The sequence below is a fragment of the Eschscholzia californica genome, unplaced genomic scaffold (genome assembly GCF_041429995.1).
Source record: "Eschscholzia californica isolate CP2 unplaced genomic scaffold, dmEscCali1.0.p SCAF_6, whole genome shotgun sequence".
Classification (NCBI taxonomy): domain Eukaryota; kingdom Viridiplantae; phylum Streptophyta; class Magnoliopsida; order Ranunculales; family Papaveraceae; genus Eschscholzia; species Eschscholzia californica.
Window position 1 is genome coordinate 17,632,012 of NW_028238483.1, and position 71,199 is coordinate 17,703,210.

General features: G+C 38.4%; 4 protein-coding genes, 2 long non-coding RNA genes and 1 pseudogene across 9 annotated transcripts; 4 read left to right on the forward strand and 3 right to left on the reverse strand.

Annotated features, from left to right (window-relative positions):
* The first annotated feature begins 6,048 nt into the window (after nucleotides 1–6,048).
* LOC147532098 (subtilisin-like protease SBT6.1) lies at nucleotides 6,049–15,086 on the forward strand (annotated as a pseudogene). Its single transcript, XR_015228271.1, has 9 exons — nucleotides 6,049–6,207; nucleotides 8,169–8,237; nucleotides 8,324–8,620; nucleotides 8,719–8,831; nucleotides 9,614–9,881; nucleotides 9,970–11,013; nucleotides 11,308–11,836; nucleotides 11,938–11,998; nucleotides 14,927–15,086. The product of XR_015228271.1 is annotated as a subtilisin-like protease SBT6.1 (transcript).
* Nucleotides 15,087–15,898: 812 nt separating this feature from the next.
* LOC147532099 (uncharacterized) lies at nucleotides 15,899–17,007 on the forward strand. Its single transcript, XR_015228298.1, has 2 exons — nucleotides 15,899–16,026; nucleotides 16,369–17,007. It is a non-coding gene; the product is annotated as an uncharacterized LOC147532099 (long non-coding RNA).
* Nucleotides 17,008–17,206: 199 nt separating this feature from the next.
* On the reverse strand, nucleotides 17,207–19,157 carry LOC147532100 (uncharacterized). Of its 3 annotated transcripts, none has more exons than XR_015228296.1 (3): nucleotides 18,851–19,157; nucleotides 18,556–18,639; nucleotides 17,207–17,800 (listed from the first exon to the last, which is right to left on the reverse strand). It is a non-coding gene; the product is annotated as an uncharacterized LOC147532100 (long non-coding RNA). The 3 variants fall into 3 exon arrangements; XR_015228295.1 differs by having other exon boundaries at nucleotides 18,556–18,691; XR_015228297.1 differs by having other exon boundaries at nucleotides 18,556–18,714; nucleotides 18,851–19,104.
* A 1,669-nt stretch (nucleotides 19,158–20,826) lies between these two features.
* On the reverse strand, nucleotides 20,827–21,168 carry LOC147532101 (uncharacterized). Its single transcript, XM_086649898.1, has one exon. It carries the CDS (start codon nucleotides 21,166–21,168, stop codon nucleotides 20,827–20,829), a length of 342 nt encoding a protein of 113 aa, XP_086506024.1.
* A 2,752-nt stretch (nucleotides 21,169–23,920) lies between these two features.
* Nucleotides 23,921–31,322, forward strand: LOC147532102 (serine/threonine-protein kinase VPS15-like). Its single transcript, XM_086645220.1, has 11 exons — nucleotides 23,921–24,375; nucleotides 24,488–24,610; nucleotides 24,736–24,781; nucleotides 24,872–25,032; nucleotides 25,734–25,813; nucleotides 25,949–26,054; nucleotides 26,169–26,345; nucleotides 26,446–29,595; nucleotides 30,017–30,264; nucleotides 30,433–30,532; nucleotides 30,940–31,322. The coding sequence occupies exons 1-11, from the start codon at nucleotides 24,103–24,105 to the stop codon at nucleotides 31,114–31,116; spliced, it is 4,641 nt and encodes a 1,546-aa protein (XP_086501346.1). The 5' UTR covers nucleotides 23,921–24,102; the 3' UTR covers nucleotides 31,117–31,322.
* Nucleotides 31,323–49,580: 18,258 nt separating this feature from the next.
* LOC147532103 (zinc finger BED domain-containing protein RICESLEEPER 2-like) lies at nucleotides 49,581–51,347 on the forward strand. Its single transcript, XM_086649899.1, has 2 exons — nucleotides 49,581–51,203; nucleotides 51,294–51,347. Exons 1-2 carry the CDS (start codon nucleotides 49,581–49,583, stop codon nucleotides 51,345–51,347), a joined length of 1,677 nt encoding a protein of 558 aa, XP_086506025.1.
* Nucleotides 51,348–65,355: 14,008 nt separating this feature from the next.
* LOC147532104 (uncharacterized) lies at nucleotides 65,356–66,429 on the reverse strand. Its single transcript, XM_086649900.1, has 3 exons — nucleotides 66,321–66,429; nucleotides 65,931–66,038; nucleotides 65,356–65,759 (listed from the first exon to the last, which is right to left on the reverse strand). Exons 1-3 carry the CDS (start codon nucleotides 66,427–66,429, stop codon nucleotides 65,356–65,358), a joined length of 621 nt encoding a protein of 206 aa, XP_086506026.1.
* Between the last annotated feature and the right edge of the window lie 4,770 nt (nucleotides 66,430–71,199).

The window sequence follows — 71,199 nt, forward strand, 5'->3', positions numbered from 1 at the left end:
TGAATTTCTTGGGTAGGAATATTTGACTTGAACACCTCTTTTACCCTTATTATTATCGTTGTAATGTTTGGATATACGTACAAAATTGCTTGTATTACCTTATTGCGAACCTTTGCTTCGATTTCACTGATTCATGGCTTTTACATCAAATCTGTGTTTGGATTTTTTATTCTAGGTTTTCAAGTATAAAATACCTTGTTTAACAACAAAAGAAAAAAAAATAAGTATAGGATACCTCATTGAAGTTATTTTGTTTGGGCTTCCATTGATATTGTCTCTTTTTTAAGTCATATTGTTTGGTATTGATAATGTTCAGTTGTAGTTCATTTGTTCATGGAGAGGAGATTCTCAGAGGTACCCTGTTTATGGGTTTTGGCAACATGGAACTTCGAGTATCCAAATCAATGCGAATCCAACTTGAAGGTATTACAAATGCCCTTTGAAGTATAACACCTAGGGGCTAGGAGGAGCAAAGCACGAAAACGGAGTCAACAACCCTTGCTTGGAGTGGTAAGAGGTTTAATCTTCCACTTTTTATGTCAAAGATTGAAGCACACCGACAATACAAAAAAAAGACATGAAAACTGATTAACAGCATGGTATCAACATCGATGAAAAACGAGGTATCGTCACCGACAAATGGCAAGGTATTCAACAAAAACGAAATATTAGCACCAAATTAACTACGAGTAAAATGAAACTGTAATACAATTATTACATTTGTTTAGGGAGAATGTATTTTAGTAATGTAAGTTTGTAGTATTAGAACTTATAATTCAAGACTGAATGCTACTTTGTAATTTCTTAATATTGTAATGCAACATTAATAATGTGAAAAGTTTCTTGTTTGAATTTATTTAACTTGTTATAGTTGGAATTTAATCAACTGTTGAAGAGCTTAAAGACAAAGTGCTAGTTTACAAGAATTCGAAAAATAGAAACTAATTCAAAGAAATGTGAAATTAATGTCTCAAAATAGGTTTTATACCTTACAAACATATAGTTTAGTTTTAAATGTTAACATTTAATTTCACCATCTATATAGCGGGTAAGAGGAACTTGTTTTGTTGGAGAAAGGAAGTGTTATGCCAAAATAGTAAAGAACAGGAAGGAGCTTTGACGAGTTTTTAGGGTTTTAAATGTTACTAATATTTCTATTTCAAAAAGAAAATTGTTATTAATATTTAATCTCACCCGTGCATTCAATCGACGGGTAAGATTAAAAGTTCTGTTTGGAACCAAATATCAAAACTGGAACCTTTTAAACCCAACTGTCAAAAAGACAGAAACAACCTTACCCTTCTCTCCGTTAACAGCGTTAACAACTAAGACCACGCCCTCACTTTTCAAAACCACTCATTCAATTTGTCAGACAAAAATATTTTGTCTTCTTTTACAAGTTACACCGTACGGTATGGTAGGGGGTGTGCTTGACGGGTAACCTATCAGGGTTGTTTTTTTTTTGTGGGTGCAAATTTGTGAAAAAGTTCAACTGCCAAGATCAAATCAAATTGAGGAGAGAGATTGTCTCGGCTATCTTACAAGAGATTAGTATTAACTTACATTTCGACCCAAGAAGACACTACGATTCGCAGTTATGTCCATCTTTGCAGTACACCTTTTGTTTCTCACTCATCCGCTCAATCTCTGTCGAGTACTTTCGTGTTTGATTTTCAAACAGATTTAACTACTTATCACAACTCCTTAACATGCTCACTTTCACCCCTTTTCGCAATTCATTTGCGATCCTTTGTCGGATTAGCTGAGTATTTATACTCGGGCTATGACGGAGATCCCACTTACTAGATGTCTGATCAGATTCTACTTTGTGGAACTCGAGCGGATATGGTCTCTGCATATGGAGAATACTGGCGGGATAACTCGAAATCAACATTTGGTTCCATCTTACAAACACCCTCGTTTCGTTCTGGAACTTCGGGTGTCTGTTTAATCCATCTACCATGTTACAGGACGACAAGTACTAGTTCATTCTTTCAATCAATCGGAAGGACTCTCAAGACCAATTTTCAGATCATCCTCTTGAAGACCTGTCAGGCTTATAAGCTACGTAATGAAGGAAGCTCCACTAGTCGAAGCTATAATGCGCAATTCCTCAATTCTGGCATTTTGTCGTTTTACTTTGTTTACTGTTATGTTTGTATTTTAATTTGGATATTGTAATAGACTGTTAAATTAATGTATTTGCTTTCAACAAAAAAAAAGATCAAATCAAATTTTTCAGTGTCCCCTACCCTAGATCTAACGGATGAACGATATCTTAGAGATCCCTCATCTCACGTCATACAATCTCTCCGCCTTATTGAAGATTTGAAGTGGATTTCTTCTTTTAGCTTCCTAATGGACCACAAATGGGCGGATATATATAGGCACCAATCGGGCTTGCCCTATCGGACTCGGGTGTGGGCGGGAGGTTGGGCAAGGGGTTTTACCCGCGCCCGTCCACCAAATTTCATCGGGCCGGGCGGGATCTACCCGCAACGGGTAGCGGGTGCCCGTGGTCAGTCATGAGCTCGGGTACCCATGGGCGGTTTCAGGCTCGCGGGCAACATTCCCACCCCTATTGTTCACACACTTACTCTTCCGTGTCTAAAGCTGAGGAGAGATATCTAAAGCTGAGGAGAGAGGTCTTCTACAAAAATGAAAAGCTGAGGAGAAGAGGAAGACAACCGCATCCCACAGGTGGATCATTAAATTCTTTCGCCTATTTGTTCTGTGGGACCTACAAAAGTCTTTTCTTCTTTGGTGAAAAGTTTCCACTAGGCACCTCACTTTTATTTTTTTTTACAAAATCCAATGTTTTCCTCCTTTTTTTTTCATTAACAAACTAGTAGAATCAATGTATGTTTGGTATATAGGAATATAAATTTTAAATTGAACAATATAAGAACAAAATAGATTTTTACCCATCACATTTTTGACTAAACTAATACCAAAGTAATGTATTATAATTACCAAAATCACGTTATCCGATCATTATTCTCGGTGGTCATATTCTTTTTTTGTTATACGAATCACATCTTTTTTTTATGCGCCATACATTACTTTGGTATTAGTTTTAGTTTTTGTTTTTGTCTTTCTTTTTCTTTTTTTGTTTTTTGTTGAGGTACTTTGGTATTAGTTTAGTCAATATATGTCATAAATCTGTTTACAATATGAAGGTTTTTTTTAGTTTACCCCCTTTTTAAAGCGTCTAGAAGATCATTCGCATAAGTCCAAGAGCTCATAATACTTACGAAGGTTCGTCCGCTTTCAGAGTATAGAAGTACCATCTTAAAATTCTGAAAGGAAAGTCGTTGTATCCCGAAGGCATACACCCTAACGTTTGGTACTGTTACGGGAGTGTAAAATGTTTTATGGAAAGAGAATTTATTCTCGCCTCGACTACATTAACGTTTGTCTAACTCGGTTAATCCGAAAGAAGGAATAACCCTTATTCAAGTAGTATCCCTCATTTACAGTCGTATTCCCTCGCTTGGCAGCCTTACTACTAGCATGACAGTGATAAATCATTATTCTCTTACAGTCTATCTCTCTACAGACTCTGGCTTTATTAAGTCCAGACAAAGTTAGAAGTGTACTCAAACCATAACCAGAGGAACAACAAGGTATTCGGTGAGATATCTAATATCTTTTCTCACTCAAAAAAGAGATAGAAGTGGGTGGGATAATTATATGGCTCCCCTCGGAAGGGCTTGCGCATCTAGTTCCGGACAAGTTTTTGGCTTGATAGCAAGGCCCTTCTTCAGTTATTGGACAAATCATGGAGAATCTGTCAGGTCCGTCACTTCGTCGACTGTCACCAGCTCTTCCACCCCAACACATGGAATACATGTCTTTCACTGCCCTGTACAGACTCTCACTCTCTATCTCAGTGTCCTGATTCAATATTGCCCTTATTAGACATTGGGGATTAATTTGGAGATGGAGTTTGGGTGTTTGTGTAGGATGCAGTTGGGATTGTTGCAAAGCTCTCTGAATGCATCGCGTCTAGAGGAGGAAACATACATAGGATGCAGTTGGGATTGTTGCGAAGCTCTCTCTATATATTTGACCTCCTATTTCATTATTTTATCCTGTGGATCAAAAACTTCGCTTAAGTCCTGCCAATAGGGTTCCTTTACCGGACCCGTCCGACTATCGCCGACTCATTGGTGGACTTTTTTTTTTATCTAATTGTCACCTGTCCTAGCATCAGTAATGCGGTAAATAATTTAAGTCAGTTTATGCAAAATCCTAGTCAGACTCACTTAGATGCCACTCATCGAGTTCTTCGCTACTTGAAGGGTTTTCTTGACAAAGGTATTTTTCTCTCCGCTGACAGCTCTCTTCATATCACGGGTTTCCGTGATTCTGATTAGGCTGGTTATCCATCCACCTATCGCTCTACCACCGAATACTTTACGATGCTCGGTTCTAGTCCTTTATCCTAGAAATTTAAAAAGCAACACACAGTTGCCAAATCATTTGCTGAGGCAGAATATCGTGCCCTTGCGGTGCTCACATGTGAGCTCCAATTCCTAAAATATCTTTTACTCGATTTTGGAATCGACCATTCTAGTCCGATGACAGTTTACTATGACAATTAGGTTGCTTTTCGTATAGCCGACAACCCCGTCCTTCGTTGACGTACCAAACACATTGAGATCGACTGCCACATCGTTTGTGAGAAGATCAAAGACAACGTCATTCCCACACGCTTCACTTCTTCAGAAAATCAGTTAGCAGATATATTCACCAAGCCTCTAGGGGGGGGGGGGCTCCTTTCAAGAACATTATTGGCCAGTTGGGCGTTAGTTCCATATTTGCTCCAACTTGAGGGACAGTATTAGGATCCACCGATCTGCTTCCACTCGGCCAACAAAGTGGACCCGCTCCATTAAGATCTTTAATGTCTATTTTAGTTTAGCAACTGTATATCTAAATTTAAGAAACCCTAATTCACCTTGTATCCTATAAATAGACATATATGTAACTTACAAGTATGTAACAGAGAGAATTAATCTAATATCAATTTTTTTTTCTCTCTCTCTCTCTCTCTCTCTCTTTATATATATATATATATATATATATATATATATATTTTTGTGAAGAGGTTCGCCCCTCTTCACAAAACTCAATATTAAACAAAATTACCATCTAGGAAATGACACTAAGTAACTTTTAAGTTTTTAGAGTGTTGGCATTGGAAATATTTTTTGAATTGAAGATCTCAATAGTGATATGTTGGAAAGAAATTGAGATTTGACAAATAAATTTTTTCTTTTAAAGTACCATGCTCTTGGTCTATAATCATAGAAAGTGACATTATTAACATCATCAAGCATATTCAAAACAAAAGACATCCAGTTCGATAGCAATCCTTGATACGTATCCGAAGCATTCGAGAAATCACAAGCAGACTTGATAGCATCCAATTCAAGCATACAAAAAGAGAGCTAAATCCACCGGCGGACAAGTTAGCGAAATGGACTCGAAAGAAAAACAGATCCAAGACATGGAAAAATGTACCTTATGTTTTAATAGACTTGTATTGTAATAACATTTTTAAGTCTTAATGTTATGTATTTCATCAAAAAAAAAAAAAAGTCTTAATGTTATGTAATGTTTCAACAAAAAAAAAGTACAATGCTCTTAGGAAATTAGAATCCTTGTTATACAAGAAAATAAAAATATAAAACTATTAAAATTAACCGAAAGCAAACTCAATAAATTTATCTAATAGGAGATTGCCTTGATTGTGTAAAATTGACAAGGTTCTAGGGCTTGATGGAGTAGGCCTGATAGAAAGAAGAACTGTTTGCATGTATCATATGATTTCTGTAAAAAAAACATCTTTTTTGTCTACATATTTGAATTGGGGATTATTTATTTTTTTTTTGTTTCTGCTTAGGGTTTCCGGAAAAAGAAAAATAAGACAACTACTTGAAAGTCAAAATTCCCTCTATCCCTATTTTGAGGTGGGTAGCAAACCAACTTGATCCAACTCCCCCTAATATTTGACCTCCTATTTCATTATTTTATCCTTCCATTTCCATAATTACACACAAATTCTCATTAAACCAACTAAAACAGAAAGAAAATTTTCCCACCATTTTCCTCATAAATCTCTTCTCTCATTCTCTCTCTCTCTTTCCATTTCAGTCTCTCTCTCTCCCCTTCCTTGATCAGCCTCCTCTCCAGACAAGGGTAAGATTAATGCTTTCTGTTTAATTGTTATCCATTTATGTTATTAGGCATGGAATAAGTATAATTATTTTTTGACTTAAATCTTTTTCTTTTTTGGAATTTTTTGCTCATTTAACTATATAGTAGTTGTTTATTATTCATGTCAATTGATTAATACTTGAACTGGGTTATGGGTATTTCCTTGGTTTATTTATTGGTATTCTCTGTTTGGGGTTTTTCTTGTTCTTGTACTTTTTATTATGTGATAATCGGACAGATGAACTGAAATAGTCTGACATAATAATTTGACTTGTTTCAGTCGAAAATCTTCCACCATAATAATCTCTGACCTACATCCACAAAGAAACCAAATAATGGATTTATTAATAGTCGCCACAAGTGTGGGTTTGATTCGTTACATTGGTCTAATGGATTTATTAATAGTCGCCACAAGTGTGGGTTTGATTCGTTACATTGGTCTAATGGATTTATTAATAGTCGCCACAAGTGTGGGTTTGATTCGTTACATTGGTCAGCATAACTGGATGAATAAAACCCAATCTTCTAAATTTTCAAATATCTTAATATCTCCAACTTTTGTTGATCGTCATATCTTCTTCGCCTTCTCGATCTGACATGTTATTCACGTATCTCTTTACTAAGCCATTATCGTGGATTCCTATAGATTTTAACAAATTTGTCTACATAACTATTTGCCTCTTCATTCACATATATAAAAAACCAAAAGAAGCTCTAAAGCTTTGAGCTTGCTGTATGACTCTACGATTGGTCCAATGAGCATTTAGTGTCCTCCTTACAGCCTATCTACAATTTTTTCGAATCTCTCTCCAAAACCCTTCAAATAGTTCAAAGAATTGGCATAAAGAAGTGCATGATGCGTGGCTCGCCTTCGTCTACTGTCGTGCACCTGAGAAAGACGGATGGAGTTCCCCGCAACACAATGCCCTGTTTCATCATGAATTCGTGTTCTCGCCGTCTTAGTAATTGAATTAAATGATATATCAAAGTTGCATTTAGTTCAGGATCCAAGCTGTGTTTCTTGATCTATAAACTCTAACAGTTGTACTGTCTTTATAATTGAAAGAAGTTAGGCAATCAGTTCTAGCTATTGTTGCATCCATTTGTGGTGTTTTGATACTCCACGGGGAGGGCTGGGAGTCGAGACGTGATTCGTACTCCCCCCAGTTCAGTATATGCCCACTATTGTGTATGCATATATAAGTTATTTGTATGATTATAGAAATGTGTGTGTGTATGTGTGTGTGTTGATTCAAAATGTAGGTAATGGATGGGGTTAGGGAACTCAGTTATGCATTGGATGATGGGACTTGGATGGGCAGGTAACCTGGCTCGGCCCTGTCCCTTTTACATCCCTACTAGTCAGTTACCTGGTCTTTAAATCCTTATATTTTTGGATTAAGTTTGTGCATGCATTATTCATATAGTAGCTTTTGGTGCTCTTTGTGAAAAATTAGTAGTAACTCTATTGCATGTAGAATTGCGTAGAACTCTTTTCGCAAAGCAAAAAAAAAAAAAGATTATGATGATCAGATGATGCCTTTTGTAAGCAGTAGTTGAGATTCAAATAGTATTCTGTAATTTTAAATGATCCAGTTGAAATAAACGGAGGACTTAAATACTACTTCCGTAATTGATGGTGACGGATGTTAACAAGTTCTTTTCCTTCCAATTAGTGTTATTCCCCAGTGTGTCCGGACTTGAGTACATGGAATAGATCATTCTTCCTTGAAATCGAGACTTTTACCATTTCCCCATTTTTCATGTCCGTTGTTAACATCTCTTGTTTTTGTGTTGGCTTTTGGATCCAAAGTATAGGTTCTAAAACTTAATGTTCCTTTTATCTTTCTCCTCATTCCCATATATCATGGTGTTAATCTTCGTTTTGGCATTTTTTGTTGATAGATTTTCTCCTAACACAAATTGTCTAGTTATTTTTCTAGTGATTCCTCGGAAATATTAGAACAATAACTTAATGCAGAAGGTGCTACTTTAGAAGGACCTGATGCATGGTTAGTGACTAAGTTTATATTACAATCTTTCTAGACGAATATAACCTCATAAGTTTTTGCTCATTCTCTATTTTCTCTTTTGTCAGTGACTTGATATATTGCTTGACCGAGTAAGGTGGGAGAAAGTGTGGTACTTGGTGAGATATCTAATATCTTTTCTCACTCAAAAAAGAGAGAGAAGGGGTTAGAGAAGTGGGTGGGATAATTATATGGCTCCCCTCAGAAGGGCTTGCACATCTAGTTCCGGACAAGTTTTTGGCTTGATAGCGAGGCCCTTCTTCAGTTATTGGACAAATCATGGAGAATCTGTCAGGTCCGTCACTTCATCAACTACCACCAGCTCTTCCTCCCTAACACATGGAATACATGTCTTTCACTGCCCTGTACAGACTCTCACTCTCTATCTCAGTGTCCTGATTCAAGATTGTCCTTATTAGACATTGGGGATTAATTTGGAGGTGGAGTTTGGGTGTTTGTGTAGGATGCAGTTGGGATTGTTGCAAAGCTCTCTGAATGCATCGCGTCTAGAGGAGGAAACATACATAGTGTAGACGTCTTTGTGCCCGAGAAGAAGAATTTCTTTTATGCTAGAAGGTCAGGTTCCCAAATTTTAATAATTTCTTTTTCTGTCATTCTATTGCTAGTTTGTAATCCCTCCAACTGCATAACACATAATCTATTTGACATGAACATCAGTATGTGTGTTAGTTACCGGTATGAGGTGTTTGATACGGCAAGTGGAAAAGGCTAATACTGGTTTACTAAGTTTTTCTTGTTTACTTTCAATGTTTGCTTTCAAGCCATCTATTGTTACATCTATTGTGTCTTTGTACGTGTTTTTGCATTAGTCTACAACTTATACCAAAATCAGAGTTAAGTATCATGCTTGAGGTGTGTCTCGATATCATAGACCGGCCAATTGGAATTTGAATTGAATTAGAAAACTTGACTCACTTGACCTGACCATATAGCTTCCTTTTCCTCTCGGGGAATGAGTACATGGGAGCTTCCTCATGGGTATAGTATCTGCACGTCTCTTTATCCGGTTAACCTATCTTTTCTTAATTCTTGGTTTTGCTTGTTCGTGTTTCAACAGCAAAACTGAGGAACTCCGGTTGACGGATATAACTTTATCCAGGGGAGGTTATTTTGCTCCTAGTCTTTGTTTTTATGGAGTCAATGTTATTTTCCAAAAAAATGGAACTGAGTGAGGAGCTAATGAAAAGTTCAACAAATGTGTCTTGGTACCATTTTTGGCAACAAATGTGGTGTCCTGATATCTCATCTCAGTCTTGTTATTTAGTCTGATGCTCATTTTGGTCTAATTCAAGCATGTTGAGCTAATCTCTGATTACACTTAACTTTTACTGATGCAGCTATGGTCGTGTGAAACCAGAAGTTGTTGCATATGGACGAGAAATCATGGGATCCAAGATCAGCACAGGTTGCAAAAGTCTCTCAGGTACCAGTGTGGCTAGTCCAGTGGTTGCAGGTGTGGTCTGTTTGCTTGTCAGTGTCATGCCCGAAGGAAATCGAAAAGATATTTTAAATCCGGCTAGTATGAAACAGGCACTGGTTGAAGGGGCCGCTAAGCTGTCTGGTCCCAACATGTACGAGCAGGGTGCAGGAAGACTCGATCTGTAAGTTTTCCAAATTAATTGTGTTAATTTCTTGATTTTCTATAATTCTCTGCTAACAAGCTTGTTAACTCTCCCCTTTTATGTTAACTTAGAGTCATGAGATTCTAAAAAGCTACAAACCTCGGGCAAGCGTTTATCCCAGTGTTCTCGACTACACAGATTGCCCAAACTCCTGGCCCTTTTGCCGTCAGCCACTCTATGCAGGTGCAATGCCAGTCATCTTCAATGTCACAATTCTAAATGGGATGGGTGTCGTTGGCTATGTTGCATTCCCACCTACATGGCAACCTTCAACAGATGTGGGCCATCTGGTCAGCATTCACTTTACATACTCAGAAGTCATCTGGCCTTGGACCGGATATCTAGCTATCTATATGCAAATAAAAGAAGGTGCCCAGTTTTCAGGTGTGATTGAAGGTAATGTGACAGTTACAGTAACTAGTCCTGCAGCCAGAGGAGATAAAAGCCCAAGGACTAGCACATGTAATCTTCAGTTGAAGCTAAAAGTTATCTCAACTCCTCCAAGAGCAAAACGGGTCCTTTGGGATCAATTTCACAATATTAAATATCCACCTGGTTATATCCCGAGAGACTCGTTGGATGTTCGTAATGATATACTAGATTGGCACGGGGATCACCTACATACTAACTTCCACATTATGTTCAACATGCTGAGAGACGTGGGATACTATGTTGAAACTCTTGGTTCACCATTCACATGTTTTGATGCTCGTCAGTATGGAACACTTCTCTTGGCGGATCTTGAGGATGAGTCTTTCGAAGAAGAGATTGAGAAACTAAGGGACGACATTGTTAATACTGGACTAGGGTTGGTTGTGTTTGCTGAGTGGTATAATGTGGACACAGTGGTGAAAATGAGATTTTTTTATGACAACACTCGAAGCTGGTAGACACCGATTACTGGAGGTTCAAATGTTCCTGCACTAAATGATCTTCTGGCTCCATATGGAATTGCGTTTGGGGACAAAATTCTAAATGGTGGTTATTCTATAAATGGGGAGCAAAGTCGTTATGCATCTGGAACAGACATAGTGAGGTTTCCAGGTGGTGGGTATTTGCATAGGTTTCCATTCCTTGATAGCTCAGAGAGTGGTGCTTCTTCTGGTTTGATGAAGGTGAGTATAAAACTTTCTCCAGTTAATCTGTTGGGGTATCGCATGGTAGATGTGGAATGTGAACCAGTCAACGTGCATTAGTTCCATACAGTGAGGCTGCCAATCCAATGAAATATGATTTTGGATGTATCAAGTTTATATATAAGCTCGTCGTCACAACAATAAGAAATAATTTTTTTCATGGTGTTCATAATTGTAGTTGTTTTTCCAACATATTTCTGGAATAGTAGAAGTAGTTCTATAAGAAAGAAAGCTGCTGACCTTTTGCGTGGTGTTGCCTGTCAAACAATGTAGGAGGACTCTTCTATTTTAGGACTTGTTGAAGTGGGTACTGGACGTATTTCTGTGTATGGCGACTCCAATTGCCTTGACAGCAGCCACATGGTGACAAATTGCTATTGGCTTCTGAAGAAAATCTTGGATTTCACTAGTGCGGATATCAAAGATCCAGTGCTCTTCTCTGATTTGGTTAAGAAAAGTGTACCCCTCCACAAGGAAGAGGGCCAGTTACCAACTCGCAGAACTGATGTGAACTTCTCTACTTACTCTGCAGTTCTTGAAAAGGATTATGATCTGCCAGAAAGATTCCAGATTTGAGATATGGAAAACGAAGGGATTTAGTTTGCAAATGATGGGTAAGAATAGAAGATTACCAGGATTTCCTAATTCGGATGTCGTTAGAGATTCAAATATGACCATGGAAAACTCAAATCTGGGGAAGATCGAGGGGTTCAATGCAAATAAAGGAAGCTCCTCTTCTTCCATAGTCGGAAACAAATATAGCAAAACCATGGACTTCTTGGGACTGCTTCGTAGAGATGAGGTAAGTAGGTTATATTTATGTTCCGTTGGTAAATGCATATACACCTAGGTTTATTCGCCCCTTGCTCCATCTTGGTACTGGTTAATTCTGTTTTTTTGTAGCTTGACACACCTGGAGTTGTTGCAGCTCAGTGGCTAATACCTATTCTTATTGCTTGTACTGGTAAGTGAAAGCATTCTAAAAATTGAATCTTCCGTTCAATTTAAAACAACAAAGAATGATTAGTTCCATATTTTCATGGTGTTGCTTTTTGTGATGAAAACATGATCACTATTAACACTCCGCCAGATTTGGTGAAAGTAGTGGGCTTTATGCTGTCAGGTTGTGGTTTAGCTTAGATGGATGAAAAAGCTGAGCTTCCATATTCCACTCCCATAGCAATGCAAGCAATTCTACATAAATGGTTCTTTTTGTCCGTTTGTTTTTTGTGTTAATTAACAAATTTAGGACAAAGTTTACTTATCAATCACTTAATCTAACATTAAAGTAAGATATTACAATTACTAAAATCACATTAGGCGATCATTATTCTTGTAGTCCTATTCTTTTTCCACACGTCAAAATTGTCCGGGTAAACTGCTGTGTGCAGGATTGTTGAAGATCTAACTCGAATTTATCATACCATTTTCCATGTTATTCCTTCTCACTAACAAAGTTAGTATCAAATTTGCGCAGCAAAATTCAAAATGTTGTCTTTTATGCATCTAGGCGTTAGTATGACGTAAAAACTGAAATAAACGTAATTAGTTTCTTATACTAATTGTAATCACATTCAATAGTAATAAAAATTGACCATGACATAAAAGAACATATGGGTCCGTTTGTGAAAACCATTTTTTTTCTGATGGGAAAGAAAATCACTTTTTTCTGATGGGAAAGAAAACCATATTTTCATATGAATTGAGTTTTTTAAGCGTTTGATTGGGTCGTGAGAAAATAGTGTGTCCCTTTAAAAAAATCATGTTCTCTTCATTTACCCACCAATTTTCGTACACTATAAAAATACATGAGATTTCTCTTTTGACTACTATAGCTAACACTAATGAAAAACCAATCTACTATAGCTAACACTATAAAAATGGAACAAGATTTCTTTTTTTTTTTGTTGAAAAATAAATAAATGAAACAAGATGGTGTTAGTATGTTATATTAAAGCAAACTACATAAATAGACATCTTCATATAATTTACTCAAAACCCACCCACCACCTCGACTACCAAAAACACCTCTTGAGATTTATATGGTGACGCCAAATTAGCTCTTCATCTGTGTTGGGTGACCAGTTAGGTTCAATCCAACCACAATTTAGCAGCTCCTTTGTGCCGTAAAAATTTTCAAGTGAATAGTCGCTTCCGACAACATGATATCTATTTGTATCAAGAGAATAATATAAAATACTTTCCTCGTGGAGTCTAGAGAAGTAGACTTTGTTCTCCATGCCACTACTAACCGGTGCAACTGCAGATAGACAACTGGTATTGCTGATGAACAACATATAACCTCCCAAACTTTCAACTTTAACCCAATTGTTATTGTGATCTAGTCTAAATATCTGAACCCATTGCCCGACTTTCCCTATAAATATTGATAGAAGCTCTTCGTCACATTCTGCCAAGAAACACTGACTGAATGAAGAACATGGAGCGCTAGGTGTTGCAAGAACATTCCAGTTGAATACGTGTTTGAAATCAAAAACTCCTAAAGTTCCACTTCGATCCAAACAATAGACGGCTTCACGGAAGAAAATTGAATTGCTCCGGCAAGGCTTAAATTCCTTATACTCTCCGTTTGGGGAGTTGGCCCTACTGAAATAATTACAAAAAATAAGTTCTCCATTTCTCACAAGTGAAATTGTAGTACTGCTCCAATTATCATTGATGCCAAAAAGTAGACAATCTGGAGTAGTTGGTGTACATGAGAAAGAATAATACTTAAATTGGTCGAATGGTGTGGTCTTATAATGAATTATCTTTTTCGTGAAGGGATTGAAGAAGAATGTGGATTTCCAGCCTTGAGACATAAATAACCATCCGCCTTTTGAAAATCGAACTTTAGCACCCAAAAGCAATTCAGAATGGTTAACAGCTAATAGCGATTCAGAAAGGTTGATAATATAGTTCTCGTTATTATGCATCGGGTTTATGAAATTGTAGACAGCCTTGTCTTCTTTACAAAAAACTAGCCATGGGGGTAAATAACTGGTTGCCTTGGAAGATATCCTCCAGTTACGTGCAGGTATTGCAGATCGATTTGCTTTACAAATTGCACGAAAATGTATATAGTCCAATGGATGAAGAAAACTAGCTAACGACATCAACAAGTCCTCAGAAAGAAATTCTAAAGTCATTAATCCTTCTAATCCACTTTCATTTTTCTCTAGAAGTTGGATCTCATTTCCGTTGCATTTCCCGTTCATCTCATTCTCTCCTCTTCTTGTTGTAACAACGATATTCTTAGTATTTCTGTCTCTGTTGTTTCCTCGTCCATTTGTTGTTATTCTTCTTCTTATTTTCCCAATATTTGTGAGTGTACTAGTAGTTACCACCCAATCTGGGGATAAACACGGCCTTGGTGGTAGATCCAAACGATGCGAAGCCACCATAATACTATTATCTTCTGGGTCAAATTTGAACAAAGTCTCATTACTATTATATGGAGGCATTGTGTAAAAGACGCAACCCTTTGTAAGACCTAATTCGACGGCTGAGTAGGACATTGTGATGTTGTTTCCACTAATAAAGAGAACATGATCACCCAAACTCTTAACTTCCTCCCAAGTCATTGTAGAGAAATCCATCTTAAAGACAAGCACTTGGAGTATTTCATTGTAAAAGGATCCAGGATAATAACGTCTTGTAACCCTAAACAACTGATCATTAGATTTTACAAACTCTGACTGACTCCTAGTTCCAATTTCATAAGGGATTTTGCAACAACCATACAAATCAAATTTTCTTATAGCTAGTAGGGTTCCACTTTCACTATCATCATTGAAATTTCCAACCTCCACAATAAGATCATCATAACAAACTACATATAACTTGTTATTATTAAAACAAATTAGGGTTCTAATAGTACCTTTTTTTGCAGGAAAATCCTCATGTGTTCTCCAATGTTTGTCTCCAGGTCGACAAAATAGAAGTAAGTAATAAGAATTGAAACTATTACCACTAGTTTCTTCATCATTATAATCATCATCAATATCAGCATCACAAAGGAATAAAAAAACCATGGAACCTGAAGCAGCAGAAGGAGGAGGGGAAGTCAAAATACAACGATGGAGATGGATACCATGTCGTCGATTGGGTTGGAATTTTTGAATCCAAGGTAAAAGGGTAGGTAATTGAATTGTCTCATTAGAAATTGAATTCAACAACAAACAATCCCCAAATTTCAAATCTAATGATGAGTAAGCATAATGATGATTTTTACTCAGCTTTATTTTCTCATCATCACAGACTATAACTGACCATTCTGCACGTGCAGAATCAACAAAAGGAGACTTCCAAAAGGATTTGCGACGACTAGTTTCATTCTCTATGCTCCACTTTGTAACCAGAGACTTCCCATAGCGATAGTAACAGATTGGTCCATAATTACTGTTCCTATTGTAGTAATATAATTGTTCATTCATCCTTTGTTCATTCAAAACCTTCCTCGTGTCACCAGAAACCGGCATCGGAAACCACTGATGCGTGTATGAAGCTTTTCTTTTGTTTGATGATTTCTTTTTATTAGGGTTAGGGTTAATTTTATAGTAAGAGATTTAGAATTAGACGTCTCATATACTCCCATAATCTCCAATTTTAGAAACTCAAAAACCTCCCCTCTCCAATGCAAAACGGAAACAAATAGATTTGGACTTACAAAAATGATGCTATGCCCGGCCGGAATCCCGGCCGAATCCCGGCCGGGTGAGTTGGCGCTCCAGCCGGGCATAGCGTCCGACGTGTTAGGCATCTTAGATGTGTTGAGACGAATTTCAAGTATGGTCCCTCATACTTTGTGTAATTACATAGAAGGCCTTTTGTCAAAACACAAATTAAACCCATTTCTCTCATCAGAACATCTCTCGACTAGGGTTTTTTTTTTATCTTCTCCTCTTCGTAGCAACAGATCGAATTTGGGAGGGTTTCAAGCTCGATTTTGGCCGGAAATCACCACCTAGGGCTTCATCAGATCTGATCGAGGTGAGTAAGGTTCGGTTTTCTTCTTCTTCATTCTATGTATCTCTCTCTCTCTCTAGGAGTTGTTCTCAAGTTGAAATAATACCATAAACAACTATGTATGAAACCCAAACGAGTTGCTGCAATGAAAAACTGAGTGAAACCCAAACTCGAGTGAAACCCAAACTGAAATTGAAATGAATCAATAAACTATAAGGAAAAATAGATCACATTGAAGTATAGTGTGAAATTGGTCTGACATTTGATTATCTTGTTCTGAACTTGTTCTGATTAGTGATTTTCTTATGTTAGATTAGTGATTTTGTTCTGTTATACTGATTTGTTGTATCTACTTATGTTTGTTAGGATAAAGGTGCATCTGTGTACATTGAACTGGCTGGCTGTCATTTGAAGGTTGAGTTGGTCAGTTCGGTTTTGGACACGACTAGCTTATGTACTCTGTTGATGAACGTACTTCATCTTACAGATTGGCAGTAGCATGAAGCTGCTTCAGCTTATGTTGATGTCGCAAATAGCTACAAAATAGTTTCGGCTAAGGTGCACATTTTTCTTAGTTTACAGGTGTGCAGCATTTATCTCGTTGTTCGTCTTTGATGGTAAAGCAAGAAGCATTTATCTCGTTGTTCTGAATTGAAGTTGTGTCCCAAAGTGGAAGGATGATGCTATGGCCGGTGGAAGGCGAAAGTGGAAGCTTCCTAACTGCAGGACTGGGTGGTCTTATAGGGAAGCTTCCTAACTACATGACTTGGTGTATAATGGCAGACTATAGGGAAATGTCCCTACTGACAGAACCCTATTGCAAAAGGCAGGAGACTTGGGACAACAAAGAGAACAGATATTGCAGGATTATGGCGAATGTCTTAACTGTGCCCTGGAGTCTGTAAAATCTGACTAAGTTGTAGTTCTGTGATGTCCTTACTGTAGAAGTTTTTGTTTTGAATCCATTGTTTTGAGTACTTATATTAACAAGCAATCTTACTCAAATTTTTAGGTTTGTTATTAGTTAATGAGTTGGTTCTTGTTTTCTCACTTCATAACTTTAGACATTTCTCAAATGATAACTCGAGGCATTTCAGTCTAAAATCTTGAGACATTTCGATTAAAAATTCTTCCTCTGAATTCAAAAAGTTCCACAACAAATTCGAAACCAAGGCAACCCAACATATATTCAGTTTTATCAATCAAGTTAAGGACAAAAAAATGTAAACATTTATTTCATTAAAAGACATGAACTACTCACGGTTAGTCTAAAAATCTTGCACTGGGACAATGATTTCTTGAGATACAAAACTATATAGACAGATAAAGTGTTTGAGTTTAGCAATTAGGCAAAAACTCGACACTTCTGTTTATTTCACAAATTGTTTGAGTTTTCACAAAAATCTTGATTTACATCAACAAAACCTTTTGGTCTTTAACTATAGTTACTATACCAGTAAAATATAGTCAGAACAACTCTGCTCCTTTCTGTATACCAGAACTAAGTGGGTTTGCTGCTTCCTGCTAGTTCTCCTTATTCTTTTGCTGCTTCTGTTCCATATGCTGGAACTATGTCGTCTTAGTTTCATCATGGACCCATGACGATAAGAAAAGCGGCAGTGAAGTGCAAACAGCCTGCATTATTATAGCCCCTGGAAGCCCGCAAAAGTCGTCACTTGTAACTCCGGAATATGCCGCGAGCCCAACACCAAGATACCGCTTACAATTGAAGCAAGGGCAACGCTAAACATGATACATGCCATTGAAGAACCTTCACAACCTTACGGACAAACCTGAGCTATAAAGACAAAGACAAATGAAGAGTGTATCAAGTTTAGTAAGAAAGAAAAGGTAGATTGACAAGATTCCAGCTTGTTAGTCTTCTACCACTCTAATTAAAGAAAAATTACAGCGGCTTTGCTTGTCTATCATGAAAACATAGCCAAGTATCAAAAGAAGTATATATTGAAATGGAACTCATGTTTGGACAAATAAAACATAATGTTCAAATCACATCAAATTTCACAACTCATGTACTAAAATTTTCAAGCATAGCTATGGTATGGTATTACCAAGCCATACTCTTAATCACATCTCACCATATTGTAGCTTGGGTAACAAGTGGTTCCTAATACAAAACTGTGTATTTCAGTATATACAAATGCCATATAAGAAAGCATTTGAATTCAGGCATAAGAAAACATATAGGCAGAATGACCAGAAAATGAGTTAGAGTGCTTATTCATAAGAAGAAATAGATGACTTAGTCTGAATAAGTTCACTACAAGTTTGATTTATGTAGAAAACAGAGGATATAGTAGTTACCATTTGTAATGAAATAACAAAAGAAATGATCTAAAACGAATTAGGAACTAAGGGTTTAGAAAGTAATTAGGAAATAAGATAAATCTATAACTCATTCTAATTCATTGGTAAAGCAAATACATTACAATTGAAGAGGAATGAGGGTTTAGCTAAGAATCGAACAAATCAAATTGAATTCAACCAACCAAAATCGATGAAAATCCAATTGGAAGTAGATAATGAACTTACCTGATGATGGAATCGAGCAAATCAAACCCGACAATGTGAATCGAGCAAAACCCGACCAAACGAGCGAGGCGAGCGGCTTATTCCCTGATGATGGAATCGAGCAAAACCCTAGTTCTATCAAGATTCGAGCATAACCCTTATAGAATCAAGGAAATTAAACTACGAAATGCGAAATGAAAACCCTAAATTAGTAATAAAACCCTAAATGCGAAATGAAAACGATGTACAGAAATGCAAAATGAAAACCCTAAATTAGTAATAACAAATCAAAATGAGTGTGTTCACGTAGGCTTACCAGAGAAAACCCGCGAGTAAGCTTATTGGGTAGATGACCAGTTCGTTCTTCTTATTCCCTGATGATGGAATCGAGCAAAACCCTAGTTCTGTAAAGATTCGAGCATAACCCTTTCAGAATCAAGCACATGAAACCTAGGGTTGGAATCGAGTGAAGAAGAGGTATTTCTCGAGTGGTTTTGAACTACAACCTAGCTGAAATCGTTTTTAGAGAATGAAAATGGTTTTGCCCTAGCTATTGGAGGAAGAGGGAATGGAGGGAGTGAAAATCCCGTGTTTTGCTTTTGAATTGAAAATGGACTCAACTCAAAAGACTTAAAAATTGAGGGACCAATTTGTAAAACTTGTAAAATTACCATCTTCACTCTGCCAACTCAGGATGCTATGCCCGGTTGGACTGCCAACTCGGCTGGCCGGGATTCGGCCGGGAAAACCGCCGGGCATAGCATCATTTTTGTTTGGACTTAACTAACTTTTCACTAACAGAAAACTCTATTAACTAACTACCTAATCCGTCACATGTGTGACTAACACAAACACAAGAGTGCCCATAACGCCCAGCCTTTATTCTTCTTCTTCACACAATTTGTCTAAAGGCAACCTCTCTATCTCTTTACTCTTACATCCCCCCTCAAAATGGTCAGAGAACAAAATCTTGAGATTTATCTGGCGATTGCAGAACAGGGCAAGACCACCAACCTAGTTTATGGTCCAGTGTATGAAGGTCGTAGTCTTTATTGAGATGAATAAATTTCTGAATTTCGCTTCTTATGTTCTTAGTCTCGGACAGGAAAATAATATCAGGTTTATGCTTACTGATGAGGGATATGAGATGTTTTCTATTCGTGAAGTTGCCACACGCCCTCACATTCCACAAAAGAATGGTGAGATCAAGATAATGATGAAGATTACCGGACATGAGAAAGAAGGTTAATGAGAGGGTGTGAACGAAAAGCAACCAAACCACGAACTACCAGGAAAAGAGAGAGAGAGAGGTCGGGGCAGGCGGGAGAGAAGGCAGAGAGAGAGATTACAAGTTTAATGAAAGAAAGGGGTTGGATAAGAAGGAAAAGGAGTAAAGATCAACCAATAAGCAGAAGGTGAACAAGGATAGCAGGGACACGAAGCAAGAACAAGTAAAAACACATACACAACACCCCATACTTCCAATTAAACCTATTCAAATTACAAGGAAAACCACAAGCTAAGGTGGAAATAATTTGGCACTAGAGCACAATCCGGCCTACTTCTCCCAAAAGACAACGAACGAGAGATGAAAGATACCAAACTAAAAAGGATAAGGAGAGAAGAAAATTAGATAGGAGGGATTACAAAAAACTAACAAAAAATAAAGGGTAGCATAGAGAAGTAATAAAAGACAAACAAAGACTACAGTTAATAGCCTGAAAACATAACAAAAGAGAACAACTATTAACAAACTAATGTTATAAGACATGTAGATGCCCATAGAGTAAAACATGAGCTGCCCATAAACTAAGTATTTTGGGTGCCTTTAATATTATTTCTCTTGCCCAACATATGTAAAGATGGAGGCCCATGAAGTATGGAAATTGCTCATCAAATTGGTGCCTTTAAATCCAAGCATGAGGTGTCATTTCTCTTATAACTAAGAAGCGTAGGAAGCATGAGGTGTCGTTTCTCTTATAACTAAGAAGTGTAGGAAGCATGAGGTGTTCATAAGTTGTGTAATATGGTTACACCTCTTACATGCAAAATCATGAGGTTGACTTCATTTTTTGCTTGGTTTTGGATATAAATACACCCATATATTTGTCTCTAAGAACAAACAAGTTGTAAAGAGATAAAAGGAGAAATTCTAGGAATGATCTATGATGAAATTCCTTTAGTCTATTTTCTATCTTATCTTTTTTTTTTTTTTGATGAAAGAAAATATATTAAAACCAAGCGTCTATTACAAACCCACTAGAAATCAGAAAAGAAAGAGACAACATCATTCTAAAGTTTCTTACACCCGAAAGCACGTCCCCGTTTGGCTAACGCATCTGCATAACTATTACTGTTCCTAGACACATGAGAAAATATAATTCCTGAAAAGTTATCCTTGATGTCTTTGATCTGTCGAATGATACTATGCGATTGCCATTGTATACATCCTTCCTCACCATTGAGAGCTTGGATTATTGCTTTATTATCACTTTCTAAGTGCACATAAGATAGTTGCATTTGTCTCGCGCTTAGCAGACCATGCAGTACCGCTAAACTTTCACATTCTTCAGCATTTTGCCCTCGAACACTATCTGCTACCGCCATAATAAAGTTGGCTTCTGCATCACGCATGATGTAACCAATTCCTGCTTGTTCATGTAAATTAACAAAAGAGGCATCTACATTGATTTTTATATAAGGTGTCGATGGAGGTCTCCATGTTTGTATAACCGTTTGATCTTGACCCTTCGTGGTAGTGCATTTCTCAGTTCTGAGAGGAGTAGTAGTGGTTTTGTTGATCCTTTCTATCATTTGCATTGGAGTCTGTTTAGTCGTCGTAAAGCAGTTATCACATCTGGCTTTCCACAGAAACCAAAGAATTTTAGCATACAGATTAATAGTTTCTTCGTCCAGGGATTTCCATTGGATTATCCATTGAGTAGTGGTACTAATGTGATCAGTTCTAACTTGGTAGTGAAACCAAGTAGCTTTCGCAAACGGACAATGTAACATGACATGGTCTATGGTCTCCTCGTCATTACAGTTCACACAGGAGTAATTATTACCGATGAATTTGCCGATCCTTGATTTTACTGGTAAGCTATTCGTACAGCACTTCCAGAGATATTATACAAGTCCTTACAATTATTACAACACGTTATCAGCACGAGTCTCTAGCCAGCTGCGAGAAGCTGTTACTCTATCTTTTTGGCGACACTAACACGGTGAAAGAACAAACGAATTAAGCCGTCACTCTGCCTGGTAAAAGGTATAATATTTTAATTCCTATTTCATAATGTAACTTTGCTAGACTTGAATTTGCAACACTAGATATAATATATAAGAACTACATGGAATGGGCAGTCGAAGCTAGACTGACTCTAAAATACAAAAATCTCCTGAACACTATTGTTGAAGGAAATAATGCAGATGAAATGTTACGGGCTCATGCTTTAAGTTTTTTGAGACGTCACATACATGACGACCTGAAGTCAGAGTATTTGTATGTGGAAGATCCCTTGGATTTATGGAATATCTTAAAAGATAGATATGATCATCTGAAGATGGTCATCCTTCCAAAAGCTCAAAATGATTTTATAAATCTCCGACTACAAGATTTTTCTTCTATTTCTGCTTATAATTCCAGTCTTTGTAAAATTATTTCATGACTGAAAGTGGGAGGAGATATCATCACTGATGAGCAGATGATCGATAAAACATTGAGTACGTTCCACGCCTCGGATATAGTCCTGCAGTCCCAATACCGAGAGTGACATTTCTCTAAATTTTCCCAGTTACTGACATGTCTTTTGGTCAATGAATAAAATAACCAGTTGTTATTACATAACCGTGAATCTCGACCCACTGGGTCCGCACCTGTGCGTGAAGCACATGCGATATTGTCAAATGATTATGTCAGGAAACAAAATTACAAAGGGAAACATGGTTCTGGAAGAAACCATCAACGTAGATCCCACATTAACAAATGGGAGAGAAACAGGAAAACTCCTTACCACCAAAAGTGGGAAAGGGAGAAAATTCAAAGAATTATGTAGCAAGAAAGCCTGATCAGGTAAAGGGTAAAAATAATAGCCCTCCCAAAGCTCGTGAAGAAGCTTGTTGTCGTTGTGGTATGGAAGGCCATTGGTCCCGTACTTGTCGTATGGCGAAACACTTGGTTGACCTATATCAAGCATCTCTGAAATCTAAAGCTGCACCAGAGATGAATCACATAGAGCTTGATCCACCATTATGTGTTGGAAATTATCTCCCTGAAGGAGTAAATCAAACAGATGATATGTTTAATATTACTGATTAGTGTGTTAAGTCTTCTAAATGTTATACTATAATATGTAAAGTAACTTTTGCTTGTAAGATACTAAATATTAGCCTATATTTGTAATAGTTTTGTTTATATTATAAATATAACACAGTCTGGTTTGAATCTCATATTATACTAGGTATAACCCGTGCCCTAAGGGCACGGTTAGTTCTATTTTTTGGTGAAAGTAAAATAAGAAATTCCTTGCATCTTTAAAATGAAAAATTTATTTTAATTAATTTGGTAAAAAATATCTAGAAAGATGTTGTTAGGAAAAAAAATCTTTTAATAGTTTTGAAGCACAACTTACATAAAGAGTAAAAGATGTTGTAGTTCTGGAATCAATGATGGAAAAGAATATTAGCAGTACAAACAATAAGATATAAAATTAACAAAATAATATGAAAAAAATTATATATATTAAATAATGTAATACATATTTTCTACATGTAAAGAGTGATTATCTCGTGTTTGTGTTTTTTCCTCCTGTGCATAGACATGTACTAGTGTTTCTAGTTTAGGTGAGACCATAAAAAAAAATTAGTATGAATAATCATCTCATTATATTCAAAAAGAAAAGTTGAAAACATAAAATTTGATGAAATTTTTTCTTAACAAATGAATGAAAACTCAAACTAAAAACCAAACTTCCATAGATAAAATTAATTTGGTTGTGTAACCTTTCTTGGAAATAATTAACAATAATGAATCCTTCACGTTTTCACCTTTTTTTTAGCAAACATTCCAATGGGAATAAGAGTATTATTTGAAGAGCTCAGTGATGGTCAAATTAGTGTTTGAAGTGTTTCCATTGCATACTAACGGACGACCAGGATACACTCACAATATGAACGACAAAAAATCACGTTAGTGACGTTACTCATCTTCCTTTTGTACACATCATATTTGACGGTGTGGTTGAGAGTAAAGAAGATGGGTAAGTTATCAGTTTTTGACTTTAATTATCTCAGACGCGACAAATTCATCCCCAACCTGACTTTTTGGATTAATTTCAATTTATTTTTTTGGGTTGCCCTTATATCACATTTGGGGTGTCTTTTTGGACTGACTCCTAATTTTATCACAATAGGAGGGAAGAGGAAGAAAGACTAAAATGAAGCTTGGTTGGCTTAAAAATGGGGAAGACAGATAAAACAGAAGAATGAGTGAGAGATAAACTAGGATGAGAAGAACATCCACAATACCAAAATCAAAACCCTAATTATAACTACTATACCAAATCAATGGGTAACAAAATTGCAAGAACAACCCAAGCTTCAGCATCTGAATATTACCTTCACGATCTTCCTTCTTCATATAATTTAGTTCTTAAAGAAGTTTTAGGTCGAGGTCGTTTTTTGAAATCAATTCAATGTAAACACGATGAAGGTCTAATCCTTGTTAAAGTTTACTTTAAACGTGGTGATTCAATCGATCTTAAAGAATATGAACGTCGTTTATTTCAAATCAGAGAGATTTTTAGGTCTCTTGAATACCCTCATGTCTGGCCTTTCCAAGTAAGTAACTATTTTAGTAGTTTTTCCCCCAAATTTGAACAACCCTAATTTTTGTTACTTATAGTTTGTTTAACAATCCCTAAAAGATTGATTTTTTTTTTGTGTGTTGTAGTATTGGCTTGAAACGGATAAAGCTGCTTATCTATTGCGACAGTATTTCTTTAATAATCTTCATGATAGATTGAGCACTCGGCCGTTTCTCACTCTGATTGAGAAGAAATGGTTAGCTTTTCAGGTTAAATATTTTGTGGATTGAATTGAAATTTGATAGGTTTTTATGTGGATAACTATACGAATCATAATCAAGTTTTACCAACAATAACTTTGTCTTGTTTATTTATATTATTGGTCGTTGTACAGTTGCTTTACGCGGTGAAACAGAGCCACGAAAATGGTGTTTGTCATGGTAGGGTTTCTCTTTTACTATTTTTGTGTAAATAGAAAGATTGTGGGTTTTATGTCCTTTGAATGCGGAAATGGTAATTGTTGTGTATAGGTGATATCAAATGCGAGAATGTATTGGTGACATCTTGGAATTGGCTTTATCTCGCTGATTTTGCATCGTTTAAGCCGACTTATATACCTCACAACGATCCTTCAGATTTCTCGTTTTTCTTTGATACTGGAGGAAGGAGGAGGTGCTATCTTGCTCCAGAGGTTGGTAAAGTTCTCTCTTTGAAAACTAAGGTCCAAGTTTGTGATAGTTTAGGATATTTGATTCATGTACGTACCAGAATAAACCTTCCATTTCTAAAGTTCTCTGGTTATAACTCTTCTCCTATGCTAAATTGATGTAACCTGGATAAACCTATTTTAGATTTTAGTAGTGGTGGATATTGGTATACTTGAATATCGTGTACGAAAGTTAAGTCCTTTTTTGAGATAGTCAAGTTGCTTTGTTGACTTTCTTATTAATACTAGAAAAAGAAACTTCCTTTAACTTGAAATAGGAGATCAAATTTATCTCAGAAAAAGGAAGCCAAACTTATCATGCATTCATGCCATTAATATTCACTTCGGTATTTCTGAGAGATAGCTCTACCTCTACAAAAAATTTGTTAGAAATCAACCTAAAGAACTATTCGGAATATGAGTTTACAAAATGTGAAAACAAATGAGTGAGACAAATTCACGTGTACAACCATCTCCTTGTACACAGCTTTTGCACTCACTGTATCCGACACCTCTATTAGTGTCGTATACTGGTGCATGTACTAGTATTCATGTTACCATTATTGTAAACAAGAAATTTAGTATCAGTTATTTAGATTACTAAAGGTTTAAGTGTATATACGTACTTTACTTCGACGTATCATTGATTATGAAATGACGAAGTTGAACTCTTTACTATATTTCAGAGATTTTATGAGCATGGTGGTGAAGGACAGGTTGCACCAGATGCACCTCTTATCCCTTCTATGGACATATTCTCTGTGGGGTATGCAAATGTTACCACTAAATCATTTACATTGATTCTTGTATCGGTTTTGGTAGGTATCACAAAATCTGTCTTTACACATTGTCTGATTATCTGATGTGGATTTGTCAACACTTCTCCTTGCAACATTTTCAGATGTGTTATAGCGGAGCTTTTCCTTGAGGGACTACCACTATTTGAGCTATCCCAACTACTTTCTTATCGGAGAGGGCAATATGATCCTGCTCCGTCCCTTGAAAAGGTGGGCTGAGTAGTCGGCTTCCTCTTTCTACTATTATTTATTTTTCACTTTAAGTTGATGCTGACATGCATCTGCTTGGTCCTAATATTGCTGATGCTTTGTGTTGTAAATCAGATCCCTGATTCTGGAATCAAGAAAATGATTCTTCATATGATTCAGTTAGATCCAGAATCAAGACTATCTGCTGACAACTACTTAGAGAATTATGCATCCGTTGTCTTTCCTTGCTATTTCTCTCCTTTCCTTCATAAGTTCTTTTCCTGCTTGATTCCTCTTAATTCTGATACAAGGGTAAGTGGTTTTACAAATTTGACTTCTTAAGATTATGAATTTGTAGGTCTTTATGCTGAACCTGTTTGTACTTCTACATATAATGTAATTATATTTGTAGGTTGCAGTGATACAGAGTGCGTTCAGTGATATATATACACAAGTCACGAACAATAAATCAATGGAGGAGATAGGTAATGTGGCATCCAAATCTACTGTCTCCATAAGAGAAGAACCAATCCAAGTGATAGAGGATGTGAAACCAAATTTGAGTACACCAATTGGCTCTTCAATAGAGAGTAAAGAGCTACAGAAAGGAATATCTGATGATCCGTCTCAACTTCTTGGCGATGTTACAACCCTCATTAAGGATGTCGAACTAAATAATCATAGTTCCCGTAACACACCAGTAATAGAACATGTGTCTGGTTCTGCTTTTAGTAGCTCTGAGGCATGGAAATCCACAATTTCCTCACATGTCGAGAACTCTAGCAGACATTCTCGAGGCGGGGTTCTCAATGCTGTCACCAAGGAGTTCAAGGAGGATGAACTACCTATTCTGAAAAAGATCACTAAGAGTGATTTGGAGGCATTATTCTTGAAGTACGACAATTGTTCAGACACTTTTACAGTGCCTTCCTTTCCAGAACTACAACATAATAACAATTGTGAAGATATGGTCCTTATCGCATCATTGCTGTGCTCGTGCATCCGAAGTGTCAAGTTGCCACAGTTGAGGAGGGGAGCTATAATCCTACTCAGATCTTGTTCCTTATACATTGATGATGAAGATCGATTGCAACGTGTACTCCCTTATGTTATTTCAATGCTTTCTGATCCTATTGCTATAGTGCGATGTGCTGCCTTAGAAACTTTGTGTGGTATCCTGACATTAGTCCGAGATTTTCCTCCCAGTGATGCCAAAATCTTTCCTGAGTATATCATTCCAATGCTTTCTATGCTTCCAGATGATTCAGAAGAAAGTGTCCGGATTTGTTATGCTAATAACATATCAAAACTTGCATTGACGGCTTATAGATTTTTGATACAGTCACAAGGCTCGACCGATACAGATGTTCTTGATAAATTAACTTCGCCCCAGATATCTTTAGCTCCTTCTGTTGGAACAGTTGATGCACAGTTAACACAGTTAAGGAGATCTATAGCAGATGTTGTTCATGAACTGGTGATGGGTCCTAAACAAACTCCAAATATAAGAAGAGCATTTCTGCAGGACATTGGAAACCTATGTTACTTTTTTGGTCAGAGGCAGTGTAATGAATTTCTGTTACCCATACTACCAGCTTTTCTAAATGATCAAGATGAGCAGTTAAGGGCAATATTTTTTGGGCAAATTGTGTTTGTATGTTTTTTTGTGGGTCAACGAAGTGTGGAAGAGTATCTCTTACCTTATATTGAACAGGCTTTGAGTGATCCAACGGAGGCTGTAATTGTTAATGCATTAGAATGCTTGGCCATGCTATGCAAAAGCAATTTTCTGTGTAAACGGGTATTGCTTGAAATAATAGAACGGGCTTTTCCACTCCTATGCTATCCGAGTCATTGGGTAAGAAGGTTTGCTGTCACTTTCATTACGGCTAGTAGTGAGAATTTAGGTCCAGTTGATTCTTGTGTTTATCTAGCTCCAGTTATACGTCCTCTTCTCCGAAGACAACCAGCATCTCTAGCTTCAGAGAAATCTCTCATTTCATGTCTCAAGCCTCCTGTCTCAAGGCAAGTGTTCTACCAGGTGTTGGAAAATGCAAGAAGTACAGACATGTTGGAGCGACAGAGAAAGATATGGTATAATACATCCATGCAATCAAAGCAATTGGAATCTGGGGAACTAAATCCAGTGAAGAGCTGGGGTGGAAAGCAAACTGATGTACAGGGTCAAAAAGCTATAAGTAGGTTTGCTCAGCAAATTGAGCTACATGAGACTGAGGATGATGAAGCTAGGTTGAGAGCAATGGGAAGCTTTGTGCATAACAGTTTAAGTCCAGTTGAGATTCGAGATCCTCTACACTCAGAGAAGTTGCAGTTTTCTGGCATTATTTCTCCACATATTAATGGTGGAAACAGTTATGATGGGTCATCTGAAAGCATACCTTTATATTCCTTTAGCACGGACAGACGCGCAGGAGTTACTACTGCAGTATCTGATTCTTCACCACAAACAAACCCCCTTGCACTAGCTTCATCATCCATGCCCTGGATCGATCCCGTTAACAAATCGTATGGTTTGGCTGGTTCACTCCCTGCTCCTAAGCTTGTCTCAGGATCTTTCAGCATAACTGGTGGTGCTAAGCAGTTTCAGACTGTTGTGCATGATGCAGATGAGAGATATGATGAAACTGATTATTCCGAGAAGAAGTTGCAGGACATAGGTATGTCTGGATCGCTAAAAGGAAGCTCATCTATAACCATAGAAGATGTCTCATCTTCATCTGATGTGACAGGGATACTATCATCCTCCAGAGCATCATCAGTCCCTGACGCTGGTTGGAGACCTCGTGGGGTGCTTGTGGCACATCTCCAAGAACATCGTTCTGCTGTTAATGACATTACCGTTTCGAACGATCATTGTTTTTTTGTGAGTGCATCCGATGATTCTACTGTCAAGATATGGGATACTCGAAAACTAGAAAAGGACATCTCTTTTAGGTCGAGGCTCACTTACCCCTTACATGGGAGCCAAGCACTATGTGCTACAATGCTTCGGGACTCGACTCAAGTTATAGTTGGAGCATCTGATGGTACTATACACACATTCTCTGTTGATTACATATCTAGAGGACTGGGCAATGTTGTAGAGAAATACTCAGGTGTTGCTGATGTAAAAAAGAGGGAGGTTGGTGAAGGTGCCATTCTCAGCTTGTTGAACTACTCCACTGATGGTTGTCCTAGTAAGATTATTATGTATAGCACCAAGAGCTGTCGGATTCATCTTTGGGATATGAGATCAAATTCAACGGCGTGGATGTTAAAGGCAACTCCTGAAGAGGGATATATTTCTTCTTTGGTAATGGGTTCTTGTGGGAATTGGTTTGTGTCAGGATCATCGAGGGGTGTCCTTACACTTTGGGATCTGAGGTTCCTTGTTCCTGTTAACTCATGGCAAAATTCTAGGGTTTGTCCCATAGAGAACATGTGTCCACTCATCCCTCCACCTAACGCTTCCATGTCTAGCACAGCTAGGCCCTTGGTCTATGTTGCAGCTGGTTGTAATGAAGTTTCCCTCTGGAATGCCGAGAATGGAAGCTGCCACCAGGTAATTGAATCACTGATTCTTTTTGTCTTTACTTTCTGACCTAACTTAAGCCATTCAAAGCACTGTTTAAAACATGAACATTAACGTTATAATGGAAGTGACAACCATTTTTTGGCAACTGTCCTTCACTCTTTTCCCGTTACTTGAAAAACAATGTTTTTTTTTTTACCACGCGCCTGTTGCAGTTTCGATATAATCATTAGCTGTGAAATAGTCATTTCCTATTAAATATAATAAGAAAAGACTAATTTGTTGCTCATCTTTTTTCCTTGTAAGTTATAACAGTTTCCCAACAACACATCATTTGAAAAAGAAACTGTTGTCGTGTATTCTTCTGTTATACCAATAACGTCCATGGATCGTAACACCACCATTTTTGTTATTCAGATTGTAACTCAAAGTGTACATATGTATTATGCAGGTATTAAGACTTGCCAACAATGATGGTGACGCTGAAATGTCTGACGCCCCTTGGGCCTTAGCGAGGCCTTCGACAAAGCCCAACTCTAGACAAGATGTGAGGATTAACATGAATCCAAAGTATAGAATTGGTGAATTGCACGAAGCACCACCAAGGCTTCCCGGTATTCGCTCATTGCTTCCTTTACCTGGAGGGGATTTGTTAACGGGAGGAACGGATTTGAAGATACGCCGTTGGGACCATCTCAGGTTTTGATTTGAATTTACATGCATACAATTATATCTAATATATATATATAATTAGATATATATATATATATATATATATATATTTATATAATGTAAAGTATAAGCTTCTTATCTTGCCTTAGCAGATCCACTATTTTAATCAGCTCCTGATTATCTCTGTGTTTGCAGTCCGGATCGTAGTTACACTGTTTGTGGGCCATCATTAAAGGGGATAAGACATGATGACTTCTATGAGACCAGGTCTAGTTTCGGGGTGCAGGTTGTACAGGTACGTGAATAAATTGTGCTAAATTCGGCTTGCATTTAAAAAGAAATTGGCCATGCGTTTCAAGTGCTTCGCTCGCTCTACTCTTACTGCTTTTAGTTTTTAAGTGGTTCTCTTATTAATCGTAAACGTACACACCAATATTTTTTCACACTCAAGTCCATGAGGTTAACTATGAATTACCAATATGCACATCCTGTTTCTCCATATTCATGTTGGTTAAGTATGAATTAGCTCATATATGCGTAGTATATATTAATTAAACTCCAGAAGGAATAAATTGACGTAAATATTTCAGAAGTTCATATACTACAAACAAAAATATTAGTTTCAAATATAGATTATAATTGAGTAATAAGTAATTTATATACAGACTAATGAATGGATCTTTTTTGTTGTTGGGATAACAGGAGATGAACAAAACACCTCCAGGAACCAAGTTGACCGCGAAAGCGCTGCTCACAGCTGCTGCGACTGATTCTGCAGGTTGCCACCGAGATTCGATACTCTCTCTAGCTTCTGTGAAGTTGAACCAGAGGCTCCTGATATCAAGCAGTAGAGATGGTGCCATCAAGGTGTGGAAGTAAGAACCAAGATATAGTGAACCCATTGTATATATTTATATCGATTCATGTACAGAATGGTGGGAGAAATCAGGGAGTTAGAAGTTAGCAGTCTATTAATTTGCTATTTAACCATTCCACTCTCTTTTCTTTTCTCAAATTTAATCATAAAGAGAAATTCTTGTAATATGAATGATTTTTTTGAGAACATTAAAAAGGGTTTTTATGACTGTGGAGTATCAATATATATTTAGGGGATTCCCCAGTCCTGTTCGAGTAAGATCAGGAGTATAGGAGCTGAGAGTATTAGTATTTTGCTCCACCTTATCCCCACGGCCCCATCAACCAACTAACTAAATAATACGAGCACCTAAAGAAGTGAATGTCAATGTGACATTGTCTATACTCTAATAAGGTCTACATAGTTACTTAAAAGTTGCTGACGACTGTATATGTATAGACTCAATAATGTGGTTGATAACTAGGAATCACAAAGTTGCTGAGAGTCCCTGTTTGACGATTCAACTATCTGAATTCAACTTCCTAGGGTCGTAAAACCCTAACAAGTTTTGATCAAACCGAATCCCTAACAAGGTTCTTATAATGCTTGGGATGCTCCAAGTTTTACAGAGCTATTCCCTGAAGATATTAAACAAAGAAACTTAGCTATTCCTTTCTATGCAAATTCAAGGGATAGGACAGACTAAAAGGAATAAGCCCTAAAATAGTACTACTAATCACCTGTTCATGAGGAGAGAGAAGCTATGACAAGTGGGCCCACAAACTTTAAACGTTTTTCTCTTTTCTTTTCTTTCTTCTCAGTTTGGCTCCGGTCACGTCTCCGGCAACCCACCTCCTCTGAAACCCCTGTGTAACAACCCTTTCTAAAATTTGATTTTAGCAGGGATTGGTACAGCAAGGGGAATAGTTGGAACCTAGGTGTTGTGGGGGATTGGTTCGGAGGGTTGTTTTCATCGATTGTTTTTCCGGTAGCACCTCTTCCCTAGAGATCTCAGTACACTGATCTTCTACTAACCGTTTTAGGTTAGTGTAGGCCGGGAAACTGTCTGTATCAATAGGGGGTACCGTCTATCCGGAAGGCGAAAGATGGCACCCTTGAGAGACATCTTCATTAATATGGAGAAAAAGCGTATTTTATTGTCAAAACTTATCAACGGTAGATTCTTAATATCAGAACAAGGTTTCTACAGGGAGTGGGCTCTAAATCTTAATCACAATGCGATTTTAAGCCTGAGGAGTTTTGTGAGGAACGTGCTTAAAGAAAAGGCTGCCGGATCTCCTGAGCAAAACACGGTAATTAGTCGTGAAGGTTCAGAGCTCTGGCTATGGGAGAAAATGGTAAATAGCAGAGGGGAGTATATCTGGACGCATAGAATTGGAGAAGGGAATAATAGTAAAAGGTCGATCTGTATTCCTAGAGGGAAGGGAGGTGAAGGATGGGATAAGTTGGCTAAAGGTATAGATGAGGTGACGTCATCGTTCTACTTACAAAAGAAGCACCAAGAGGAATTGATGGTTGAACCAAAGGCAGTAAATGCAAACAGATTCCACGTTCTAAGTGGTTTGGGGGATCAAGGGGAAAAGGACAAAATCAAGGTATATGGAGAGACTTCGAATCCCAACAGTATCCCTAGGGAAGTGGTTGGGCGATCTTCCACGCAACCGTGGGTAAAAAATACACAAGCTGGTTATGGGAGAACCAATGCACAACCCCCACCGATGAAACAACCAATGCATGCAAAGAAGCCCAATGCCCCTAAATCCGTCTATTTAAGGCAGACCAAAGAGGCTTTTCAACATCAGTTTCCACCTGTTCCTTCCCCTAAAGGTAATCCTTTTTCATCTTCCTTTTCTTCCCCTTCAATCTCAATGGATTCTTTTAGCATGTATAACATGGACTGGTCGAAGGCGATCATTCTTGAACGCAAATCTTCGAACGAGTATTGGCATTTGGTTGAGTCTGCTGTGCGAAGAATAGTAAAGTCTGAGGAGGTGGCTGTAATACCCTACAAATGTGGAGCGGCGCTAGTCAAGTCGAAGGCGAATCTTGATGCCCTAAGAGTCCTCAAACATGTGGAAGAAGATGTTACCGAGGAGAAGGTTTATGTTAGACAATGGAGTCCTCACTGTAACTCGGTTGTCATTACTCCACTTCTTATGGAAGTGAAGATGTATGGTATACCTTTTTACCTTTGGAATGATAAAACTTTTGCTAGCTTGGTAGAAGAGTTAGGTGAGATAGTGGAGATCAGTTATGATACGTCAACGTTAAGGAATTTGAGGTATGCCTGTGTCTCCGTGGATGTTAAACCTAATGGAACTATAATAGAGAGGAAGACGTTAACCAAAGGAGGTGAGACGTACCAGATATGGTTAACCACGGAGGTTATAGCTGAAAGGAGACAAAGTGAACTCATTCAGTCATCACCGGAAGTTATGGTGATATCGGAGAAGGAGAAGGGAACGGGAACCGGAGGCGGCGGGTCGCAGCATGCAAAGGACAGTGACCATACCGAAGTTACTCCCATCATAGCCATGCAACAGGTAGGAGAGGTAGAGGATGACATCGGGGTGAGGGACCCAAGGAAAGGCAAGGGTAAGGTGGGCGATGTAACCCCTATCAGACCAGAGGAAGTGACGAAAAGACTTCAATCCATGCCGGAGATGTCAGGTTTGGTGATTAGACCTGAGTTGGTGGAGGCTATGACGCAGGTCATGAACGAGAGCCAGAAGCGGGTCAGGAAACCCACATGCAAGCGGGTCAAGAAGAAAAGGTTTGTGCCACATAATATTTGGGCCTTCAAGGTGCCGGTAGATAAAAGGACTGTATCTAGAGGATCAAACAAACACAAGACTTCGAAGGCAGGCCCAAAAGAAGGAAACATTGGGGATATTAAGTTGGGGCATCAATCCAACTCTTCTGAACCTTTTTTCTCAAAAGAGATTAACCTAGAGGAGGAGAGGTTGGCTCAACTGTGTGAAACCGGTAGAGCTCTGGGGTTCGATGGACCAGAGAGCTTTGAAAGAGTTATTGACCTTATGGAGATGGAAGGAATAGGGGCATACAGTAAAGAAAAGAGTGGAGACAATCTTCAATTGACTACGGTGGTAGAAACTCCTTTAGATACCATCTTTCCAGGTAATTCTCAGGCTCATGGTGATAGTCAAACTCCCAACAAATCTATGACTGAGGAAGGTAATATGGAGTTGGCCATTATAATCCAGGATGACTCGGTTGAAGAAGCATCAATCAGGAAGAAACGAGTTGAGAGGTTCAATAGGGAGCTCAAGAAGTTGGATTGGGGTCTCAATGAACCAAGATTTTCTATCAAGAGGGCTAGATCTACACCTAGCTTGGGGGAGACTAAGTTCTTATGTCGTTGAATATCATCTCTTGGAATGTTCGTGGTTTGGGGAGTCCTGCTAAAAAGTTGGCTGTAAATAAGGTAGTGAAGGATAACAAGGTGTCTCTTCTGTGTATTCAGGAAACTAAGTCTGTCTCGTTGTCGGACTCTACTATTAGGGTTCTTTGGGGTAATGTTTTGTTTGATTGGGTGTCCATCCCCTCTGCTGGTAGAGCAGGGGGTATTTTGTGTACTTGGGATGTTAATGTGATGGAAGCTTTTGATGTTTTTAAATCTTCTTACTGTTTGTCCATTGTGTTCAAGAATATTTCCGATAATTTTGTGTGGCTTTTCACGGGTGTTTACGGCCCATGTAAGAAAGAAGACAGGAAAGATTTGTGGATAGAATTGGATGTTGTTGCTAGCAAATGGCAGCATCCTTGGTGTATAGGAGGGGATTTCAACGTTATTCGTTTTCTCCATGAGAAGAGAAACGAAAGTAAGGTTACGTCGAGTATGAGGGCCTTTGGTGAGTGGATGACCGTAACAGGATGATGGACTTGCCTAAACAAGGCATGGAGTTCTCTTGGTCGAACAATCAGGCTATCCCCATCCTTAACGTCTTGGATCGGTTTATTATTAACAGTATGTGGGAGGAAAAGTTTGACAAAATCGAACAGATTATTCTTCCAACGCCCATTTCAGATCATGCTCCTGTGCTGCTTCGCACGAACTTTGTCTCACCCAATCCCCCCCGTTTAGGTTGGAGGAGAGGTGGATGGAGGATAAGGACTTCTCTACTATTGTGGCTGAATGGTGGGGAGAAGCGCCTGGTGGTATTTCGCCGGGGCACTCTTTTGGTAAGAAAATTAAATACCTTAAGGCAAAATTAAAGCCTTGGTCAAGGGAGAAGTTTAATTCTTTCAACAAAGAATATCGTGAGGCAAGGGAGGAAATCAATAGGTTGGATAAGCTGGAGGAGGTAAACCCTCTATCTCAGTTAGACTTCAATCTTAGGAAGACAGTAAAAGCAAAAACAGAGAGAATGTTGGCTATGGAGGAAGTCAGTCTGCGTCAAAAATCTCGGGTAAATTGGTTAAAGGCTGGAGACAAAAATTCGGCTTATTTTCACAAAATTCTCAAGTGTAGAGTTCGACAAAACCGGATTTCTATTATCATCCAAGGTGACCATAACATTACAGATGAAGAGGCTATTTTGAAAGAAGCAATGAAGCATTTCAGCCATCTATATTGTGAGCTGAGACTATGGAGACCGGGGGTGGCAGCTATGGACTTAACCATCTATCTCTGGGGGAAGCTGACTCGATGGAGGAAGATATATCGGAGGAGGAAGTTAAGGGGGCTATTGCGGATCTGGCCAAAGACAAGGCCCCGGGACCAGATGGATTGCCTATAGCTTTTTTCAGTAAATGTTGGGATATCATTGGAAAGGATATAATGGAAGTGGTTGAGGAATTTTCTCGAACCGCTACATTGCATTGGACACTCAACCAAACTTTCATTGTACTAATTCAAAAGAAGAAAAGCAGTTCATCTTTTTCGGATTTCAGACCAATTAGCTTGGTCGGAGGCATGTATAAAACTATATCCAAAGTGCTCTCTTCGAGATTGGCTAAGGTCATCCATAAGCTCATACCGCCGTTCCAGGGTGCGTTTGTGGGAGGTAGGCAAATCCTAGACTAAGTATTGATAGCGAATGAACTGATTGACTCTAGGCGAAAAGAGAAGAAGAAGGGTATTATCATAAAAGCGGATTTGGAAAAGGCTTATGACCGGATTAGTTGGGATTTTCTGTATAAGGTAATGAATCGTATGGATTCGGGTATAAGTGGAGATCTTGGGTATATTCGTGTATTTCATCAGCAACCTTCTCAGTTATCATTAATGGTAAACCTTCTGAGGTTTTTCAGAGTTCAAGGGGGATTAGACAAGGGGACCCCTTATCCCCCTTGCTTTTTCTATTAGTTGGTGAAGTTATGAGCCATTGTCTTCAAAAGGCCGAGGCTATGAGTTGGATCAAGGGTTTTAAGGTATCTGAGGTAAGCCGGAGCATTAATCATCTACAGTTCGCAGATGATACATTATTCTTCCTTGATGAAAGCAGAGAGCAAGTGGTTAGACTAAGAGATATCCTCATATGGTTCGAGTTGGCTGATGGGCCTAAAAAGTTTCCTAAATAGGTCTACACCCGCAAGTACACGGGTGTCAAGTTGTAAAATTCCGGTAAGACCGGTTCGTTCCTCAGAGACTAAGTCAAATTTCAATTCTAATCTTAAAACTATTAGGTCTTCAAAAAGTGGTTTGATTGATAATATTTTTTTTTTCAAATAATAAAAAGATAAACAATAATTAAAATTTAAATAATACTAAAGTTGATATTCAGATAAAGGGAACCTAGGGTTTTCGAATCCGTCCTTCTAATAATTCTAACGATGATTCATTATGATTTAATTAGCAAATTCTTTATATAACTCAGATTTTTGGTCCATGAATGGTCTAAAAATCCGGAAGATTTTATCATGAAAAACAAGAAAAAATTATTAACAAATCATATCGATAAAATTATTTATGAAGAAGTTCATCTAAGACCCTAGATAAAAGATTAGTTAATCATGATGAAAGATTTAAAGGTTAACTATATAAAATATGGGAGAAAAATAGAAAAAGTTGAATTTCTTACTGATTTTCCAGCCAAACAGAGCCTTAGGGAAGTGATTTCCTTCTGATTTTCCACTGTTCTGCCAAACGCACCCTCTGGGAAAACGATTTTCTCGTCTTCCCGGAAATATTTTCCCTGTTTTCTCACCTGTTTTCTCACCTTCTCCAATTCTCTTTCTCTCTCTAAGCTTTCTGTTTCTTTTCTCTTAATCTCTTTAACTCTCTGTTAATCTCTCTCTCTCACCAAAAGAGATACACAAACAGTATGACAGAATTAAAATCGATTTCTATTTCATTTTCAGCCGAATATTTCTGTCTCTCTCTCTCTCTACAATATCTCTCTGTCTCTCTCTCTAACTTTCTCTCTTCCTCTGTAATCTCTCTCTCTCTCTCTCACTAAGAACAAAGACTACATAAAAGAAAAATCAGAAAAGAAAAGGTGATGATGATGAAATAGTCTCTGTCTCGGTTTCTTTCTCTTTCTCAAACCCGAGTGATTCTCCTCTTTCTCTCTGTCTAAACTCTTGTTTTTCTTTTCTTCTTGGCCGTGAGAGATAAAGAGTGATGGAGAAGCTGAGCTTTTCTTTTATGATAATGGTGTACTGTTTTTTTTTATGTCCCCAGCCGAGAGATGATATCTTGCAAAAACCGAGCTGTCTTTCTATATAGCCGGAGAGAATGCTCTCAAATCCGAAATCTCCCTCTCTCTAAAAACATTCCATTCCCTCTCTTCTTGCTTCTTTCCTTTTCTTCTTTCTTCTTTCCTTTCTGATTCCTTCCATTTCTGATTCTTTCCATAAGTTCTCTCTCGGGCTTTATCTCTCTACTTTCCTTCTTTGTTGGTTTGATTCTTTCCTTACTATAAAAATAATATAATTCATATTACCTGCAGTTAGATAGCTAGAGACGAGAGAGAAAGTGAGGGAGGAAAAGTCTCCAAAAAATGTCGCCCAATGAGTTGTGTATGAGCTGTCAAAGGATTTGATCCGGCGCATCGCGGTTAGTTAAGAACTGTGCAACATGCCTCTCTAGACAAAGCCATGTGTTCGGAAACCGTTACAGCCATCGGATATGGATGTGTAACCGAGATAAGCCTGAGAATATCGTGCGCTCGGGTACACGGTATCTTCTGCTCTGATGGATCCCGAAAGAGTAACCCGTGCATCCCACCTGAATACCGAAAACCCTCATCTCACCATTCTGTTTGTGCCACGCGTCCTTGGGAAATTCGTGTTAACTGATTTGGTCAACTAGTTTTGAACCAAACTTTGACTTTGTCTAATTCTTCCATCCGGACTCCGATTTGACTTCCGTCTTCGCCGTTGGACTCGTCTTGGACTCTACTTTCACATGAGCACAAATATTGACCAGAATACCCTCGTCATTAAAATGACCAAAATTCCCCTCAAGTATGTCTTTATCACGATGTTTTCGCATCGAAATCCGTAAATGAGACCTGAGAAAGAAAATCAAACAAATCATCAGAGTAACGGCTCGAATTAGACTAACTAGCCCAAGTTAAGAGATTCAGATGAGACATTTTCATGGCTCATCAAACATCCCCAAACTTAGATTTTGCTAGTCCTCGAGCAAAACAGAAAAATACAACTAAACCCAGTTCACCACTTCCGTAGGGAATCACGATTGCACTTAGCACGTGCAACAAGCCGTTAAATCTCTAGGTTGCCCTAGAGGACGAGTTTTGTCTCGTGAGGGTTTCCAGTGAATATACCCACAAAATTCAAGAATTTAAAAAATGCAGAAGGGTTTAAATATGATGTGGACTAAAAAGGTTTATCCGGTAGATTTTTGAAAGTTAATAGAAATGAAATCTAAGCAGATCAAACCATATAAAAGCTAAAAACCCCTTCACTAGTAATCTAGACCCGAAGTGCACGTGACCAGCCAATATGAGTATCATCTCGGTTCCGAAAAGACAAGACCTTGATTACTTTCTCAATACATTTCGCCTCGACTATTGCCTCACGGTCATACGCTCAAAAATTCAAATCACTCAGAAATGGTTCACTCAATGTGTGAGTATGAATATGAATGAAAACTCAACACATTACAAAAGACGGACTAAATTTCTGGTAAACGACTAATCTCATAGAAAGGAAACAACCACTAATACGGAATGGGGAAGCTAACCAACTCTTCTCACCTGATTAACTATCTAACAATGCTTCCTAGAGGTCAATAGACTATAATGATGATGTGACTAGAGCTCCTGAGAACTCGACGTCTTCAAATCTTCAAGAACTACTTCAAGGGATAAACACTTAAACAAAACTACACAAACACTTTTTTTTCTTTTTCTTTTTCTATTTCTTTTTTTTTTTTTTTTTTTTTTGGGTATACAACTCAAAATACACATCTTACTTTCTCAACAATTTCCTTGGGTATAATTTTCTCCTCTTTGCTTCATGTCTTATTCTCAGGGTTCTAAATGATGGATGAGATCTATTTTCCTCTAGTTGACATTGCTTTCAAGTTTCGCAGACTACAAGAGAAGGGTTTACTTCCTGATGACATCCCTAGTGGTTGTAAAATTTGAACTCAGGAGATCAAATGAGTTCTAATGAATATTGTGAGGCTGAGTAGCTCTTCACTCTACTCGGAATTAGCTCAGAAGAGATCACTCAAAACAACAAGAAAGGCTCAGAATCTCACATAGGGGTGTACTCGAACCGAGCCTATAACGAGCTGCTCGAGCTTGGCTCGACAATTACTCGTGCTCGACTCGAAAATTAACGAGCCCGAGCTTAATTCGAGCCCAAAATCATGCTCGTTTATATAAACGAGCTGAGCTTGATCATTCTTTAGTGTATCACGAGCTACTCGTGAACAGCTCGTCTAGTACATAATTATGATATGTATTGAAACTTGTACAGTTGTACATGGAATACAGACCATCATCAACAATTAATTGTGTCTATACAATTACTGAAGCATCCAGAGATTAAAATGAAGGGGGTTCAAAGTAACTTGTTCATCTTCTTCATTTGCTCCATCGAAGAAAAGTCTGTGTTATTCTCCTTTTGTGCAAGCTGCAACATCAAGGAAAAGTAAGTGAATCCTAAAAAAGCTAAGTCTTCTTTAAGAAAGAGATAATCTTTTAATCCTCATTCATTTTATTTTTATTATAAGTAATTGAATTTGCTCCATCGAAGAAAAGTCAGTGTTATTCTCCTTATTTGCAAGGTGCAAAATCAAAGAATTCCTAAAAAAGGTAAGTCTTCTTTCAGAAACAAATATTCTTTTAATCTTCTTTCATTTTTATTTTGGTTAATAAGTAATTGAGTGGAAGAAAGTCTGATGACATCTAAGTGTTTGTTTAAATGTCTAAGTGAATTTTTGAATGTTAGATGTTAAATCTACCACTTTAGCAAGATATGTGAATATATTTTTCTGCCTAATACTTAGTAATCGTGCATATTAATTTCGTTTATAAGCTAAATAATCTTGAATTTGTAATGTCTCTGTTACTTTAAGGGGGTAATTTCTAACTATGATTAGTATCTATAGTATTATTCTAATTATATATTTGTTAGTCCTTTTTTTTGATGAAATATATTTGTTAGTCCTTAGTAATTTAGTATTCAGTTTATAAGTTTCACACATACATAATGGATGGTGAGTAATATAATAAGTATTTATGTTAACATCAGGTAGTGAATTCAGTTCAAGCTTCTTCAAGTGATGCCATGGTTGATGAGACTTGTAACGGAAATCATGGAATCCTTGAGGGTGACTCAGGAGTTAGCGCTATGGCTGGTAATGCAACACAACCAACAGAGGAAACCATCAATGTGTCCAATGTTGGAACCGAGGGAAATATTGGAGCGAATGAAAAAGAAGATATATTTCAAAAAAAGAAGAGAAAGAAGACATCATCTGTGTGGACTGAGTTCACAGAGATTGAAAAATCAGGAATAAAAAAGCTGAAATGTAACCATTGTCAAATTCTTATAGCGACTACTAAGTCGGGGTGCACTACTACTATGCAAAGGCATTTAAGAACTTGCCCAAGACGGATGCAAATTCTTCAAAAGCAGCAATTGCTGAACTTTCCAACTGAAACATCAAACTGAAGGAGTTGAAGGAGATGTCCTTCGACTAAGGTGACAATGCGAACAATTTGTCGGATAGGACAGTTGATGTGGAAGATCATCAAGTCCGATTGATTTAGGGATCGTAGAGTTGTAGCTAGAGACCAACTACGATCGTCGAATTACGAAGTGATTCGCGGCTAACTTCGATCGGATCCTACAACGGGTTACACATAAGAGTGACAAATTGATCTAGGATATGACTAGTGGGAGTGAGATATAATCATGGGAGTGTCCCATAAACATATCTCATAGGCCTAAAAAGGAATTAGGCAAAGATAGTACAAAAAGGCCAAAAATAGGGTTTTTGGGCCTAGACCGGTTCGGGTACTTCTAGGACTCGGATTGGGCTGAATTTTGGAGGGTTAGTTTCTGATATAATAAACATTATATCTGCCAATTTTCGTGGTGTTTGGGCACCTCATCCTTAGGGAATTGAGAAAATATCAATAGTTGCTATTTTCGACTATTTCCCTAAATCTTATTCTAAAGGGTGTTTTAGGAAACCTAAAAGGAGGTGGATTCTTATTAGGGTTCTATATAAACACTCTTAGGGCAGAGAATAAGGTGTGGAATTTCTCTCTAAGCTTTCTTACTCTACCACATCAAGTAGAGAGGAGAAAGTGAGCTAATTCCCATTAACTATCTATCTAGTCAAGAAGAAAGGAGTTCTTCTTTCCAACCACCATTGGTGTGCTAGCTATACAACAAGGTGGGAGATCAAATTGTTTGCTCGTGTCCCAAGTAGAGGAGCTACACTTGAAGCTCTTGGTCTTCTCATAAGCAATTGGAAAGGTTCGAGGGAAAACTAGCGAATAAGGTATTTATCTTTCTAGTTTTAATTAATGATTATCATAGGTTTATGCATGTGATCCTGGGAATACTAGTGCAGACATTAGATGTCTTAATTCCGCTATAAACACTAGTAGAAGGGTGTAAAACCCAACAGTGGTATCAGAGCCTCTTGCAATTAGCCTATCTTATCTAAGTTTTGGACCAATTCCATGCTTTTCTAGATAGATTATTGTGTTTAAAAGTGTTTAAAACACAAAATTTTTGATTTATTTTGAATAAGATTCAAGTATTTGTCAAAAGATTTCAAAATTTGTTCTTGAAAAGAATTTCAAAACCTAAAATTTTGATCCAAATTGGTTTGATTAAAAGAGTTGTTTTAAGTTTTTTGGAAACTTGTGAAAAACAAAATTTGGAAATTTAGAATAGTTCTAAAAAGAATTTGAAATATTTTAGAAGTGTTTCAAATTTTGGAAAAAGCAATTTAAAATTGCAACACACAAAAAAAAAAGGAAACTATTGAGTTTTTTAGAAACTCAATAGGTCCGGCCAGGAAGCTTCCTGGCCGGACCAGTAGCCTGGAGGACGCGTCTGGTAGACGCGTCCCAGATTACTGTTGGATGCGTCTGAGGCCGCGTCCAATAGCTACTACCAGACGCGTCTTGGAGACGCGTCTGGGGTCCTGGGTGTCTCGGACTAAGTCCGAGACACCTAGTGCTGGTCCGGTCCAGCACCAGATGCGTCTAGGACGCGTCTGGTGCTTGGACTAGCGTCCTGGCTCCGGCCAGGACGAGATCAGGCCTATTGGCCTCGGCTCGGACATGCCGACCCTATGGGCCGTGCCATATCCGGACCTTGTCCAAGCCCTTTTGTGGGCTTGGGCCGAGACTTGTCTAGGACTTGTCCCGGGTCTTTTCAAGGCTTTTCGGACCACGAAAAGGGACCACTATTCGAGTGGGAGTTTTATCCAAATTTTCTCCCAAAATTTCAATCCAAATATTTCCGAAATTAACCCGGGCCATTCAAGGCCCAAACGGAATTTCTCTTTAAAATCAAATTTTAAAATCAAACCAAGACACACCATTAGTCTAATCTTTTGATGTAGACTTAAGGTGCGTACATGACATACGGATGTCGACAAAAGTATCTCCTGGATATACATGCATATATAATTGATAGCCTTGAAATATATTATATGATTGCATGTGATGTGAATGCGGAAACTAGTATGGCCATAGAATTTATTTCTTATTCTTGTTTTGAGCACGGATGGGTGCATGTTTTGTAATAATTTTAATTTCAAGTTTACACGATCTGCGAATCGTTTGAGTCTTGTAATTAGAGTTTAGGGTTTATGAGTCCATTGATGAAACTCAAGGAAGAAATTCAAAGGCGAGTGGGAGAAATCAATGGAGGTTCAAAGACGGAGATCTAGACGAACTAAAAAGGCGAAACAAGAAGCAAAACAAAGGAGATTAGATCTTCTAGGTTAGGGGCCATACTAGGATCCATATGTGCTTGATTTACTTTCTCGCGCGCATTTACTTACTTATTTACGCTTTATGTCGTGGATGTTAGTTAGGCTAATTAGTTCACTAAAACGAACGCCAGACTAGCGTAAAAGTCCCTAAAAGTAATTTTGAGTACAATGCCTATCCAAATTAAGACACTCCTTGCGCCCTTGTTCGAGGAAGGTGGGTCGGCCTTCGCAGAGTACCTCCTCTACCTTGGGACATTGCGGGTAGGCCTATAGAAGAGGCCTACATGTCTAAATGGTTCTACTCAACGAGATCAGCAAGAGAGTCTTGGATACTCGAGGCAAAAGGATGGATTTTACACTAAACATGTAATCCATCAACCGAGAATCATATGGTATGATCAGTGAAAGTATTCACTCACCTAAATCAATGGGAATTAAGGGCAGGGCCCTAGTCCGCTTAATCCTTGAGAGATGGGATCTCGGAATCGCATTATTCATCTAGGGACACGTTTTATCTTGAATAATGTGGCAAAAACTTAGGACTTTTTGCAAAAATTATCGAATGTAATACTTAGCAAAATCCTTTTTTCTGTTTCATGTAGTTTTACTATGGCAAAAATCAATCTTTTCAACCTATGTTCAATCCTTGATGAGGACAAATTGAACATGGATAACTTCCTTGATTGGGAAAAGAGATTGAGAAGTGTTCTCAAATCTACAAACAAAGAAAGCGTACTGGATACCCCTATTCCAAGAATAACTGCGAACTCAAAGATTGAGGAACAAAAGCAGGCCAAAAGTATCCGGATGAAATCAATTTCAGTAATTTGCCTTATGTTGGCAACCATGGAGCCTAATCTTCAAAAGAGATTCAGGAAAATGGATGCGCACACAATCATCCGTCGATTAAGGGACATGTCCCGAAACAAATCACGGTTGAGGAAGTACGGAACTTATTAAGGCAATCCGGAGAGGCATTGGAATGTCTGAATCAAAGAAAGAACTTCAACTGATTCAGAAGAACAAAAGGAAAAAGGAAGGAACTCACGATTCCGACCAAGGTATCTATGTTATCGAAGTTAACTTAGCAAATACATTTGATTCTCAATCCTGGGTATTCGATACCGGATGTGGTGCTCATATCATTTATGATGTGCAGGGCCTTAAGGGAATCAAGTATTTATCTGGAAGGGAGCTTGTCCTACGAGTAGCAAATAGAGCAACGGTTGCTGCGAAAGCTGTAGGAACTTTCAGTCTACCTTTGGAAACTGGTCTAGTTTTAGAACTTCATAATTGCTATTATGTACCCTCTATTTCTAGAAACATTATCTCAGTCTCAGAATTAGACAAAGAGGGATATCACCTATTAATAAAAAACCAGCGTTGTTCTTTATACAAAGGTGAAATGTTTTATACCAGTGCTAAGCTATACAACGGTCTCTATATTACGAATATTGAGAACGAAGTCTTCAACATAGAAACCAATAGGCTACGGTTAGATGATTCAAATCCAAGTTACCTTTGGCATTGTCGTTTGGGTCACATTAACATGACACGCATGAAGAAGCTCCATGAACATGGACTTCTAGGTTCGTATAATTTAGAATCATATGACACATGCGAATCATGTTTAATGGGTAAAATGACGAGGTCTTCTTTTAAAGGAAAAGGAGACCGAGCCAAAGAACCCTTGGAACTCATACATACGGATGTATGCGGACCAATGAGTACTCCGGCGAGAGGTAACTATGGCTACTTCATCACGTTCACGGATGACTTCACTCGTTATGGTTACATATACTTGATGAGGCATAAGTCCGAATCGTTTGACATGTTCAAACAATTTCAGAACGAAGTAGAGAATCAACTTGGCAAGAAAATAAAAGCCATTCGATCCGATCGAGGTGGTGAATATTTGAGTCAAGAATTTGACAATCATCTTAGGAGTTGTGGTATAGTATCTCAACTCACTCCGCCAGGAACACCCCAGATGAATGGTGTTTCTGAAAGGAGAAATCGCACCTTGTTAGACATGGTTCGATCTATGATGAGCTTAGCAAATCTTCCAAACACGTTCTGGGGGTATGCTCTAGAAACGGCTGCTTTCACACTTAACCGAGCTCCGTCAAAAGCTGTAGAAAAGACGCCATATGAGTTATGGTTTGGAAAGATTCCAAAGCTGTCTTTTCTCAAAGTCTGGGGATGCGAAGTTTATGTAAAACGCTTACAAGGAGACAAACTCGCACCTAAATCAGACAAATGTCTCTTTGTGGGCTATCCAAAAGAGACAAGGGGTTACTACTTCTACCACGAATCTGAGAACAAAGTGTTTGTTGCTCGAGATGGTGTCTTCCTTGGAAAGGAATTCCTTTCCAAACAAACAAGTGGGAGAAATGTAGATATCGATGAAATTCGATATGAGCAACAAATAAACACAGATATAGAAATATCAAGAGGTTTAGCGGCTCCTATCTATACACAAAGTATGGAAGAGGAAAATGAGGTCGAGAGTACCTCCCGCTCAAGTCGAATCAAATTCGCAGGAGACATCTCAACTAGTTGAGAACACTCCAAAAGTTGCTCAGGCCCCTCGTAGATCTCAAAGGCTCCAGGAATTATCTCAGAAAACAGATATCCTACTGTTAGAAGATAATGAGTCGAGTACCTACAACCAAGCTATGACGAGCCCCGACTCCGAAAAATGGCTAAAAGCCATGAGATCGGAAATGGATTCCCTGTCAGAAAATCAAGTATGGAACTTGATCGATTTGCCCGATGGAGCAAAACCAATCGGATGCAAATGGGTTTTCAAAGTAAAAACTGACAAGGATGGAAACGTTAGCGTTTTCAAAGCTAGACTCGTGGCAAAAGGATACAAACAGATTCATGGCATAGACTATGATGAAACCTTTTCACCTGTCGCAATGCTTAAATCCATTCGGATCATTCTAGCAATTGCAGCTCATTATGATTATGAGATTTGGCAAATGGATGTCAAAACCGCCTTCCTGAACGGACACTTGGAAGAGGATGTGTACATGACACAACCCGAAGGTTTTGTAGATTCCAAAAATGCTGGAAAAGTTTGCAAGCTTAAGAAATCCATTTATGGACTCAAGCAAGCAAGCCGGAGTTGGAATCTTCGATTCGACGAGAAAATCAAAGAATTTGGATTTCTCAAGAATGCAGAAGAATCTTGTGTTTACAAGAAGGTTAGTGGGAGCGACCTAGTTTTCTTAGTCCTTTATGTCGATGACATATTAATCATAGGAAACAATATTCCGATGTTGGAATCAGTTAAAGACTGGCTTCGGAAATGCTTCTCTATGAAGGACTTAGGGGAAGCAGAATACATATTGGGAATCAAGATCTATAGAGATAGATCAAGAAGGATGATCGGACTTAGTCAAGAAACTTATATAGATAAGATTCTTCAACGGTTAGAGATGACAAACTCCAAAAGAGGATTCCTTCCCATGTCACATGGTATGGTGCTTAGCAAAGATCAGTGTCCTAAGAGTCCTGATGAGCTAGCACACATGATGAAAGTACCCTATGCTTCGGCAATAGGATCAATCATGTACGCCATGATCTGCACTCGCCCAGACGTCTCATATGCTTTGAGCATGTGTAGCCGTTACCAATCAAATCCAGGCCAAGCGCACTGGCACGCCGCCAAGAATATCCTAAAGTACCTGAAAAGGACTAAGGATCATTTCCTGGTATATGGCGGGGAAGATACACTAAAAGTTGTAGGCCATGTGGATGCAAGCTTTCAAACGGATAGAGACGACTTCAAATCACAATCTGGGTTCGTCTACTGTCTGAATGGAGGAGCGGTATGTTGGAAAAGTTCCAAGCAGAGCACAGTTGCTGACTCTACCACTGAAGCAGAATACCTAGCGGCCTCGGAAGCTGCAAAGGAAGGAGTTTGGATCAAGAAGTTCATGATAGAACTTGGTGTCGTACCTGGCATGGAAGAGGGCGTGACTCTCTATTGTGACAACAACGGAGCAATAGCCCAAGCCAAGGAACCAAGAGCGCACCAAAAATCCAAACATATCCAAAGGAAGTACCACTTGATTAGGGAAATCATAGAGAGAAAAGATGTGGTAATTTGCAAGGTTCATACGGATGATAACGTTGCAGATCCGTTAACCAAACCGTTACCTCAGCCCAAACATGATTCACACATGAGGGACATTGGTATAAAGCGCATTGGGGAATGGCAACAAATGTAATTTGGATTCATAATAAAGTTTATGTGCCTGATTACTTACATTCGATAAATAAAATAAAAGAAATTTTATTTTGTCCTTAAAATTTGGTTTGGTATTTTAAGAGATAGTCCACACGATAAAGAAAACGCTCTGAGTAGGCTTGTCAGGTACGTGATCTGATGAATGAAACCCTACTAAGTGAACTTGGAGTGATTCATTATCAATTCCCTAGTCCAGGTCATTGCATGGACAACAATGACTCACGAAGACTAGTACGGGAGTCGATGGGATAGCGCAGTTTCATGGGCTACAGGAATAGTGTATTCGATTCGACTACGTAAGTGCATAATAGGGATTATACGCTGGAATAACCCTCAACGTGAGAAGTTCATCCAAAGAATGATGAAATCGTCAAACTTCTCACAAAGACAAGATTGAAGAGATTCCTCAAAAAATGAGTGCTCAGCTCATCTTATGTAAGGAATGTCTAACTTTGGTTCCGTTAAACGCCGCGCCGTAAAAGGAGGTTATAAAGGCGGATACTGGGAAGGACAGGATAGACATGAAGTTGAGTGGGAGCGCAAGAATGGATTATGTCCTCCTAACCATGTTAGGGTACAGTGTCCTCGGGCCACTTGACGAGCAACAACTGAAAATGCATGGCCGTGCTCAAATGGATTAAAAGTTAATCATTTGTTTTGACAGTTGTACTCGAGATCAAGAAAGTCTGAATGACGTGACGTATCAGATGGGATACTAAGTGACATGGGAATCGAGCATTGTACTTGTTCTAAGTCCAAGTGGGAGTCTGAAGGAGTTGAAGGAGATGTCCTTCGACCAAGGTGACAATGCGAACAATTTGTCGGATAGGACAATTGATGTGGAAGATCATCAAGTCCGATTGATTTAGGGATCGTAGAGTTGTAGCTAGAGACCAACTACGATCGTCGAATTACGAAGTGATTCGCGACTAACTTCGATCGGATCCTACAACGGGTTACACATAAGAGTGACAAATTGATCTAGGATATGACTAGTGGGAGTGAGATATAATCATGGGAGTGTCCCATAAACATATCTCATAGGCCTAAAAAGGAATTAGGCAAAGATAGTACAAAAAGGCCAAAAACAGGGTTTTTGGGCCTAGACCGGTTCGGGTACTTCTAGGACTCGGATTGGGCTGAATTTTGGAGGGTTAGTTGCTGATATAATAAACATTATATCTGCCAATTTTCGTGGTGTTTGGGCACCTCCTACTTAGGGAATTGAGAAAATATCAATAGTTGCTATTTTCGACTATTTCCCTAAATCTTATTCTAAAGGGTGTTTTAGGAAACCTAAAAGGAGGTGGATTCTTATTAGGGTTCTATATAAACACTCTTAGGGCAGAGAATAAGGTGTGGAATTTCTCTCTAAGCTTTCTTACTCTACCACATCAAGTAGAGAGGAGAAAGTGAGCTAATTCCCATTAACTATCTATCTAGTCAAGAAGAAAGGAGTTCTTCTTTCCAACCACCATTGGTGTGCTAGCTATACAACAAGGTGGGAGATCGAATTGTTTGCTCGTGTCCCAAGTAGAGGAGCTACACTTGAAGCTCTTGGTCTTCTCATAAGCAATTGGAAAGGTTCGAGGGAAAACTAGCGAATAAGGTATTTATCTTTCTAGTTTTAATTAATGATTATCATAGGTTTATGCATGTGATCCTGGGAATACTAGTGTAGACATTAGATGTCTTAATTCCGCTATAAACACTAGTAGAAGGGTGTAAAACCCAACACAAACGGCGTGGATGCATCTTTGGTGAGTGCTCTAACAGACGGGAAATATGATCATTCGAAAATGAGAAAGGCAGCTGCTAATTGGATACTAATGCACGAGCATCCTTTTTCAGTCTTTCAAGAAGAGGGCTTCAATATATTAATGAGATGTGGTAATCCTCAATGGGAGAAAATTAGTCGAAACCAGATAAAAAACGATTGTGTTGCAACATATGAGTTGGAGAAGAAGAAGTTGAGAAATATGTTAAGCAAGGTTGGTCGAATTAGTTTAACAACAGACTTGTGGAAGTCAAAAAATCAGAAGATTGAATATATGGTTATCACCGGACACTTCATTGATTCCGAGTGGAAGTTACAGAAAAGGGTTCTTAACTTTGTGCACATTCCTCCTCCACGACGTGGCGTACACATTGCTGCTGCCATATTCAAGTGTTTAAAAGAATGGGGTATTGAGAACAAACTATACTCCATATCTGTTGATAACGCTTCGGCCAATGATGTAGCAATCAAGAACTTGGCAGAAACATTCTCGAAGATCCAAAAGTTACCTTGCCGTGGAAAATTGTTCCATGTGCGCTGTTGTGCGCATATCTTGAATCTTATGGTTCAAGATGGAATTTCTCAAATTCAAAAAATTATTGAGAAGGTTCGTGACACTATTGTATTTATTAACCAAAGTGAAGCAAGATTACAGAGTTTTGCAGAAATTGTGCAACAATGTCCTTTACCATCGAGGAAACTTATTCTTGATTGTAAAACTCGCTGGAATTCTACTTATGATATGCTGGCATGTGCATTAAAATTCAGGGAAGCATTTCCACTATATGCAGAAGCGGAGACATCGTATGATTGTTGCCCAACACCGGAAGAGTGGGATAGGGTGCAGAAAGTTTGCGAAATTTTGGAACCATTTAGCACAATTACTAATATCATTTCAGGAAGTGATTATCCTACTTCTAATTTGTTTCTTGGTGAAGTTTACAGGGTAAAAATGGTGTTGGACAGAAATACAAATGACGAGAATGTGTTCATTCGGGACATGGTCGCGAAGATGAAGCTTAAATTTGACAAGTATTGGGGTGAATGTAATTTATTGATGGCCATAGCTAGTGTTCTGGACCCAAGGTATAAGATGAGAATGATAGAATTTTGCTTCCCTAAAATTTACCCTTACAATGTAAGCGAACAAATTGCAAACGTTCGTGGGGCTTTGAATGAGCTTTATTCACATTACGTGGAGATGCATAAGGATGAAAATACAAGTCAAAGTGTAGGAACTAGCTCAACAATAGCCAACATAAGTAGCGTTTCGGACGCTAGTGACCGGAACACTAGTTGGAATGAATTTAACAACTATATGAGGAGTGTTGAAACTATCCAACCAGAGAAATCTGATTTAGAAGTTTATTTAGAAGAGTGTTGTTTTGTTTATAATGGGGAACCATCCGCCTTCAGTGCCTTGGAGTGGTGGAAGGTAAACCAATTGAAGTATCGCACATTGTCAAGAATAGCTTCAGATGTTTTGGCAATTCCTATCAGCACTGTGGCTTCCGAATCTACTTTTAGTGCTGGAAGTAGGGTAATTAGCACTTACCGTGCTTCATTAGCTGCAGATACTGTGCAGACTTTGCTTTGTGGTGGGGATTGGGTGCGTAATCTTTATGGCGTCAAGAAGAAGAGCAAAGTAAGTGTCTAATTAATAAAAACAGTACTTTAATTTTGCGTTCAAGATACGTCAATGAATGTTTAACATATCTTTTATAAATAATTGCAGACGGAAAAGACAATAACTGTGGTGAATTTGCCTATTACCGATAGTAAAAAGTAGTGATCGTTTCGGGTATGAATGGTTCAATTGCTTTTCCTACTTGGTTTTGAATTTTTTATATTGTTCAATTGCTCATCCTACTTGACATAAAACATTTTATTCCATGTATATGTCAGAATACTAATATTGTTGTTTCTTGTGTAGGTATTTTTGGATAATTTTGGCATTGGCAATGACAACTAGCAAAGAGAGGGACTAACGACATTTTCGCAACATACAATTGATTATGATATTTTTTTAATGAACAAATCGTTATCATTTATATTGACGAAACAAATATTAAGAATTTTAAAGTGAACATCTTTACTTTTTTGGTTGTGTTCGTTAACAATTATTGTTGTATGTGACAAATGATCGGACGTTGTTTTGATTTGAAGTACTGTAATAAACGAGCTTAAAACGATCCGAGCTCGAGCTCTTTCAAACTTATACGAGTCGAGCTCGAGCAAGTCGAGAATTACTCGAACGAGCTCGAGCTCGAGCTCGAGCTCGGCAGTCAAATACACGAACCGAGCTTGAACATCTTACTACTCGGCTCGGCTCGACTCGAGTACACCCCTAATCTCACGTAGGTTAAGTCTCCACTAATGATTAATCAGGTTTTCTCAGAAGTGTCTACTCTTCACCTATCTAACACTCACATGGCTAGTGCACAACAACTCCAAGACTCGAAATTCGTGGAAGAACTTTCAGCAAAAGCATAGTACGACCAACTTGACTCTATAACTATTAACAAGCAAAAACAACTAGACTCACATTTTCAATCAAAAAATTCAAAATTAAAAATTTTGAACCCTTTTGAATTTTGAAATAAGGATTAAAAATTCAATCCCCTATCCCCAAACTTAAACCTAACATTGTCCTCAATGTTCTGAAGAATATGCAAAAATAATAGGATGTAAGGAAAGATGTTACCAGATTTAAAAGTCCTATGCATGGGTTGCCTCCCAGAAAGCGCTAAGTTTAACGTCTTCAGCCAGACGATATAGATGATTCAACAATCCTTAAGTAGCATCTCCATAAACCAATAGGCGAAACATCTGAGGATCTACCCAAGACACGAAGTGATTAGTGAATGATAGTCTCACAGTTGTGCAAATATGTTGCAGTACTCGTGAGACTATCATGATCAGGTAAGAATCCCCAAACTTAGACGACAATAAAGTCGTTAAGTTTGGCCATGGACTAGAAAGAGTATAGTCCTCGTAGAAAGGATCTAGGTATGGAGGAGAAACCAAGTGAGGTATTGCACCAACTTCTAAACATGCTTCCGAGGGATATGATACAAGAGGATCTAGAGGACTATCAAATACACCCAGAGTTAAACAAGAGGTTTCTAAAACAGGTACACGGAGTTCTTCCCAAGGAATCACTCGGTTACCAGACTTAAGCTCTACCAAAGTTGGTTCAGATAAACCCTCTATAATTTGTTTGATTATGATGTCATTAGTGTCCTTAAAGAACTCCAGATCCTTGACTAAGTCAAGCGAGTCATCATTCTCATTTACTAGATTGAGCAGCCAAGATTCATCATCATCTTTTATGGTGGGTCCATAGCTCAGTGATAGAGCATTTGACTCATACGATGGAAGTGGTGACTCTAAGGTTGGCAAAGTAATCGGCTCAGACACTAACAAGGAGGTAGACGCTGACATGTTATCTATCTCATTAATACTATCCTCCTCATCTAAGCATAAAAGTGCCAATAAAGTTTCTAAAGGATCCTCGGATAAAGTCTCAGGTAAAGAATCCTGAACGAACATATCTATTAGGTTCATCTCACTAAAATCATTAACATCATCAGGGAAAAGTCCAGCCTTAAAGATGTTCATCTCTACAGTCATGTTTCCAAAAGATAATTTTAAAAGTCCACTCCTACAGTATATGACAGCATCAGATGTAGCTAAGAATGATCGTCCTAGAATGACGGGAATTCGGTTTTGGGTATCACTAACTGGTTCAGTATCTAAGATGATGAAATCTACCGGAAAGATGAATTCACCAACTTTTATTAAAACATCTTCCACTATCCCACGTGGTCGCCTAACAGACCGATCTGCCAACTGGAGAATTATAGAAGTGGGTTTTATTTCTCCTAACCCTAACTGTAAGTAAACCGAGTAAGGAAGTAGGTTAACACTGGCACCTAGATCTAACAATGCTCGTTCGATCTCATGTTCCCCTATGGTGCATGGTAAGGTAGGGCTTCCTGGGTCTTTATACTTAGTTGGAAGGGTTTGCTGGAGAATAGAGCTGACTTGATTAGTCAAGAAGACTTTCTTATGCACATTCATCTTACGCTTCCTAGTATATAGGTCTTTAAGGAACTTAGCGTAAGCCGGGATTTGTTTAATAGCATCTAATAATGGAATGTTAATACTAACTTGTTTGAACATTTCCATTATCTCCTCAAACTGAGTCTTCTTCTTTAGTTCTACCAAACGCTGAGGATATGGGGCTCTAGGAACATACGACTCAGGCACAATGGGTGGGTCTTTAGACTCAGGAGCCTTCTCAGGCTCTTTACTAGGGACACTAGTTGGTAAGGTGGGTTGTTCAGAGTCTAGTTCACTATCTTCGGGAACTCCTACCTTATTGTCAATTACCCTACCACTTCTAAGGGTGGTTATTGCATTGGCCTGGTCCATCGACTGTTTACCCTTCGGGTTTGGCTCTGGTTGACTAGGAAACATACCCTGATCTCTTTGCCTAAGGGCTTCTACCTCGGTTTTTAGACTAGAAATTTCCTGGGAGGTTTGTTGCATAAATTTAAGTATGGTTTCCTCTAAAGATCCCTGAGGAGTATTTTGCGTATTAGGCTGACCCTGATTTTGAGCATAAGGATTTCTAGGAGCATTAAACCCAGGAGGGTTCATGGAGCTACTAACCTGACACTGATTTTGACCCTTGGACCAAGCAAAATTGGAGTGATTTCTCCAACCCGGATTATAAGTGTTCGAATAAGGATCATATTTCTAACGGTAATCTTGCTTAGAGTTTAGGTAAAAAGCATTAGCTTGCTTTTTTTCGTCAGAAACAAAGAATAGGGTACACTTATTCCCTGTATGAGATGGGTCTCCACAAACGGAGCATGGATAAGAGATGGATTCATTTCCAACACTCATGGCCTGAGTGGGATCCCCCCTAACTACTTTAGGCTGACCAAGCTCTAGGGCTTCTATCCTTCTCGTCATGGCGACGAGTTTAAGTTCGGAGTCATCAACTCTATAGATGCCGCCTTTATTCGGAGTAGGGTTTGCCCTAGTAGGAGGTCCTCTAGAAGTTTCCCATTGATGGGATTTTTCAACTAAATCTTCTAGAAATGTCATGCAGTCATCGACGGATTTATAAGTAAATCCGCCACCACAGAATGACTCTACCATGGATGTAGTGGGATAGTCTAGTCCGTCATAGAGAAATTGGACTAGTCTGCTCTTTTCATAACCATGGTGTGGACACTGTAGTTCCAGTTATTTAAATCTCTCAAGATATTTGTAGCGAGATTCTTCTTCTTGTTGCACAAAATTATTAAGACTTTGCCTTAAAGCGGTGGTTTTGTGCTTGGGAAAGAATTTCAGAAGGAATAAACTGGTTAATTCTTCCCATGTGGTGATGGAATGAGGTTGTAAGGCATACAACCAAGATTTTGCTTTCTCTCTCAAAGAGAAAGGGAACAACCTAAGCCTCACTATTTCATCAGACATATTGGGGAATCTTATAGTCCCACAGATTTCTTCAAAATCCCTAACATGGTGGTAAGGATTCTCGTTCTCAACTCCATGAAAGAGTGAGAGCATTTGGATAATGCTCGGCTTTAACTCAAAGTGAGCCGTGGAGTGGGGTAACTGTATGCATGATGGTTGACATGTTCTAGTAGGGTTCATGTAATCCCTGAGTGTCATAGGTGGATTTCCATCCCTGGCTTGGTTTAGATTTTCACCCATAGTGTCACTCAAAGAGAGATTGGCTAGAAGATTACTTAGTAGAGTTTCTCTACTAATGAAACGACCTCTCTTATCACGATATCTATTGGGCATAAACTAGAGCCCAATGACCAAGGATATTCTCAACAATTTTTTATTTTTTTTATTTTTATTTATTTTTAATCGAAAACCGAAGAATCACTACGAAGACCCTAGAGGAAAGCAAACACAATCAGTCTGACTCCACCAAGCAACCTAAACAGAATCTAGACAGACAAGTTGGTCAGATTCACCCTAAAAATCTAGACAGCTCCTACTTCGTTACAAAGCTTGAACTATAGTTGTTATGAGGGTTACTCCGTCAAAGTAATACGGTCAAACAATTCTTGGTGACGACCAACGATGAACGTTGTGATAGCCGTCCAACCTTCGGTAGCGTTGCCTCTTCTCGAGGTGACCTTTTAAAGAATTGATTGACACTTTCCTTTGAGGAATGCCCAAATAAAAATTAAGTTCCTGAATTGTTTCAAAGATCCTATGAGCTCGAAACCTTAGGGGCTGATGTCTAATTCAGATTTTAGATTTTAGGTGAAGTTTGGGATCGTGAATGTTGTTACCTATTTGGGCAAGAGAACGGTGATGAAATCCGTCTCCTATCTTTCAATTGGGTTATTGCCCTTACTAGAATGCTTACACTAGGCAATTCGATTTAAACAATTAGGCACACGAAACACGCAAATACCCACTGACAGGGGCTTCGTGGGTGATTAGAGAAATTACCTCTCGTTCAGGACGGGCGATGACCCTTGCAGACGACCCGGGCCACTCTCCCCTTGAGTGTTCCAACCCGAGGCTTCGTTTTGGTTTTCGGTTACAATTTATAAAGACCTCCAATTTAGGGTCAAAACTTTAATACCAAAAATAAAAACTAGAAAGTCTAAAAGTCTCTCTCTCACCAAAAATAAATAAAAAAATAAAACAAAATGTAAATTTTCCTTCTTGAGGTCCTCTCCTTGTTGTGCCTTTTCCTTCGCTCCTTAGCGTTCTACACACCAAAAATGGAAAAGCAAGTCAAAGTGTCCAAAAATAAAAACTTACCAAAAATAGAAATAAAATTAGATTCAATTCAAACTAAGTCCCCGGCAGCGGCGCCAAAAACTTGATGGGCCTAAAAAGTTTCCTAAATAGGTCTACACCCGCAAGTGCACGGGTGTCAAGTTGTAAAATTCCGGTAAGACCGGTTCGTTCCTCAGAGACTAAGTCAAATTTCAATTCTAATCTTAAAACTATTAGGTCTTCAAAAAGTAGTTTGATTGATAATATTTTTTTTCAAATAATAAAAAGATAAACAATAATTAAAAGAGTTAATTCCTATATGGCCCCCTACTTTGTGACCAGCTTCCTATATGGCCCCCAAATTTCTGTAAATTCAAATATGGCCCCCTATTTTCATGGAAATGTCATAACTACCCTTCCCATTAATATATTTTCAAAATAAAATTAAAAACAAAAACCTAAATTCCACCTCACTTCCCTCTCCACCACTCATCTCTCTCCACGTCACCTATCTCTCCAACTCACCTCTCTCTCTCTCTCTCTCTCTCCAAGTCAGCACTCTCATGAAGGTCACCGGCCGGCGACCTTCAAACCTAAAACATATATTTTTTTTTCATTCATCTCTCTCTCTCTCTAAAAATTCCGGCGAAGGAGGTTTCCCTTCGCCGGAATCTGGTCTGTTGAAGAACATCAAGTTCATCTCTTTTTCAAATTCCAATCAACCCACTCAGAAGGACGATGACGACTGGGGCGATTTCATTCAACATTTCTCCCCCAAACAAGATACAAATCCATCCCCAACTCCAATTCAATTCCCATCTTCTAATGGATTTTCCCATCCTTCAAACCCTAGTATAATTCCCTCTCAAAATTTCGAATTCTTCAATGGTACCTCCGATCCATGGGTGAATTCCACAGAATCTCAGCTTACTAAAGTAGATTCAGAAAAGGATTTGGCTTCACCTGCTTCTTCTCTATAGGAGAAGCCTCGAGGAGCTATACCTCTTTCGATTTTTGGTGACGAAGAAGAGGATGAATTTGAATCAACTAATCCTCCCATCGATAATACCCAAAATTTGTTTACTTCCTCAAAACAGACATCTCTAGTGAAAAATGAATTAGGTTTTGGATCTGGTTTTGCTATCAAAGATATAATTGTCAATTTGTATACTCAATCTGAGCATTTAAAGACAGAAAGTGAATCGATCTCTAATTCTAATTCTAATCTGGTGGATGAAAATGGGGTTTTAGATGATAATGATGATGATGATGGTTGGGAATTTAAAGATGCTTCATTTGAAAAGAGATCTGAAGATAACAACTCCTCTGAATTACAGGTAAAAGATCTATTAGTAGTTTCTCAATTTTCATGTTCATTTCTGTCTTGAATCATTGAATGGTAGGGCAAAATAACTTACAGTATCTTTTATGACCTGTTATTAGAGAGATGACAAGATCTCAGCTTTACAAAAGCAAGCTCTCACGAGAGAGAAAGTCCTTCACCCTTGTAGATGTTGTTTCCACGTGGCATATCTCATGGTTAAATCTGTTGAAGAACAGGCCGATCTGGTCTGTTCTTCAACAGACCAGATTCCGGCGAAGGGAAACCCCCTTCGCCGGAATTTTTAGAGAGAGAGAGAGATGAGTGAATTTTTTTTTTTTTTTTTTTAAGTTTGAAGGTCGCCGGCCGGGAAATTTTCCGGCCGGCGACCTTCATGAGAGTGCTGACTTGGAGAGAGAGAGAGGTGAGTGAAAAAATTTTTTTTTTTTTTTTTTTTTATAAGTTTGAAGGTCGCCGGCCGGAAAATTTTCCGGCCGGCGACCTTCATGAGAGTGCTGACTTGGAGAGAGAGAGAGGTGAGTTGGAGAGATAGGTGACGTGGAGACAGATGAGTGGTGGAGAGGGAAGTGAGGTGGAATTTAGGTTTTTGTTTTTAATTTTATTTTGAAAATATATTAATTGGAAGGGTAGTTATGACATTTCCATGAAAATAGGGGGCCATATTTGAATTTACAGAAATTTGGGGGCCATAAAGGAAGCTGGTCACAAAGTAGGGGGCCATATAGGAATTAACTCTAATTAAAATTTAAATAATACTAAAGTTGATATTCAGATAAAGGGAACCTAGGGTTTTCGAATCCGTCCTTCCAATAATTCTAACGATGATTCATTATGATTTAATTAGCAAATTCTTTATATAACTCAGATTTTTGGTCCATGAATGGTCTAAAAATCCGGAAGATTTTATCATGAAAAACAAGAAAAAATTATTAACAAATCATATCGATAAAATTATTTATGAAGAAGTTCATCTAAGACCCTAGATAAAAGATTAGTTAATCATGATGAAAGATTTAAAGGTTAACTATATAAAATATGGGAGAAAAATAGAAAAAGTTGAATTTCTTACTGATTTTCCAGCCAAACAGAGCCTTAGGGAAGTGATTTCCTTCTGATTTTCCACTGTTCTGCCAAACGCACCCTCTGGAAAACGATTTTCTCGTCTTCCCGGAAATATTTTCCCTGTGAGAAAATTATTTTCTCACCTGTTTTCTCACCTTCTCCAATTCTCTTTCTCTCTCTAAGCTTTCTGTTTCTTTTCTCTTAATCTCTTTAACTCTCTGTTAATCTCTCTCTCACTAAAAGAGATACACAAACAGTATGACAGAATTAAAATCGATTTCTATTTCATTTTCAGCCGAATATTTCTGTCTCTCTCTCTACAATATCTCTCTGTCTCTCTTTCTAACTTTCTCTCTTCCTCTGTAATCTCTCTCTCTCTCTCTCTCACTAAGAACAAAGACTACATAAAAGAAAAATCAGAAAAGAAAAGGTGATGATGATGAAATAGTCTCTGTCTCGGTTTCTTTCTCTCTCTCAAACCCGAGTGATTCTCCTCTTTCTCTCTGTCTAAACTCTTGTTTTTCTTTTCTTCTTGGCCGTGAGAGATAAAGAGTGATGGAGAAGCTGAGCTTTTCTTTTATGATAATGGTGTACTGTTTTTTTTTATGTCCCCAGTCGAGAGATGATATCTTGCAAAAACCGAGCTGTCTTTCTATATAGCCGGAGAGAATGCTCTCAAATCCGAAATCTCCCTCTCTCTAAAAACATTCCATTCCCTCTCTTCTTGCTTCTTTCCTTTTCTTCTTTCTTCTTTCCTTTCTGATTCCTTCCATTTCTGATTCTTTCCATAAGTTCTCTCTCGGGCTTTATCTCTCTACTTTCCTTCTTTGTTGGTTTGATTCTTTCCTTACTATAAAAATAATATAATTCATATTACCAGCAGTTAGATAGATAGAGACGAGAGAGAAAGTGAGGGAGGAAAAGTCTCCAAAAAATGTCGCCCAATGAGTTGTGTATGAGCTGTCAAAGGATTTGATCCGGCGCATCGCGGTTAGTTAAGAACTGTGCAACATGCCTCTCTAGACAAAGCCATGTGTTCGGAAACCGTTACAGCCATCGGATATGGATGTGTAACCGAGATAAGCCTGAGAATATCGTGCGCTCGGGTACACGGTATCTTCTGCTCTGATGGATCCCGAAAGAGTAACCCGTGCATCCCACCTGAATACCGAAAACCCTCATCTCACCATTCTGTTTGTGCCACGCGTCCTTGGGAAATTCGTGTTAACTGATTTGGTCAACTAGTTTTGAACCAAACTTTGACTTTGTCTAATTCTTCCATCCGGACTCCGATTTGACTTCCGTCTTCGCCGTTGGACTCGTCTTGGACTCTGCTTTCACATGAGCACAAATATTGACCAGAATACCCTCGTCATTAAAATGACCAAAATGCCCCTCAAGTATGTCTTTATCACGATGTTTTCGCATCGAACTCCGTAAATGAGACCTGAGAAAGAAAATCAAACAAATCATCAGAGTAACGGCTCGAATTAGACTAACTAGCCCAAATTAAGAGATTCAGATGAGACATTTTCATGGCTCATCATTGGCCTCGGGATTAAAAATTAACTTGGATAAATCTTTCACTTATGATGTGATCCGGGTTGAGGAGGTAGAGAGAAATTGAGATGTGCTGAGGGGTTTTGGTAGCCAGGTTGGTAATCTTCCAACAAGTTACCTAGGATTACCTCTGGTCGTACATACAAATCTAAGATACTTTGGGACCCGGTCGTGGAAAGGGTTAATAAGAAATTAGCAGCGTGGAAAGGGCATGTGTTGTCCAGAGGGGGCAAAATCACCCTCATAAAATCCGTGCTCCAAGCATTGCCATCCTATTTTCTATCCTTATTCACCATCCCTAAAAATATGTTAAAGGAAATTGATCGGAAGATGTGCAGCTTCCTTTGGAATGGCAAATCAGATAAGAAAAGACTCCACTGGGCAGCTTGGAAACTAGTGAAATCCCCCAACCAGAGAGGAGGATTGGGTGTGAGAGATTTAAAGGGTATGAATGAGTCCTTATTAATCAAATGGATTTGGAGATTTCAGCATGAGGAAGGGGCTCTTTGGAAGGAGGTGATATGTGCAAAATATGGGAAAAACCCGAAAGAATGGGAGGAAAATACGAGGTATGCTCCCTGTGGGTGTGGTGTTTGGAAGGGGATTCAACGTTTGTCCTCAAAGTTTGAAGGCCTAACTAGATGGAAGTACGGAAACGGGGAGTCTATTCTCTTTTGGCTAGAAGATTGGATGGGCAATGGAAGTTTAAAAGACAGATTTCCTTTGATCTACGACATCACGGTAGACAAGAAGGCACGGGTATGTGATATATTTGATAGAGAGCACCTGAGCTGGCATGTATGCACAAGGAGAAATCTTAATGATTGGGAGGTGCCCCAGTATATGGAATTGTGCGAAGTTTTACAGGGGTTTCAGCTGAATAACGAAGAGGATAAGAGAGTTTGGAAGATAGGAACGGATAAACCACTAAGTGTGAAGGAGTGCTATGAGAGGATCTCGTCTTCTGATCAAGTTCTGAGCTTAAACCAAGTCAAAATTCTCCATTGTAAACATACACCTCCTAGGGTAATGTTCCTGGTATGGGCTATCTTCATTAGAAGAGTGCCTACAGTAGAAGCGCTCCAGCATAGAGGTTTTCAAATGGCAAACAGATGCATTTTATGCAAGGCCGAGGAGGAATCGATTGACCACTTATTCCTCAGATGTAAGGTAGCCTCAGACCTGTGGGACTATTTTGAAGCATCCTTGAAAGTTCAGTGGTGCAGACCAAACACTATTATCAACATGTTCGAACAGTGGAATGGTTTGAAGAAATCCGGAACCAAAAAGGAGATTTGGAATCTGGTGCCAGTAGCTATAGTCTGGAGTCTATGGAAGGACCGGAACGATAAAATCTTTAAGGAATCAAACCTATTCTCGACAGTTGATGTGGAAGATGTGAAAGGGAATATCCACCACTGGATTAGTGGTGTTAAGGAATTTAAATTTTCTTCCTTTTTGGATGTAGTTAGGAATTGGGAGGCTTGGGTTATGTGAAATGTCGCTTAACTGAATCAACCCTTTTCTTCTCTTCTTCCTCGTTTGTATAGTTCCCCGTCGTTTTTAATTGAATCTTCTTTTCAAAAAAAAAAAAAATAGGACAGACTAAAAGAAGTAGAATTCTCAGTAAGTTCAATGTATATTCTCAGAATCAGACCATCGAATTTTGAGATCAAAACTATTAGAAGGTTTTTTGGAAGATACTCTTACAAGTTTTCTAGTCCTCTGGTAGCTGACTCATAATATCCTTCCAACTATTAGAAGTGTAAGCAAGATTTAATCCAATTGACATAAAGAAAATCAGTTTTTGTGGTCTTCACCAAGAGGCATGGACTCATCTATTTTGAGTGTTCCCTCACTAGAACAATCTGCTTCTCATTGTCTTGTTTGGTTAGACTGTGGCAACCGAAAGTCGAAATCATGATGAAACAGGGTATTGTGTTGCAGGCAAATCCATCCGTCTTTTTCATGTGCACGACAGTAGACAAAGGCGAAGCATTGAAGATGTATCACACACTTGTTTTTGCCAATTGTTTGAACTATAGTCATGTTGACAAAGTTGCTTAAATATCTAGGAATCCGCCAGTATGGCCAAATGTACAAACACCAACTCGAGTCAATCACTACATTGATTTTAATCACACTCCCCCATTATACGAAAACTATTCTGTTTTCCTTTAGCTATTCCACACAACAATATTCCTTCGTGTGCATGGTGTTATATGGTGGGGTCAAATGTGAGTTAATGTCTCGATAAAAGTCTAAAAGGCTACTGTCACCCTACTTTGAAGGAAGCTAGCATAGCCATCCTTCCTGGTCTTAAGGAAGAAAAAGTGTAGCTTGACATTAATGGATGAAGGAAAGCTAGCATTTAAGTCTCCTCTCTCATAAGGACGAAATTTGAGAGCTAGCTTCATCATATCATTTCATCTATTCTCAAGTCTCCTTTGTATAAGTGAGAGAGGAAAAAAGAGTTTGAGATCAATAGAGAGTTTTGTAAGTGTGAGGGTGAGTTGTAGTGAGATATTTTCTGACTGCGGAATGCACTATACTTTGTGTACAGTAACTAGAGTGAGAATTGTAGTGAGATATTTTCTAACCGGTGCGGTGGCACAAGACCCATCTTTACCCAGAGGCCCATACTATTATCCAATCTATTATCTAGTGGTCAAAAAATAATAATTACCCAACTATTAATTATTGTCTTCAACTAACCACTCACCATAACAGCTGTGCCCTTAAAAAAACGAAGTAAAAAATAGTTTTGTAATGGTGGGAGTTGCGGGACCCGTGAGTAAACAAAGGAAAAAGGAATTTTAATGCTCAGGGGGTAGTGGATCATGTCCCCCAATATCTGTGTTATTTGTTGGAGACATTTGAAATGTTTCAAACGTCTGTGTTATTGGTTGGAGACATTTCAAATGTCCCCAAATGTCCGTGTTATTCGTTTGGGACACGAAATTAGAGACATTTGAAGACAAACTAGTTTTGGAGACATTGAGAGACATTTTAGTGTAAATTTGGAGAGCTTTTGGAGAGAAAATATTTCTCAAAATATGGAAGACACTTGTGGACACTTTGGGACATTTGAGTAAGGAATATAATAAAAAGTAGTTTTGTACGGGTGGTGGCAGTTACGGGACCCGTGAGTAAACAAAAGAAAAAGAGATTTTAATGCTTTGGGTGGGGGGGGGGGGGGGGGGTAGTGGATCACGTCCCCCAATGTCTGTGTTATTGGTTGAAGACATTTCAAATGCCCCCAAATGTCCGTGTTATTCGTTTGGGACACGAAATTAAGGACATTTGAAGACGAATTGGTTTTGGGGACATTGGTAGACATTTTAGTGAAAATTTGGAGAGCTTTTAGATGGAAAATGTTTCTCAAAATACGGAAGACACTTGTGGACACTTGGGGACATTTGAGCAAGGAAGATAATAAAAATAATAATAATTATCAAATCATATTATTATAATATTATCTTATTATTATATTACTATATTATTGTATTATTATCATTATATTATATTATTATATATACTATATTATTATTATATTATATTGTTATTATATTATTATTATATTATATTATATACATATATTATATTATTATATTATTATTATTATTATTATTATTATTATTATTATATATTTGAGTAAGGAAGGTAATAAAAATAATAATAATTATCAAACCATATTATTATAACATTATCTTATTATTATATTACTATATTATTATTATTATTATTATTATTATTATTATTATTATTATAATATTATATTATTATTATTTTATATTATTATACTATTATATTATTATTATTATATTATATTATTATTGTTATTATTATATTATTATTATTATATTATTATTATTATTATATTATATTATTATTATATTATACTATACTTATATTATTATTATATTAATATTATATGAACTATGTCAAATAATAAATATTTACCAATTGTCCAACAATGTCTAGAGATATCTATAGATGTCTACGAAAGTCGAAAAATATATATTTGAAATATTAATTAATATTTTTTTTATTTCATATGGTAATATAGTAATAATATTAAAATACTAAATATCAACTAAATATCAATGAATGTTCACAGATATTCACGGATGTCTACGAAAGTCGAAAAATACCTTTTCAAAGTAGTAGTGCAAATATATTATTTCATATGATTAGACAATAATGATAACATTAAGATAATAAATGTCTACCAATTGACATCAATGTCCTCAGATATCCATAGATGTCCACAAAAGTCGAAAAATATATTCTTGAAATATGAGTACAAATATATTATTTCATATGGTTTGACAATAATGATAATATTAAAATAATAAATGTCTACCAATTATCTTTCAATGATGAGATAATAATAATAATAATAATAATAATAATAATAATAATAATAATAATAATAATAATAATAAATGTCTACCAGATAATGATAATATTAAAATAATAAATGTCTATCAGATATCCACAGATGTCCACGTAAGCCTGCAAGAATAAGTGTTGGTCAGTATTTTTTTATTTTATTTTATGTTTGAAGGTCGCCGATCGGAAAATTGGCCGGCCGGTGACCTTCGCCGGAGAAGATAATGAGGTGGCGAGAAGATGAGGTGGCAGAGAGAAGAGATGAGATGGAGGAGAGAGAGATGATGACTAGTTAATGGTGTTATAACGGAATCTGAAAAAGAGGGTCATATGGGTATTTTTGCTAAAGTATGGGGCTAGGCAGGAAGGTGGTCACAAAGTTGGGGGCCATTTGAGAAACACCCCAAATTATGTTGAAGAAGAACTTTTGCAAAACTCAGGTTTGTGTGGGGTGTCTATTGTCTATGCTGAACTTAGTTCCGACACAAGTATTGCGAGCCATAAAAAGAAACACAGGTTTGTTTGTCAAGTACAAATATCTTTACTCAATAACTTTCTTTTTCTTTTTCTCAAGTAAAAATATACTTCAGCCAAAAAAACACGTCAGGTCGCATGTTTGTTTGTAAAAAAAAAAAGTACTTTTTTTTTGTTGAAGGAAAACAAAGAAACTCTAAGGAACAAGGTCAGCATTAAGCTCGCGAACGGAGGTCCATATGCGAAGTCGAAGATTCCGCTTTCCCCATTTTGCTAGTTTATCCGCCATTTGATTGTGCTGTCGCGTGATGTGGGTGAATACTATTTCATCAAATCCTGGTCGAAGACGGTTAATGTCGTCTATGAGTTTCTCTGACTGCCAGTCTATAGACGATCCTTTTTGTTGGAGATATCGGATAAGGTTTAGATTATCGCTTTCAATGTGCAAATGAGAGATCTTTAGATTGCCAGCCCACCTGATAGCATGTAGAATAGCTTGACACTCGCACTCTTCCGCTGTTTGGCCTCTGATAGTGTCTGCCCTTGCTATGATAAATTCCGCTTGGTCATCTTGAAAGATACAACCAATACCTGCCGGATCTGCTAGAGAAGAGGAGGCATCCACATTGCACTTAATAAAAGGCCTAGTCGGAGGGGTCCAACTTGCATCCAAATTAGCATTCTTTTGTTTGTGTATGATATTAGTAACCTATCCCTGAATTTTCATGATTGTCTGCATGGGGGTTTGTTCTAGCTTAGAGAAACATTTACCACATCTAGCTTTCCAGATGAACCAAAGGATTTTTGCCTGGGGAGCTGCTTGCTCAGGCTCTAAATTTATCCATTCAAGAATCCAATCCTGAATGTTACTGATTGTGCCTGAAAAGATACGAAAATGGAGCCAGATAGTACGAGTAAATGCACAGTTAAGAAGAACATAGGTCACAGTTTCTTCGTCATCACAGAACACACATTGTATGGTATTTCCAATATATTTACCAATTTTGCTCCGCACAGGGAGGCAGTTAGTACAACATTTCCATAGGAATAGTTTTATCCTCGGGATCGTAGGTATATTCCAAATAAAGTGCCAGGTTGGAGTACTATAATCATGGTTTTTAGTTCGCAGATGGTAATACATAGATTTAATGGTAAATTTACCTGTTTTAGTTAAAGACCATTTCATTGAATCGCCTTTATCACTCTGTAAATTGATACTGCTGATAGCCCTGCATAAATCACTGTTAAAGTAGATAGTAAGAAGATTCATATTCCACGTATTGTTCGTAATAAGCTGCGCCACTCTCTCGAGAGGGCAGTTGTTCTCATTAACTATAGGCGGGGTATGATTAGGGATCCAGTAATCATGTCAAATATTGATATTCGTACCTTTGTTCACATCCCAGAAGATAAGGCTGTTTACCTGTTTATAGCGTTTAGAAAGGGATTTCCAAAGCCAGGAGTGGTTGGATTTAGCCGGGGAAGGTATATCCTCTTTGGGGTAGTATTTCGCCTTAAGAATCTTGGCCCAAGTGGCATCCGGGTTCTGAAGCACTCGCCAAATCATTTTGCTAAGGAAAGCTTCGTTGTCAATGGTGGGAAGTCTGAGACCTAGACCTCCAAGTTTCCGGGGACGACAGATGGCAGTCCAGTTAATAGTGTGGATAGTGTGAAGTTTTCCCCACCAAAAAGACCTTTGAATGGTCTCAATGCGATTGCTAATGCCTTTAGGAATGACAAAACATTGCATTTGGTATCGGGGAACAGCCGCAGCTATTGTGGAAAGAACAATAGAGCGGCCAGCTTGCGAGAGAAGGTTCGAATGCCACTTAGAGAGTTTGTTCTGGATATGATCCAGAATAGACGAGAAAGCTTGTTTCTTGTTAGCTCCAATGAAGAGGTGGGTGCCAAGGTATTTATCTAGGGACGACGATTGGTGCACTTTCAAGCTGCGAATGATAATACGTTTGAATTTTGGGTGAGTATTCTTGGAGAAGAAAATGGTGGATTTGTTGTAGTTGATAATTTGACCGGAGGCTGCGGTAAAGGAAGCCAGGATTTGTTTGAGATTGTCTATATTCTCAAGGGAATTTTGACCAAAGATGATACAGTCATCAGCGAAAAGAAGATGGTTGATGGTAATATCCGAGTTGGGAATAAGAAATCCTATGAAGTTATGCGGGCTATTAGTGGAGTCCAACATTCTACTGAGGCCTTCGATAGCAAGAGTAAAAAGGAAAGGAGAAAGGGGGTCCCCTTGACGAAGACCCCTAGAGACGTTGAAGGAAGGTCCAGGACGACCATTGATCAGCACAGACATCGAGGAAGTAGAGATGCAGATGTGGATAAGTTTGATCCAATGGTCCGAGTAGCCTAATTGAGCCATAATACTCTCTAAGAAGGACCATTCCACACGGTCAAAGGCTTTGGACATATCCAGTTTCAGACCAAAATAACTTTTAGACCCCTTTTCGGTTTTGATGAAATGGGACATCTCCTGGCTGATGATAATGTTGTCCGTGATTTGCCGCCCAGGAACATAGGCAGCTTGATAAGGAGAGATGATGTCACCAAGCGTACTTTTGAAACGATTGGCCAGAATTTTAGTGATGGTTTTGTAGGTTGTGTTAAGAAGACTAATGGGTCTGTAGTCAGTGGTAGATTGGGGGGATTTAGACTTTGGGATGAGACAGATGTGAGTATGGTTGGAAGAAGGAGGAAGAATAGAATTAATAAAGAAGTTGGTGACCATATTATTGATGTCGTTTTTCACTGTCTCCCAGTTGGACTTGTAGAAGAAAGGAGGATAGCCATCCGGGCCCGGCGCCGCATCAGATTTGAGAGAAAAAACTGCCCGACGAATTTCATCATCGTGAGGAGGCTTAATGAGATTGTTATTTTGGAAGTCATTGATCTAAGGAGAGAAAAGATTGATGAGAGAATCCTCCACCAAAGATCCTTTGGAAGAAGAGATGGAGATTAGATGAGAGGAAAAAATGTTTGCAATCTCAACATCGTCGTAAATCCAAGTATTATCGTCTTTCCTAATCGAGGAGATATGGTTTTTCCGGTTGCGCTGAATCGCTTTGGCATGGAAATATTTAGTGTTTTTGTCTCCCAGCTGAACATTATTGATTCTAGATTTCTCTTTCCAAAGGCTCTCTTGTTGATTATAAGTTTCCTCGAGCTGTCGATTGAGCGCGCAAAAAGATTCATGAGTCTGAACAGTTTGAAGAGCAGTGGTAAGAAATTTAATCCTGGTCTCCAGATGGCCAAAAACAATTTTGTTCCATCGAGAGAGATTTATAGCTAGAGAATTCAACTTATTATGGATAAGATTCTGGTTGGGGGGCCAATTAACCTTAATGAAATCACTACAATCTGGATGAGACATCCAAGTACGAATAAATTTGAAAGACTTGCGGCCAATCGGGGAACGGATCTTAGTAGTAAGGAGAATAGGAATATGGTCCGGTCCCACTCCCGGCAGATGATGGAGAGTAGAGTCAGGGTATTCGATCATCCATTGATAATTGGATAAGGCTCTATCCAACCTCTCCTGGATCAAGTTACCCGAGAATTGTCTATTGGACCACGTAAAAGGACTGCCACTGAAGCCAAGATCCTGAAGGCCCAAAGATTGAATGTAATTGTTGATTTTCCTGGCATGGGCAGGGAAAACGGGTTTGCCACCCATTTTGTCTTGGGGGTGCATAATGGTATTAAGGTCGCCAATAACAACCCAAGGAGTGGTTGGGTTCGGGATAAGAGTGGAAAGCCTATGCCAAGGGTCCATACGGTTGGAATTATAAGGGCACCCATAGAAGCAAGAAAGAATGAATTGTGAAGTGTTACTCACATGGGTGCCCATAACATGGATAATGTGTGTGTCCGCATAATTAATTTGGAGGTCCAAAGAGGGGTTCCAGAATATAGCCAACCCTCCTGCTTTATTGGTAGGTTCCACCGTGAAATGAGAATAGGTATTGTGCAGTTTAAGAAGTTTCTCCATGTTAGTGTTAAGACACTTGGTCTCGGAAAGGAAAATGATGTCCGGATTATTCGCCCTAATCAAAGACGAAAGATGCTTCCTGTTGAGGTAGTTTCCACACCCTCTCATGTTCCATGAAAGGATAGAAACATCGAGTTTAGGTGGGGTGTCCATAAGAAACTACAAGGCCAACAAACGACAAGAGGAAGAAAGGTCTAGCCTCTAGCGGCCCCTCCCACAGCTAAAACTCTAGGGCCCTCCACTATAAGGCCACCAGCCCAAAAGACAGACACTAAAGCTAAGACAGAGACCAGAAGGCTAGACTTCAGAGACCAGAAGGGAGGAGGACCTCGACGATAGGGGCACACCCAGGCCGACAAGACCAAAGGAGAACACAAAGCCCCACCAACTACAAGGTCACCAAGACCGAAAAACAGGCACCAGCGCCAAGGCAGGCGCAAGAAATTAAGCCCGTCAACAAAAGAAGTCGGAGGGTCTCAAAGATAAGGGCACCCGCAGACAGACAAGAGACAAGAAGGCCCGCCTCCAGGAAAAAAGATGGGCCTCGCCCAAAGGCACACACCGACACTAGGGACTAAACCTGCGTCGAAGCCACTAAGAGGAGAGAGGAAATGCCACTAAAGTCACTAGGTTAGGCCAGAAACAACTCAAACTACAAAGACGGAAATAACTAGAAATAAAACCAATACATCCACAGATTAGAACAACATAAAGCATAAGACAATAACAAGGCAAAGTCAAGATAAACAGAAAATTACAAGACAATCACATAACAAAAGATAACAAGTGGGTACAGTGGGCAAGAGCGAACAAAAAAAACAGAGAAGAGTCAAAACCCTCCCTGAATCAACTCCTAACTAAGAAGTCAAAAGGAAGAGGACTCTTGCACCTGTACCCAAAAACATCTGCGCGAAACAGAAACAACTAAGAAACTAAAGCAACAAAATAAGAACCAAACTAAGACACCAACTAAAAAGAACTAAAACACTTAGACTGATCCTGGATAAGACTATTCTGGTGGAGTTACAGCACCTCCCTGCTCCTGGTTTAGCAATGTTGTTAAGGAGATCGGCTTCATCAAAAAGTCGACTGGCTTCAGGGTTATCAATGAGGATCTGATGAACAGAGGAGGGTTCACTGTCATCTGAGCTGATGGAATGGTGAGAAGGACTATCTCTGGTTCTTTTTCTAGTGGTAGGGAAAAGAAGGTGAGGAAGAGTAGGGTGGGACACTGGAGAGGGTGGAGGAGCCAATAAGAGGGGTGCCTCAATATCATCATGAGAGAGTAGAGGGTTAGTGGTGTCCATGGGATCAATATTGGTGTCCTCATCTTCATCAAATGATGAATCTTCACCATAGTTGGGACAGTGACCAAGGGGGTGCTCTACAATGCGGCAAGTTTGACAGATTGCCCCTGGAAACTTTTGATAACTAAATTTAATATCAAAAACTTGATCCACAAAGTTAAGATTGACCACAGCTAACAAGGGAGATCTAACATCGTACAGGAAATGAACACGAATGACTTTGTTGTTTATGAACCCTAGATTGCGAGGTTTGATTTGAATGATCTTTCCCATCCTCTCGAAGATGATGTCTAGATCTATTTTATTTTGAATGGCCATGGGGAGCTTGTAGAGGGTGCACCACATGGGTTCAAAATAGAGATCATAGACATCTTCTGTGAGAGGGAAATCGACTTGTTTGAGGATGAGCATCATACCTTGCATGATCCAAGGTCTACCAAAATTGAGAGCATTAAGAATGAATAGACTCTTGGGTTTAATCAAGAAAGTATTGATTGGACCACCCACTGAGTAGTAATAACAGTCACGAAAGAAGATAAATTGAGGAAAAAAGAGTCGTTTGATTTGCGAGAGAGTGGCTGCCTCAGGGCAACACCAGCGAGCTACAAAGCCTTGATTGATGGTTTGGAGTTCCTGGTTAGTTGAGGGTTTTTGATATTTGAGAGAAAGTCGACCTCGAGGTGAAAGAGCATAGTGGGTGGCCATGGAAGCAGAAGGGATA

What these genes read in the sequence shown, in the direction of transcription:
- LOC147532101 (XM_086649898.1), bottom strand. Translation starts at nt 21,168, where the DNA reads ATGCGTGATGCAGAAGCCAACTTTATTATGGCGGTAGCAGATAGTGTT.
- LOC147532102 (XM_086645220.1), top strand. Translation starts at nt 24,103, where the DNA reads ATGGGTAACAAAATTGCAAGAACAACCCAAGCTTCAGCATCTGAATAT. An exon ending in CGAAAATGGTGTTTGTCATG is followed by an intron (nt 24,782 to 24,871) that starts GTAGGGTTTCTC and finishes TGTTGTGTATAG; the next exon opens with GTGATATCAAATGCGAGAAT. An exon ending in CGCCGTTGGGACCATCTCAG is followed by an intron (nt 30,265 to 30,432) that starts GTTTTGATTTGA and finishes CTGTGTTTGCAG; the next exon opens with TCCGGATCGTAGTTACACTG.
- LOC147532103 (XM_086649899.1), top strand. Translation starts at nt 49,581, where the DNA reads ATGAGAAAGGCAGCTGCTAATTGGATACTAATGCACGAGCATCCTTTT. An exon ending in GCGTCAAGAAGAAGAGCAAA is followed by an intron (nt 51,204 to 51,293) that starts GTAAGTGTCTAA and finishes AAATAATTGCAG; the next exon opens with ACGGAAAAGACAATAACTGT.
- LOC147532104 (XM_086649900.1), bottom strand. Translation starts at nt 66,429, where the DNA reads ATGAATCTTCTTACTATCTACTTTAACAGTGATTTATGCAGGGCTATC. An exon ending in ATGGTCTTTAACTAAAACAG is followed by an intron (nt 66,039 to 66,320) that starts GTAAATTTACCA and finishes GTATCTTTTCAG; the next exon opens with GCACAATCAGTAACATTCAG. An exon ending in CATCTGGAAAGCTAGATGTG is followed by an intron (nt 65,760 to 65,930) that starts GTAAATGTTTCT and finishes CTTCTCTAGCAG; the next exon opens with ATCCGGCAGGTATTGGTTGT.